The sequence below is a fragment of the Nelumbo nucifera genome, chromosome 1 (genome assembly GCF_055504915.1).
Source record: "Nelumbo nucifera cultivar China Antique chromosome 1, China Antique-T2T, whole genome shotgun sequence".
In the NCBI taxonomy this organism is placed as follows: Eukaryota; Viridiplantae; Streptophyta; class Magnoliopsida; order Proteales; family Nelumbonaceae; genus Nelumbo; species Nelumbo nucifera.
In genome coordinates this window covers 18,057,357-18,128,849 of record NC_142649.1, presented here as the reverse complement: position 1 = coordinate 18,128,849, position 71,493 = coordinate 18,057,357, and the positions used below count along the sequence as shown (strand labels likewise).

General features: G+C 37.6%; 6 protein-coding genes and 1 pseudogene across 14 annotated transcripts in view; 1 reads left to right on the top strand and 6 right to left on the bottom strand.

Moving 5' to 3' along the window:
- Window positions 1-3,406, bottom strand: part of LOC104612134 (uncharacterized) — a 14,876-nt gene extending 11,470 nt beyond the window's left edge. The window contains exon 1 of one of the 6 annotated variants that reach the window (XM_010279455.3): window positions 3,033-3,406. The gene's annotated coding sequence lies outside the window, so the exon portion shown is untranslated. Of the gene's footprint in view, window positions 1-2,901 lie in introns of all 6 variants that reach the window. The other 5 variants (XM_010279450.3, XM_010279454.3, XM_010279453.3 and 2 more) reach the window with 5 other exon arrangements.
- Window positions 3,407-11,297: 7,891 nt separating this feature from the next.
- LOC104612135 (RNA-binding (RRM/RBD/RNP motifs) family protein) lies at window positions 11,298-18,865 on the bottom strand. 4 transcript variants are annotated; one of them, XM_010279456.3, is made up of 2 exons: window positions 17,407-18,865; window positions 11,298-11,568 (listed from the first exon to the last, which is right to left on the bottom strand). In XM_010279456.3, the coding sequence occupies exon 1, from the start codon at window positions 18,722-18,724 to the stop codon at window positions 17,408-17,410; it is 1,317 nt and encodes a 438-aa protein (XP_010277758.1). In that variant the 5' UTR covers window positions 18,725-18,865; the 3' UTR covers window positions 11,298-11,568; window position 17,407. The 4 variants fall into 4 exon arrangements, with proteins under 4 accessions (XP_010277758.1, XP_010277759.1, XP_019055752.1 ...); XM_010279457.2 differs by lacking the exon at window positions 11,298-11,568 and adding an exon at window positions 16,513-16,806; XM_019200207.2 differs by lacking the exon at window positions 11,298-11,568 and adding an exon at window positions 16,513-16,784.
- A 4,212-nt stretch (window positions 18,866-23,077) lies between these two features.
- LOC104612161 (U-box domain-containing protein 45-like) lies at window positions 23,078-31,806 on the bottom strand (annotated as a pseudogene).
- Window positions 31,807-32,127: 321 nt separating this feature from the next.
- LOC104612136 (Adaptin ear-binding coat-associated protein 1 NECAP-1) lies at window positions 32,128-44,180 on the bottom strand. Its single transcript, XM_010279459.2, has 8 exons — window positions 43,874-44,180; window positions 42,561-42,592; window positions 37,147-37,247; window positions 36,916-36,988; window positions 36,572-36,603; window positions 33,043-33,133; window positions 32,765-32,876; window positions 32,128-32,661 (listed from the first exon to the last, which is right to left on the bottom strand). Exons 1-8 carry the CDS (start codon window positions 43,991-43,993, stop codon window positions 32,356-32,358), a joined length of 867 nt encoding a protein of 288 aa, XP_010277761.1. The 5' UTR covers window positions 43,994-44,180; the 3' UTR covers window positions 32,128-32,355.
- Window positions 44,181-50,129: 5,949 nt separating this feature from the next.
- LOC104612137 (large ribosomal subunit protein uL6) lies at window positions 50,130-52,842 on the bottom strand. The gene is made up of 3 exons (XM_010279460.3): window positions 52,393-52,842; window positions 50,537-50,659; window positions 50,130-50,445 (listed from the first exon to the last, which is right to left on the bottom strand). Exons 1-3 carry the CDS (start codon window positions 52,762-52,764, stop codon window positions 50,359-50,361), a joined length of 582 nt encoding a protein of 193 aa, XP_010277762.1. The 5' UTR covers window positions 52,765-52,842; the 3' UTR covers window positions 50,130-50,358.
- Window positions 52,843-53,018: 176 nt separating this feature from the next.
- On the top strand, window positions 53,019-58,555 carry LOC104612140 (histone-lysine N-methyltransferase, H3 lysine-79 specific-like protein). The gene is made up of 7 exons (XM_010279461.3): window positions 53,019-53,251; window positions 55,397-55,788; window positions 55,869-55,921; window positions 56,650-56,687; window positions 57,055-57,487; window positions 57,804-58,103; window positions 58,218-58,555. Exons 1-6 carry the CDS (start codon window positions 53,187-53,189, stop codon window positions 58,050-58,052), a joined length of 1,230 nt encoding a protein of 409 aa, XP_010277763.1. The 5' UTR covers window positions 53,019-53,186; the 3' UTR covers window positions 58,053-58,103; window positions 58,218-58,555.
- Window positions 58,556-59,691: 1,136 nt separating this feature from the next.
- Window positions 59,692-70,684, bottom strand: LOC104612141 (ubiquitin-like modifier-activating enzyme atg7). Its single transcript, XM_010279462.3, has 14 exons — window positions 70,254-70,684; window positions 69,053-69,270; window positions 68,651-68,842; window positions 68,501-68,555; window positions 68,306-68,400; window positions 67,914-68,103; window positions 67,696-67,801; window positions 67,472-67,616; window positions 67,234-67,392; window positions 66,951-67,139; window positions 66,525-66,722; window positions 66,325-66,440; window positions 66,009-66,168; window positions 59,692-60,043 (listed from the first exon to the last, which is right to left on the bottom strand). The coding sequence occupies exons 1-14, from the start codon at window positions 70,387-70,389 to the stop codon at window positions 59,873-59,875; spliced, it is 2,130 nt and encodes a 709-aa protein (XP_010277764.1). The 5' UTR covers window positions 70,390-70,684; the 3' UTR covers window positions 59,692-59,872.
- Between the last annotated feature and the right edge of the window lie 809 nt (window positions 70,685-71,493).

The window sequence follows — 71,493 nt, the reverse complement described above, 5'->3', positions numbered from 1 at the left end:
GACTTTGATTAGGGCCACAATTGCCAACCTTCCAACCTACTTCCTTTCGGTTTTTAGGATTCCCTCAAGGGAGGCTAAGAAATTGGAGAAGGTAATGAGGGACTATCTGTGGGAACCGGAAGAGGTGAAAAAGAACCATCTGGTTAGATGGAAGATAGTTAATAAACCTAAGGAAGAAGGGGGCCTAGGGATAGGGAACATAGTATAGAAGAATGAAGCCCTCCTAGGGAAGTAGTTATGGAGATGGCCGAGAGAGAGGGAGAGAGAGAGAGAGAGAGGGAGAGAGAGAGAGAGAGAGAGAGAGAGAGAGAGAGATTATGGCATGAGGTGGTGTCAAGTATTCATGGCTACAGAGTAAATGGTTGGGATGCCGGGATATCTCATCGAGCTACCCTTACAACACCTTGGAAGGCTATTCGGTTTTGGAAGAATGTTTGGGTGGGTAATCAACCCCTCAAAGATCAATTCCCCTTGCTTTATTCTCTCCCCCTTCACAAAAATGAGCCAATTGCAAATTTTCTTGTGAACCCATTCATTCCCATGTCTTTAAACTGGGCCTTTGGATTTCGTAGGGGATTAAGGGATAGTGAGTTGATTTGTGCCATCAAGCTACTTCATTTACTTGAGTCAGTTTGTTTGGACCCCACATCTTCTGATCAAAGAGTTTGGACTCTTCTTCCAAAAGGTACCTTTACTTGTTCTTCTTTTCTAAAATCCCTCAATTCCAACCCCAATTCCCAAGTGTTCCCCTTTAAAAAAGTTTGGGCACAACCTATTCCTCCAAAAATTGTTGTATTTCACTGGGAAATCTACTATGGGAAAATCAATACTTTGGAAAATTTGCAGAAAAAGAGACCCTTTCTTTGTCTTCCCGCAAACTGGTGTTCCTTGTGTAAGGCCCAGAAAGAGGACAGTTTCCATTTGTTGATCTCCTGCTCCTTTGCTACAGCCTTATGGAGTTGGAGCCTTAGTTTATTTGGAGGTAGGTGGTCTCCGCCATCTGATTTGAGTTTGTTATTCAACCCATCTTTTTTTGTATGGCACACTAGAAGAGGCAAGTTAATGTGGAAATGTATCAAGGCAGCCACCTTATGGACTCCTAGTCTTCTTAGAGGAGGAAAGGAGCTTGGATGAAGTGAAGGACTGTACTCCAACAAGAACAATACATTGGCTGAAAACCTTGGATATATTTGTTGATTTCTCTTTTGATGACCTATGGAGGAATTGGTTAGTAATAGCTAATACTTCTACAAAGAAGACTAGAAGTTTGTTAGAATGGGATCCGCCTCCAGAAGGTGTGATCAAGTTAAATTTTGATGGGAGCAGCCAAGGTAACCCTAGGCCTTCAGGTATAGGGGGTGTCCTGAGGAATAAGGTTAGTAACATCATCTCCTTATACTCAGGACTAGTGGGAGTGGGGGACTCTACAAGGGCAGAAATACTAGCTGTTGTAGAAGGAATTCAGATTGCGAACCAGCTTGGGGTGGAACATCTCCCAGTTGAAGGGGACTTTCAGGTGGTAACAAGGTGGCTTCTAAACCTAGATGCTACCATTTGGGGCTACAAAGATCTCATAAAAAAAGTAAAGTGGTTAACCAATAATATGAGAGTTGAGGTAAAATGGGTAAGTAGGTCAGCTAATACTATGGTTGATTCTTTAGCCAAAGAGGGGGTTTCTAGGGAGGTTCTTTTTTGTGCTACATTGTGACTTGTTCTAGTATATTGGAAAGTTGTACTTAACTAGCTTGGAGAGGTTGCATCTCGTACTTCTCCTTGAGGACATTGTACTATTACCATTGCTGATTAATAAATTTCTTTCAATTATCAAAAAAATAAAATATTTTCAGTTTCTTTTTAAACAATCTTGGTCATCAAGGACAGGTGCAGAAGAAAAAACAAAATAAAGATTATAAAAGACATATGACACTAGAACAGAGTTGAAGAATAATTTCTTTATCCAAAAAAAAAAAGAACAAATTCCTTTTCACTAAAAGAGAATGATCTGAACACAAGTAGTATATCGGTAGTCTGATATTAAAACCACAAAGCATCAAGAAGAGAAAATGAAACAGGGAAGTTTCTTTTAGAAAATTGAATCTTTTAAATAATATTGATAAAAACTGACTTTTAAATAATAATATCCAGTTATCAATCTTTCTTCATAAGTTCTCAATTTTAATGCCTTTTTAAGTAAGAGCTTATATGATTCATTTCTTGAGTTGACTGCTGTTGCTGAATCATCATTCAGTTAGTTCCAAGTTCCCAACTATTTGAGGCTAAGTGGTGCAGTCACCGGTCGTAATGGAAAACATAGAAGACATCTCCCTAATGCCCCTTGAGTTGCACCAGAACCAGAAGGCATTGACACTGAAAATAGCACTCAGGCCTCAAGGGGGCACGAATGACTGGTATTAAGACAACAAATTTACGAACTCAAAACAGATAAATTATAACGCGTTTTCACCTCACAATCCAAATAAATAAAAGAAAACTCTTCTCAATTATTAAATGGACTGAGTTTATCCAAATTAAAATCTAAAACGACAAAAGCGATATCAATTTCTCAACAGTCAGCTCCAAGACCCTAATGCCTGTTGAATTTCAACATGCCTCCCACAATCGTTTCTGTAGTTGAACATAACAAACTGTAATTTGAACTGAGATGCTTAACCTAACTACTAGGGTTTTAGGGAAAGGAATTTAAACGATAGTCATTGTTAAGCTGCTCGTTGAATAAACACGACGACAATCAGAAACTTAAAGCACAACAGAAGCAAACCCCCTGCAACAAACCCCACCTCCCGAAACAGGCAAAGAGAAAAGAAAAACAAAAAGGAAATAGAAAAGAAAAGAAACAAAGTTGAACAACATATAAGATAATATGATCATGGAAACCCTCACCTCATCACTATTCAAACATAGCAAAACAAGCAACGGAAGCACAGACCCAGAAAACTAAATTCATCCATAAGCACAACCCAGAAAAGAAAATAACCAAAAGAAAAGCCGTCGATTGAAGTTGATCAACTTACAGGTTCTTGGGACGATAACCAGATACAGAGAAGAGCAAAGCAGAAGTTATCAAAGTATCGATAACTCCAAAGTAGAACGAAATCAGTTAACTTTCCAAGAAGCAGAATCCCCAGACAACAAACAGAAAGAAAAAACAAAAGGGAGAGGTCAAATTGTAAAGGGAGAGCGAGAGACGAGAAGGGAAGGAGAAACCAGGAATTAATGGAAATATAAACTTTTAAAAATCAGCCAAACAGCAGGGGCCCACAACAGTTTATGCGGCTCCCGCTAGAGTTTTAGTGCTAAGAGGAGACTGAAGAGATTATACCAACACCAACAAATGAGAATTGCTACCTGCTGCTGCGGCAAACCAGGCTTTTCTGTTTTAAGCTTTAGCTTACAAGCATGGATCACCCTTCTATAACGACTCCTTTTCTTATTCCCATAGAAAAATCGTTGCGTCACAACATGGTTGACACCTTTCGTGTTAACCCACAACTCCTTCTGCCTACGTGTCTGTGTGAGACGACGGGGACCCACTGATTGGAATCTGGTAAAGAGGTCATCCGATGATACGGACCGTATGACTGGAACCTAGAGAACAAGAACCGGATCCCACCATCCTGCAAATTTTTTGCATAAATAATTCGTTCAGCGATGAGTAATGATCCTACGTGTCAAGAGTTTGTATAGATGTAATGCGTGGCGTGCTGAATATCTTACATGGAGGAACGAAAGGCATCCACGTGTTCACAGTACTCCATTCTATGGGCTAGGAACCTAGCGCTGCTGATGATTTCTCTGAATATCTTTCGGGAATGTGCCCCACGGGCCGGAGACTTTGAGCCCCGTTCGGGGGGGGGGGTACTATCGTCAATACAACTTAGAAAAGAACAAAACAGCCGGATTAAGATAGGATACACAGTAAAGACATCCTAGGCCGTATAGAACTGTACTTCCCGTAGGCCTAGAGTCCAAAATCCAAACTTCAGAGACTAGAGAGAACGTTACGTCCGGTAATAGGGAATCTATTGATACAGGCTTCTGTGGACACCCCCTACCAATAGAATCTGACACCGCACATCTCACATATGACATGTCCCACTTTTGATGTGCGGTGTCAGATTTGTTGGTAGGGTATTGGAACATATCTTGTTAGCAGGAGATCCTAAATCTTTACACTGCGCGAGTCCGGATCAGAAGAGGATGATTCCCTTGGTAGCAGTGTAGCACCAAGCAACAAGGAACAACAACCACTCGAGGCCTTTCATGAGTCTCTGGTACGAGAACTTGGGATTACAATTCGAGAGAACAAATAGGCCTTGATCTTCTGTACAAGAGACACGTGGCTCATTTCAGCGAAGTTGTTGAATGATAATGGGCTAATTATTATTATTATTATTGTTATTTTTTCTTATAATAGGCGCCATAGATATTTATATAAATGGATGCAAGAAAAGGATGTTATGGCCTTATGGGTATGGGTATGGGCCCTGGCCTTTAGGGTTAGGCATCTTCCTTTGATGGGGTCCACCACGTGGGGTAGAAGGTTTCCGGATGAGCAACGAGTGGCCCATATCTGAGATGGAGACATGAAAATGGATATGGGACCCACCAAAAGAAGTTCTGGATTGGACATGTTCTAGTTTGGAAGCTAGGGACAGAAGCCAAGCATCAGCTATAGAAACTTTTTCTCAGTTCTACGACACCGTCCAAGCCCCATACGGCCCTAACTTTATTAGGGTATATATATATATATATATGATCAGGTCAGATATGGAATTAATGGATGCAGTTAAGTCCAAACACAGCCCAATTGGAAAGCTTTTTAGACTTCTAAGTTTAATGTGGAGTGGCTGTTACTTTAAATCCTCATTCATAAATCGGAGTAGGTAAATCGGTCAGCACAAGATTTTGCATTTATTTTTTAGTATTAGTGAGTCTTCCGAAAAGTAACCGAGTATATCAGTTGTTTGGATAAAGTAAATAACTTTTGTGCTATCAATAGAATTGCTAAGATATGATGGGACAATATTGTCTCATGAATAATGATATTTTTATAGATAATCTATAAACAGTTATTATTTAATTTTACCTGAAAATTAAGAAATATATTAATAATTAGATAAAAAAATATTTGTGGAGAATAAGTGCATTTACCTAAATAAATAACCTCCAAAAAAAAACAAATGAGACCTAACCCAATAAGAAATAAATGGAATGTGGATTTAGGAAACCTAATATAGTTATATGGTGGAGACATCCAATCTAATGAAGAGTTAGATCACCATCAATTCATTCCATTTCTTGACCTATCTTTTTTAATAAACAACAAATAAGTAAAAACATAAAAGTGGTTCTTTTTTTGTTAATTTAACTTGTTACTACCTAGCTCTAGCTACATGCTATGGTCTTCATTTAATAAATAGTACAGCAAAGAACCAAAAAAAAAAAAGAAAAAGAAAAAAGGTAAAATCAACTTAAGCCATTTCTACACAAAATGTGTAGTTTGAAACCCAACTTTGTTTGTGTTGGTACATTATCAAGATTCTTTCTCTTTGTAACTTTTATATGCTTAGGAAACTACAAAATACAAATCTTATGGAACGGCCCATACAAATCTTAAAATTCTCGTGAAATTTATAAATAAATGTTTTTTATGATACTTTTTGGTTCTATGTTACTAGAAAGACATTGGATGGTCAAATATAAACACTAAGGACCATGGATAATGTTGCTTCGGGGCTCTTGAGAGGAGATGAAGGTTGAGATCTTTCAGTAGGTGTTTGGCATTGGTACTGAGAATACTACACCGTTTTCTCATAAAAATGGTGTTAGGCATGTGTGAATTATAAGCACCATTTTCTCATTGGAGGCGGTACTGCCTGCCACATAGGCTGTTTTTTGGGAAAATAACATTGGTTTTTGTTTAGTACCAGTGTTATAGAATCATTGGTCATATTATCCGATGTCCAAAATGATGTCATATCATTGTACCACTGGCAGCAATGAGCTGTTTTTTGTGAAAACAATTGCTTCAAACCACATCATTGCTCAAAATAAGAGGCCGTTTTCTAAAACACTGCTTTTTCTGATGTGGTGTCGATGTGGCACCATTTTCTCAAAAAATGGCATTAATGCCAAACACCCACTCAATTTTTATACCAAAGAGTACAAATAGTACGTGGCACAGCTATTATTAGTTACACATGTTTTCATCACAATCATGGCAAAGCTATATCAAACGGTACAATATTTTTGTAAAAGGAAAACAATAAAACAGTTCAATATTTTTGTAAAGGGGAAACAATCAGTACTGAGGCATTGGCATGTAGAGGTGAGTGGTCTAGCCACTACGGTTTTAACACAAAGGCCATGGTTTTAGGATGATTGGCAAGAGAAATAGATTGTGTTTATCCAAGGAACTGGATAAATGTGTGGGTTTCTATTTCTTCCTCACTAAAAGGCCCTCACCCTCTTCACACCACATCGCAATCACACATCAAGAACATTTCCCATACATGTATGATTTCATTCCAGATGTTCCGTATACATAATTAGAAGTGTTATTAGGTGGGTGTGACTTTGTGAGGACTAGATATGTTCATGGGCTAGCCCGGCCTACTCTAAGTTAGGCTTGGAGCCTTGGACATGAATTTAGACCCATGGGCTCAGGCTTGGGCCCAAAATAACAGACCCAACATTTTTTGGGCCACGCTCATGCTTTCTCAAAAAAACTTCACCCAAGAGCGAGCCAACTTGATAATAAATAATATAACAAAAAATATATGTTTTATATAATTAAAATAAATAATATATTATTTTATTTGTTTTTCTTCTCTTTTTTTCAAGCTACAATGAGATTTTTATATTTTTGGGTTTTGAGGTCTTTTAATATAAATAAAACAGTTTTCTACTGGATAAAAAAAGAATAAAAACATTTTTTTCCCAATTTTCTAGCCAGGTTTTAGTTTTTACATGAGTGCCAAGCTCAGGTTCAACAACATGTCATCTTCAATTTGTAAGCAATGGTGCCCATTGGATCCCCAATAGCCAAATTTCCAATGTTACAAGTATCGACGCTTTTCAAACATTGAAAACACAAATAGCTCAAATCAATAAGGGTTGTAACTTGTTATACCTAAAAACGCTAAGGTGGCACTCATGTAGGATGTGTTTCATTGCAATGTGAATTTATTTGCATTGATGCAAAACCATGGTTGTGCATATTATTTTGGTGCAAATTATATTTTGTTTTTATTTCAAATCTTACGTTATATTATCCCATACATTTATACTAACATCGTTTTAAGATCTTAAAATTGCAACAGTATCTGCTTCAAAATGTCAACATCGTTTTAAGATCGACAATCTCCAGTGGGGATTGGCGAATACTTGGTTAAAACTTAGAAGAGATTCTCACGTGCATTTTACCACTCAGATCTTTCTTTGGTCGGTAGTCTTGCTATCAGAAACCACAAAGCTTGGTTTGCACATGTGAGGCTTGTTTGGAGGCTTGTAATGTTCCCGATGAGCAATTGCTGTAGATATTGAGAGCAGATCCAATGTCGAGCTCCCAAAAACCAACAAGCACAACATAAGCCATTGGTTTATTTTCTTCATGGGTGGTAATAGTAGTTGCTATTTACACAAGTGGTGAAGCTTCAAATCACCTTACATGCATATTATTTTTACAGAAGCAACAAAGCCATTTGACTGTGTTTAAACCATTTAGATCCGGATCAATCTAATAAATCCAGACCAAACCAATTCAATCAATGGCAGATTGGCTTGGACTAACCCATATCAGGTTTGTGCACAAGTTTGGGACCGAACCTGTTGGCCCAAAGCGGGTCAAGAAATAAATCAATCCAATATGGATTTGGGTTGTATTGCACATATATGAACCAAACCAAACGATCCATACTATGTCAGGTTCAGGCTGGCTAGTAGCCCCAAGGTGATCAGGTCTATTCATATTTAGACGAAGTTGAGCTGGTCCTAACTGGGGTCAAGTTGATTTGGATTTGTCCATTTTGGGTGAAGTGTGTTGGTTCAAGACAACTAATTTAGTCAATCATGAATAGAAAATTAATGCATTAATTACAAATTATTTCAATCAAATGAAGAACATTAAAAGAAAATGTCTAAGAAATTAATATTTGTATCTCTAGTGGTTAACCCAATGGTTATCCACAACCCAATCCAACCCAACCCATTTAAATTGATCCAATGGGTGATCAACCCACTTCCAACCCACCAAAGTAAATGGGCAGGATGGGTGAAAAATTGCCACCCTTGCATGGTACAAACATAAATAAACAAGAAAAAATAAAAAGCAGCAAGTTTTCTGAATTTTAAGATACATACAAAAAAACCCCAATGTTGTCCATTTCTATTCAAAGGAATAGGTTGTTTATATGGATGGTTGTCTATTCAAAAAAACCCCACTTCCAACCCATTAAAGGAGCGTGGGCTCTAACATACATTGCTATAGACTGATCTCAAACGTTGAGGAAAGAGAGAAGTTTAAAGAGAGCATAACACTAGCAAGATCCCAATTCCCAAATGCTGTTTTACGTTTAGCCACTCGCTAGTCGCTTCTTATGGTAAGTGGTACTCTACTGTAAAGTCACATCGACAACTTCAATTTCGAATCTCTTATCCAACCTCCAATTCCTCCGAAGGGCTTGCATGATAAATGATTTGTTGGAGCAGGAAGTCAAGACGCTAGTGAAACCTGTTGTCCCCGTGTTGTCCATCAAAGCAACATATATCTCCAGAAAGGTAAATTTACAAAACCTATGCCGACTGCTAACAACTAAAGATAGAGCAGGTAACTCCTCTCTACTTTTATGCTCATAAGACATGACCACCGAACCCTTCTCGATATATCTCCAAAGCTCAAGCACCTCTATAAACCACATCTTGACACTCATTTTCAGTTCTCGGAATGTATCCAAATAGATTGGGTGTTTTTTTTTGATAAAAACATAGATTGGTTATTAAGCATTTAAAAGCACAAGATTAGATAGCAAAAACGCATAGGTACGACATTAAACATTAAACAACACCAGGCGCAAGTTGTAACGGCAATCAATGACAGCATCGTCAGACATCAAAGACACAAGACAATCAAGTTTTATTACAAGGATCGATATCAAAATCCAATCTGATAATAATTAAACGCATGAGATAATGTACTTATTTTTGTTCGTATACGACGGTATACTGCTATACATAAAAGCAATGTTCCGCTATATCCAATGTACTAGTCAAGCTAGATTGGAAAACTTTATTATACAAATATCAAAGTCGGTTCATTATAAACAGTCATTTTTTTAATCATTTTTGGATTCATTTATATATTATAAAGTTAACAAGTACAAAATTTCAAAGTCCAATTCTGATCCACTCAAAGTAGAGCTGGCAATTGGATTGGTGGGTCGGATTCGGGTTGTGTCAAGACACTTCGGATTGATTTCGGGTTGGGCTGCAAATGCTAGACCCTAAACCCCATTGCAATTAAAACTGTCCACATCAGTGAGAAACACGAAACACATTGCTGAATTGAATCATTGTTTTTTATCACCTTAAAGATAAAAGGAATAACTGAGCTTATGCTTTCAGAATGGAAAAAAAGGAAAACATGTCATCCCAATAAAAAGAATTTAACCATTGAACCGGCAGCAACGTAGATTTTTCCTTGATAAAATCAAGGATCTATTAACTATCCATAGAGAGAGCCCCCCTTTGATCCTTTCGGAAAGCTTTTGTTACAACCAAGCGTCACTTCATGAAGGATTTCTGAGCTTCAGCTTTTGGGAAAGCAGCACAATATACAACAAAGAACATGTTTTGTGTGCTATTGTTTCAAAACCAATTTGTTTTCAAACGCAACAGTTTTGGTTAGTGTTTTCGAATTTCAAGTATCGTACAAGGAAAATAAATCACAACAAAGGAAAAACCCCTGATAACTGATGAGGTGAACCGTGAACAAAACCAACTCAAGCAATCCAATTGGGTTTACCGAAATGAAGATGAAAAGGTTCAATTAACGAGAACACTATACATGCCCAATTTCCCACTCCACGAGGATGGCATTACACATGAAATAATATGCTTTCCATGAAAATAGCCAACTAATTTAATTTTTCAAGCCCATGTGTATGCCAGTATGACACCAAATTAGAAAAACGACAAAAAGAATAAAAAAAATTGTTTGGGTATTTGAAGAATTTAAAGGAAAAAAGGAGGAAAAAAACAAACATAACAAATTTAACAAGAAACATGCCAGTATGCCACCAACAACCATTCCTGTTTACCAGATTCCCTTTAAAAGCATCCTATACCTGGCTGCCCATCCTGCCACTTCTCCCCTTTACTTCAATACTAGTTATTTGCTTTTCTTTAGTTTTAGTAATATCAAACCTCAACTAAGAGAGAGAAGCAGAACAAGAGAAATCACGACGGCATAACTAAATTACACTACGCTAGTAAAATCTTTTTGCTGATATAGTTAGAACACTACTACTACTAAATCACAAATTCTTCGTATAGAAGATTTCCCAGAAATAATTTGAACCATTTTGAACTCTCTCCTACACCTGCTCTAAAGAATATGCTTCTATCCCTGCACAAATCTCTTTGCCACCACCAATTCAAATTAGTATAGAATTTGCAGCAATTACCCAAACAGTACCAAAAACAACACCTTCCTTGAATATTATTGATGCACCCAACTAGAACCATCTAGGCAAAAACACTTCAACGAGAAAAACTATAAATAATAAATATCAAAATAAAAGTACGAAAATAACTACCAAGTTGACAAATTCTGATAAACAAGCTCCACTGCGGATGAAAATATCAACAATGATGCACTATGAAAGATTAAAACCCATGGCATGGAACCACAGATGGCAACGCAGACACAACTTCAACAGTCATCATCATCATCCAAGCCTTATCCCAACTATATGGGGTCGGCAACAACTTCAACAACATAATTAACAATAAAAAGTTAGAAATAGAAAATGAGTAGCATAACGCGCCAAATTAGTTGAATGTATTTACCATTGCATCAAACACCAAGTGTCCTCGTAAGGATCACCGACTACCAGGATCCTGATAATATTTCAAGAGTAATATCTAACAGTTAATAAAATAAGCAACAAAGATCTTTTGGCACCCAAATAGAAACCCACCATAATTGAATGCATGGCACCAACAATGCATATGTATCATCTCAGGGCAAAGAGCAAGCAACAAAAATTTCCAGGAGATATCAATAAACAATGTTAGTATTTTACCAATTAGAAATCCAAACAAACCAAAGAAGGCATACAGCCCCAGCACTAATATTAAATATCTTGAGTAAAAACTAGTCCAGTTCCATCAATGCTGACTAACAGCCATCAAAACAACCCACATCCAAGAGGCTCTAAGTAGAGGTGGCGACAAAAGCACATAAACCATTTCATCAAACCAGAGATTACATTGTCTGCATTCACCACAACCATTTAAAGCATTTGCGCCCAAGAAGCTGTCGTACACCTGAATCAAACACCCATTCACAACTCAATCCATCAATCACAATCTAACATACAGAACAGACTTCATGCAAGCATAATGTCAAAGGAATGCAGAAGGCAAATATCTATTGAACAAGCACAGAGAAATCCAACATTCCACATCTAACATGCATAGCAGATTTTGCTAACATAAATGGGAGAAACTAATAAACAAGCAAAACCAACTCCAGTATTTTACTGATAATCTAACATGCCTAGCTAACAAACAAAAAACATGATTAATACAAACTTAACATCCACAACAGATTTAAGCAAAAAACCCAAAGAGAGGGAATTGAAAAGGCAAACAAACATGTTCATTCCGTATTAAACATACAGAACAAATTCCAGGCTAGCATAAAAAAATGAAAGTATATTATGAAGCAAATGTCAAGTTTGCCTGAAATAGAAACACAAAAAACTAACATATAATGTGGAAACACAAAATACTAACATATAGTGATAAACTTGGAGTGACTATAAACAGTAACACAGAAATAGCTAGAAGGTAAAAAACATTATTTCCAATCAATCAATTCTGATAATGAGAATATAGCACTACAGCCAAAGTATCTCTCTAGTTAGTGAAAAAGACAGCAAGTTAGGGCACATATGCAATGTGAATACAAAAAATGTGTTGTAATGTATATGTTATTAAATCAAAAGATGAAAGTTAAGGTTTCACTCATATACAGGCAGGCAAATCTGGATTTGCTCCTCACACCAACCTCACAGCACATCACAAACATGCATTGGGAAAATCTCCCCATGAATGACATACAAGTATGATAGCTGTTCCCGATGTGCGGCTGCAAGTGCTGTGAGGTTGGTATGAGAAGCGGTCTGTGAGAAACAAATCAGGAATTCCAGACAGGCATGTTTAAATGCAAAATACAGATGTATAGATTATTGTGAAGAGACCATAGACTTAAAGAATGAATGCAAGCATATACAACAACATGAAACAATATCAGTGCCAATCAAATAGATTGAAGGAAGTCCAAATCACCATCAACAGTTCAACAGATTCAAAAATCGTCAACAATCGGGAATGAACTTTGCTATATCACTGTAATGGACTCTAGGAACGAGCCATCCACACTGTGTGGAGCTTACTTCTGATTTACCAAAAACTATTAGCCTTAAATTATGAGTTTCAGAAGGTTGCATATTGATGGTTTGCTGTAGTTAAGGTGACTAGGCAACAGCTAGGCATTTTTGTGTGGCAAGGAAATTTGATGCCTAGGCATAGATTAGGCATCACCAAGAAAAGAAGGGCCATTATCCAATAAGCAACCTGGTGTCTTGGGAGGGGTAAACGGGAAACAGACCTTACCTCTCTCCATTTTTTTCACAAAACAAACCACTTTCAGACTTTACCATTGTACCAAATAATGGTTCTTTCCCAGGCAATAGAAATGATAAGTAAATATATGCATACTTTATAATGCATGAAAATAATTCCGGTAAATATATTGTAACCAAGGCCCCGTTTGCTTTTCGATAAGTTACTTACCCAGGCAAATGCAGTTACTTGGGTAAGTTTTTCCTGGGAAACACTTACCCGGGTGAGTGCATTTACCCATGTTCTTTTATTTGTCATGTAAATAAGGCAATGACCATTTTAGCCATAAAAATCCATATTAAAAAGGGCATTTTTGTCCCATTCAAGTGTTGGCAACTTTTCCCCCTAGGTGGGAAAGTTATTTACTCACCTAGGGGGTGGGTATCACTTACCCGAGTAAGTGATACCCAGGAAAATAAACTTTCCCTGGGTAAGTAAATGTAAACCAAAATCTCATTGACCAACTTTCCCCCCTCTCAAAATCCGAAAAAAGAATGCCCCCTAAATGTAAATGATAAGAAGTTGTTAAAGTACAACACTTTACCTACCAAAAAAAACTATAAAAGTACAATACATTCATATATAACTAAATGATATATTACAACATGTTTTCAAGAAAAAAAAAGAAGACTTCAATAATTCCCTAGTTCAAAGAAGTGCAACATGCAGACAAGCACAGGGATTAAGCACCCTCACTTTGAGCTCTAATACACTTGGCACAATTACTTGAGTACCCCCACCAAGACATTTATATGGTAGTTTATATACCACTTGTCTAGTCGATTAACCAAGGCAATAGGTTTACAAAAACACCTTGGTGGTTACAATGGGCAATGAGTTAACCACATTGATGGTTTAATAAAAGACATCCCGGTGCACAAGGCTCCCGCCAATGCACAATGCAGGGTCTGTAGAGGGACAGATGTATGCAGTCTTACCCTATACACAGAGAGGCTGTTTCAAACAATAATGGTCTAAAGATACCGCAAAAAGATATCATATTACCCATTATTGCCAGAACTTTAGTGAGGAGAGCTATATACAGCACAGAAGCATTGGAGAAGGTGCATTAAGGCCTCTGTTCTGCAGAATGCAAAACTTAACTGGAATTAATACCTCCAAAACTGAGACACTTAAATATTCATCAGCAATTATCTTAAATGGGTTTTCACTTGCAGACAACCTTATTGATGGACTTAATATCAGCTCTATATTGAGGGAGATAAATGAAAGAGGAAAAATTTTGTTGAAGTGGAAGTCTTAAAACTCCTGCTGTAATCCTACTCCAACCAAGTAGGGCAAACCTCAGATTTTATCAGTCAAAATCAATATTTAATGGGGTGAATTATCAATCATCACATCATTAATTCCACCCTTTAGCCTCATCAAGCACTATTTCAAGTTTATGGTTCAAAAACCACACCTAAATACAAGGCACATTTTCATTATTCAATTTTCTTCTTCAGACTGTCTATTTCCTTATCACTGAAACAATAATCTTATTATCTCAAATTGGTCCCATATCCATCTTGATTCCTTTATAATTTGATGCTTCCTGCTCTCCTAATTCACCTTAATTACTCTCCTACACATATGTTAATTCTTCAATCTTCCAATTTTCTGCTCCAGAACGATGAGTTATATAATTACTACTTTTAATATTACACTTCAATATTCAACTTGACTTCATTTAGTGCAGTGAATCCCCCTATAAAATTGGAAATGATTCAATATTGCAAGACAATAAACTAGCAAACCACTCATAAAAATACCTTTATTTTCTGTACAATAATAAGTGCCTATATTTTCCTTTGTCAGCAAAAGTATGTATACATGTTGAAAAGACAAACTATCAAGTCAGCCTTGAATAAGATGAAAGTGCTTTCCCAAAAACTGAAGTGCCAACTACTGAGGGTTGTAGGGAGACAAGAGAAGTAACATGTAGTGCAACTAGTCACAACAGACTTATAGCCAATGCAGTTGAATTGTTATTTTTTAGTGTTTCTCTTTTATTCATAGTCACTGTTCCAAGGAAAAGGTGTAGGCATACTATAGTGCTAAATATATTATTGTGATTAAGCAAGAAATTTGAAATTATACTGTCAATATCCATTCATCCTACGCCTAATTACTAAAAAAGGTTTAAAACCACTGCAAACATGACTAGTCTTCTGAAATACTTAGCACAATAACTAGAACTGGAACTTGAATTTGGACAAAAAAATGGATTCATGAAAAGACAACTTATTTTACTCGTTGCAATTAAAGGTTTCCAAGTGTAGATTCTCTAAGGCACTTTACCATAGGTAGCACAATTCATATTTAAAAATAAGCATTTACAAACAACCAAACATAACCATAAACAAAAGGTGGGGAACAAACTGGTACACTAAACAAAGATCAATGAAATTAAGAATTTCATTGGTCAACTAATGAAGACTAACATCACCCAGTACACAGATTAGGAACATGTAGAGATTCCCAAAGCATGCAAACCTTGCTAAGTGACAATAGTTGTCCAGCTCACAAAAGAAATAGAGAGAAGGCAACCAAGACCATTGACCAAGCCCCCCCATGCAACTCTACATCAATCCTTCCAATCTTTAGGTATAGTTTTCCTTGTTGGGGGGGGGGGTGGATTTATAATAGGGTTGGGGCTGGCAGAATGTCACAACTTTTTTTGGTTTTTCCCATTTTTCTTGGGCCACAATGCTCGTACTTCATTGTATTCTAATATTTATTTTTAATCAATTTTCATTTTTTATGATAAAGCATGAACTGATTTCATCTATATAAACAAAGATGAACAATGAGAATCCAAAGGGGGGTAGATTTATCCCTAGAGTATAAAAATTGCAATTGTGCCCAGTACAACTGCTCCCTATTTACCCCTAGCTTAGCTAAAGAGTCAGTGAGCCCATTTGCATCCCTTGGAACCCAATGAATTGCAATACACTAAAAATTTGTAATATCATTTCGATATCATGTCTACACTCAAAATAATATAACATCAACCCTATGCAATTCTGCACTATATTTTTTTTACATTAGACCACTGATATCCTGTTCACACTTCACAGTTTAACATAATCATGGCATTTCAAAAATGACTTTGTTGAGAACCTTGAAGCAAGGATCACAAATTAATAGGAGCTTACAATACATTTATCATCGACTTGGCACGAGCACATTTTTGCTAAAAATACCTTCCACAAATTTAGAGAAGGAACTTGAAGCTCTAATGCCAAAACAAAGATTTAAAAGCAATTCACCATAGACAAAATCATAACAAAGACAAGCACAAAATCTGGCTTTATGAATCAAGAAACAGCTCAGAAGTGGGAAGGATTTATCATGTACAAATAGAAACATCATATACTGACAGTGAACCTCAGGATCTTGCAAAAGAACATTTTACAAGGAATGTAGCATGAATACAAAATTTTCATAGGGATAAGAATACGTGTATCATGACAGTAAACCCTAACTGCAAGAATTACTCAAGGAAGGCATAGTATATAGCCTACATGACAGCACTGAACCATCAATCAAGGAGTCAAGATGGCACTCTTTGTAACAGACTTTGCAGAAAATCAACAACATCAATTAACAAAACCACGACTGAATTTACAAAAATAAATCAAAGAAACTATCTATATGCATGCATATGTGAATGTATTTATGATTACATGGATATGTATATATCGCCTCTTATAATATTTTCTACTAATAAAGCTAATCCACTCTTCAATGAAATTGAGCACTTCTTGTGTAAGCCAAGTTTAAAAATGAGAAAACCAAAGAAAAAGCTCTTTCTTCCACTCTGAAACGCTCATTCAGATGGATCCCAGGGTCTGCAAATGATCAAGCAGATAACTTGGCAAAGAGAGGAGTCAATAAGAAAGTATCTATTTCAATTTTTCAACACCATTCAGCAGTACATTTTTAAGTAGATATAACTAATACAAGACAACCTCTCTATCTAAGAATCAAACCTGAGGAATAATAGTTAAAAATGAACATAAACCTACAATTTGTAACTGATAGCACAAAATAGTGTCTTCAAAATTACTACCATAAAGGATCCTACATGTTCCATTTTGGAACCAACCACAAGAGTTGTTAATAGAAGCAATTATTAGCATGATGCTAATTGCTTAGAACACTTACGAAGTCCAACCCCTGGGACTGGGGACACCAGTGAAGACAATAACAAAGTGGGACTGGAAAACTAAAACAATGAAACTACTAATAAGCATGCAAGTATGCATCAATTATTCACTTTTAATGCCTCCCCCCTCGGCCCTTTACCAATCCTGAGAGAAACCATCATCAAGGAATCCAAAATAAAAACATACCGATATAGCACGATAAATATGGTTAAAGCAGATCAGCTCAATCTTACTTTCTAGAATCTTACTAGTGCGACAGGAACTACAGTATAGAAAACAGCAAGATGGGGGAAAGTCGGGTTACCTCAATAATAAGGAGGCATGCTCTGGTACATCCCACCAGGTGGAACTCTGGGTACAGGAGACGTCCCGGATGGTTGGTGATGCTGACCTGGGTATGCAGATGACGTTAAACCGTAGTGCCCGCCCTCAGGATATCCCCCGGAAGGCATCCCAACTGAACTTGGGGGCAACCGATACAAAGACGACCCTCCAGCACTCAATCCACCGTACCCAGCCGAAGCAGGCCCTCCATACTGTGATGTACCATATGGGCCTCCCAACCCGGCACCATAACCACCGCTTCCACCCAATGAGGATGGAACCTGAGTCCCGACCGACGACAATCCTGGTGCACCGATAGAAGACTGCAAAGGCGAGTTGAGATGGTGATGATGGCCTAATGCTGGCGGACCCTGGGGGCCTCCGGAGAATCCCCCATAAGAAGAAAGGCCCGCTGGAGCACCCCCGTACTGAGATGTAAGAGAACCAGGCATGGAAGACGGAGGCGGCATGCCTAGCCCATCTCCAGGAACTTCACCTGGAACCCCAGTTGGAGCCTGAACCCCTTGGGCTCCAACCGGAGCAGGCTGGCCAGGCTTTGCCTTCTTTCCTTCAATCGCCAATTTGCAAACCATCTGATGCCCGTCAATGGTCTTGGTAGGATCAACAAGTGAAGCCTTGGCAGCCTCGGCAGTCTTGTACACAAACAACGCGAACCCCCTTGACTTTCCGGTCTGCTTATCAAACCCTAATGGTCCTTCTTCTATCTCCCCGTACGACGAAAAGTGCGCCAAGAGTCGGTCCGCCGGCATATCAAACGGCACGTTCCCCACATAAATCTTCCGCAACGAGACATCAACGGCAGGTGCGTTAGCGGTAGGCCCGGAGGTCCCAGCAGCAGCGAGCTGGGTGACTGTCATACGACCATCAATCTTCTTACTTGGTTCCTTCAAGGCGAGAAGAGCACCATCGATGTGCTTAAACGTGACGAAACCATAACCTTTACTCTTACCGGTGGCCTTATCGAGGATAACTACGGCCTCTTCTAAATCACCATACGTTGAAAACAGAGTACGCAATCCCTCAGTAGTAGTGTCCCAACCGAGGCCGCGGATGAATAGCTTGCGCTGGGTTAGGTCACGATCTGCGATTGCTCGAACAGCGTCGAGGACATCCAAGTGGCGGACAGCGGCGTCCTGTAGGATGTCGAGGAGCTGCTCCTGCGTGAAAGGCTCGATAATTCTCCGCGCGTCCTCTAGTGTAAGCTTCGAACCTAAAGCGGCATCAGCGGCAACAGTGCCGTTCTCGTCGGCCTTTCGCTTCTTGGCAGAAAGATCCATGGATTCGAGCCTGAGTAGTCACAGAATAAACCCTAGAAAGAAACTACAGAAAAACCCTAGCCTACCCGGAAAGAGAGATAAAGGACGAAGAACCGAGAAGAGGGTTCCTTATGTGAGGTAGCAATCGCCTTTGCGTTGCAGGCTCGTTGATTTATATTGAGATTGAGATTGAGATTGAGATGGGATCGAGATAGGAGTCGTCAGCGATGCGATGAAATTACTTAAATGTACCGTAAGATATCTGATAAATAATATTACGGAGAAGTACAAAAACACACGATGGGGGGTTTGGGTAAATTACAAAGATTCCCCTTTATTATGGGGGGGTAAGTGACAAAGACCTCCTATACTATACCCCCTAAATTTTAGTCATTAGACAAAAACCCCCCTCTGATGATAGTATGTTAGTTACCTATGAAAAAAATTCTCATCTAACTATTTAAAGTGTTGTAAATGCCTAAACTACCCTTTCTAATTTATTTTACCCTTTTTTTTAATTTAATTTAATTTATAAAATCATCCTACTTTTTTAAACACCTACCTAATAACAACTTAGGACTTATGAGGTCATAACATGTCCTGCAACAAACTTTGTTATCACGTTTTTCCTAGGAATATCAATGTCTTCCAAGCTCTGATCATCAGTGATGTTAGTGGTGTCAACGTATCTTTTTTATATTGCTTTGAAAGTAGGATGAATGAATGGAGGAAGCTTGGTAGCTTTTGGTCGATTAACTACAAATACCCATTATTTAATAGTGAAAATTTTATTGCTTATATTTTGATATTTGCTCACACCAATCTTAAATATTCTAATCTCTCCACATAAGACCATACCCACAATGTCACAACTGTCTTTACCTTACTAACTAGACCAGCTCTCTCATTTTGGGTTGCCACTGACTGCATTGTGGGTTTGATATTTGCTCACATCATAGCAGTTGGACCGCCTTTCTAGGTTTATCCACACACTAGGTTTTTTTGCAGGACTGCATTGTGGTATCATCTTTGGGTAAAATGGGTTTATCTGCAAGCTCATTAGAGACTGGGAACACATCCCCATATGTGATCGACTTCTTTTTTGGTGACAATCAAGGTATTTCCTGGGTCTGTGAGGTTTTAAGAGAAAATAGTGAAAATTTAAATGGGAAATTTGGTAATTAATGTTTTTCATGGGTCTTTGTTTAACGACAAAAGTTCAGGGGGTCTTTGTCACTGACCCCATAGATAGTATAGGGAGGGTCTTTGTAATTTACCCTTAAAACTATTTAGATATTCTGTCATTAAAATTAACAGGATGGATTAAAAAGACAAAATAACCTTCACAACTGGAATCTCTCAATAGCCCAATTTCTTAATCATTTGAGGCCCTAAACCCATTGAAAATTGTGATTAGATTATATCTTTGGACGTCAAAGAGAAATCTTAGAAAATGTCAAATGTCACTTCCCTCTTAACCATGGTTTGCCTTCAAAAAGGTGTGTACTCTTTGCTAAAGTCCATTTAGATAAACCTCTTAATGTGGTTGGGGTCATTCAACAAAATCGTAATACATGGCAATGGATGAAGTGAGAGCAATGTTTAAGAATCAAACACAACATAAAAGCAAGGACGGGAGGGGCTTATGGGTTAAATGTTCAACTAGGGGTCAAACCATGATGACATGACATATACATACATACATACATGCATTACAACTTTAAATATACTTAAATATGATGTATTGATGGCAAATTTCTTAATTTTTAAAACAAATGATTATGGTTCAAGTCTCTTAATTTACATTTTCTTTAAAATATATCATAATAAAGTAATATGTAAAATAAAGACTCATTAGTTAACATAAGTTAAGAAATGGACTATGGTAAGTAAATAATATATGAAAATAAGAGGTCATGGGTTTAAATCTTGCTAAGAACATTTTAAAATTTATATTAATTAAGGACCTAGGCAGTTTCATGAATCTAGGACCGATTCATCAGTTTTCTGGTTAAATCGGCTAGTTAATTAATTTTCACTTTTTTTTTAACAAAAGCGAATATTGGGGTATGATCGAATCAACCATGGTCCCAGGTCACGGTTCAACCGGTCCCATCAGCCGATCCAATTTGATTTTCTAAATACTGAGTGAGAGTTTGCAGGGGAGAAAGAGCAAGTGAGATGCTTTATGGGTATCAGTTAAAAGAGAAAAAAGATATAGTAAGTGATTTATGGAATAGTCGTGATCTATTAAGGATTTTCCATTGTTATTGATCGAAGGAACTCCAAGAACTAATGCATGTTTGTTGTAATGGACTATGAAACTAAAGAAATAGTGGAAATCTTAGCAATGAGGGCAAGATAGATTATTCAAATGAAACCAGAAGATGCGGAAAAAAAAAAGGAGGAAAACATAATGGTCTAAGGGGCCAAGGCTTAAGGTTCGGGTGGATGTTAGGAAACCTTTAGAAAAAGGCTTGTGGGATTATCTGGAGGAAGGGAAGAATAGGTGGTTCTCCTTCTAATATGAAAATCTACCCTTTCTATGTCATCATTGTGAAACACATTAAAGAGAATACTCAAATGTTCCAAGGTCAACCAATGGTTCATAAAGAACGGTCATATGATTATGACCCTTAGGTTAAAGCAATGATTGGAAAGGAAGTTGATAGATTATTGAATATGAAAAGTAAAGGTCCTACTATAAAGAAGGATGATCCAAGGCTAAAGATAAAAGGACCGATAAGATCTACTTGAGATGCTAAATATAATGAACTTCTCCTTTCAAATTACAAAGGATCTCTGTAAGAGAAGACATCAATGAGAAGAAGACTCTTTCAAAGAGAAACCACAAGAAAAAATAGACGAGGAGAAGAGAATGGAGGATTCTTAAACAACATAAATGTTATCTTAACGTTATGAACTTTTTTCAACAATGGGGGTTAGATATGAAAGTGAGCAATTGGCTCTAAGGTTAAGGAAAGTGACTCTTCTATTTCAGGCAAGTAAGGAAGTCCTCTTGAAACCAGTCATCTCTACAATTCCCACTTTATTGTACATCTTGCTTCCTAATTCCAAAAAAAAAAAAAACATCTGTGGTGACTTGATGAAGCTTTAGAGGAAATTTTGGTGGAGTGACCAAGAAGACAAAATGGATTGTTTGGGGTCGAATTTGCAAGAATAAACTAAACGGTGGATTAGGTTTTAGGGACCGTTATGCCTTCAATTAGCAAAGTTGACTTGGAGACTGTGTTCAGATTCTTCAAGTCCATGGGCTAAAACTCTAAAAGCAAAGTATTTTCCAAAAGAATTTTCCTCCATGCCAAAATCAATAGTAACCCCTTTTAGGGCTAGAAAAGCATATTGAAATATCGGGAGATTTTCCAAAAAGGCATAATATAATATGGAAAGTTAACAATAGTAACCCGTTCAAAGCTTTTTTGGGCTTTTCTAGACTTTAAAACTTCTCTATGTAGCTATGTCTTGTACAAATAAGTTTCGCTTGAGGCTTAAGCAATATGCACTTGATCTTTACAGGGAGAACTTAGGAGTAGAGCTTAGGTTTCTATTCACATGAGCTCAACTTTTTGACAACCTACTAGCTTTCTGTAGGTCTTACATTTGTAACCTAGGCTTCGGTTTTGGGTTTGCAATTGTTAGACAATAAAAGGGGCCTCACTTAACAATTTAAGCTTTTAACTTTTAAATTAATGATTACTTGAGATGACCAAATGGTATAGTGTTTGTTCCTTATTACCCCTATTATAATTAATTAAATTTTAAAACAAAATATGGGCAGGTCTGTACTTGCCCGAGCAGTGATGATGAAGTCATAAAACTAATTGTATATAAAACTGAAGTAGTATACTTAACCAATCAAAATATAAGGCGGTTGAGAACTTGAATAGTTGGGTTTGCTCTATGGATCAACTTTACTATGACTATAACATTAAGAAGCCATTAAAAATTTCTAACTAATCAGATGAGCGAGCGTATTGTGTGTTGGGTGAAAGGGTAGCCCAAACTCCAAAGTCTCTCTACTATTTCTACGATTTCACTCAACCCATCCTCCCTATTTTTTAAAGTCGGACTTGGGCTAATTAGCTTGGGGCCTGACGAGAAAGATCCATATCCAAAGTTCAACTTTGGAAATTAAAAGCTTTGATTGAAATAAATAAACATAGTTTACAAGTTACAAGTTACAACATAAACAAAACTAAGAAAGTGCAAATATCGCACAGGCATCATAGAATTAGCCTTTCCCTTGATTTACGAGTTAGGACCTTCATATGCCACCGCATATGAAGGAAATAATTTTCCAATTTTCCTATTCTAAATGGAATATTGGAAATTGAGGAAGTGTGACAAGGGTTTTTAATAGGGTAAACTCTTGGAACTTGAGCTAATAACCAAGGCTTTTAGAATAGAAGAATCCCTAGTATCAACACATGCTCTTCTAGTTACCAATTCCATATTCTTATTCAAATTCTGTCTCACCATATTCTCCACCATTCTCTTTCGGGGAACCCATGATGACCCTTCCCGTTTGAGGCCCAAAGTGAGCTCCTATCTTTGTTTGCCTCTCATCTTTGAACCACTGCAATAACTTCAATGCTCTCTTCTAAGCTAAAGGATTCCATAGCAAGGCCACCTCAAGAAGAATAGGAACAATTCCCAGTTGTGCCATCTTCTCTCTTTGCTTTGAGCTTTGATGTGCCAGAATCACTAGGATATATGCAATCAATTCCTGACATTTGGGTTTGTCTTCTCCTACCATAATCTCTATGAAGGTTCCTGGAACCATTGCTTCATTTTCCATTGCTTTCTTTCCCATCAAAGCCACCACCATGTTCCCTAGAGTCGCTAGAGATTTCTTCAAAGTTTCTTTTTCAAAGGTTAAGGCCAACAATGCGTGTATGACACCACCGGAAACCAAAGGTATTCTGTCCAACATGGTGGAGAGGATATGGATAGTCCCCAAACAAGCATTCTTGACTTCCATGCTTGCATTTTAATCAAGGACCCTGGCTAAGAAGGGGAGGATCTCTAATGAAGCAATATGGAATTGGGTGTTGGTCAAAGAAGAGATGGACAACACCAGTACAGAGAAATAACCCAATCCATGGATTAAACCCCTAAACCAACCTGATGAAGGGTGATTTGGCCCGACCTAGTAAAGAGGGGACATGTGGACACGACCTGACCAAAAGATGACAACTCAGCCTGACATGACCAGTCTGCAACAGATCAAGCTCAGATATTCAACCACCTCGGGATCTCGGGACGAGATCACCTCGGTACCAAATCGCAACAGGATCACCTCGATCCCAAGGCACTTCGGCATTCAACCCAGTTCAGAACTTAAAGGCATCAGCTTGGGGATACCAACAGACCACTATGTGGTGATCCCGAAAATCCCTCCAACGGATTCCAAACCTCGCGGGATCACACCGTGTAACGGCAAGCCTTATCTCCTCCCCGCCCGGTTCGGGCGGAATTGATGACCTTATCAATTGACAACGTTATCCCCCAATTAAAGCGGAAACAGATCTCATTGTGACGAAGATCCCACAACCGGTCCGCAAAACCCGCGAGGACTCAACTATATAAAAGCTCCACCCCCGATGGTTCAAGGTACGTGTGATTTCTCTGCTCTCTAGCTCTCTATATTCTCAAAGCAATTTTTAGCTCACAACAGCCTACTAATTTAAGCATCGGAGCGACCTCGCCGGGTTAGCCACATCGGGTTCTTTGATCTTATTTTGCAAATCTGCTTAGCTCACCGTCCAACTGGAAGCCAGATCATCCTCCAACAGGGAGCAGTTAGATCGCACTACATCACAACCCAATCTTCAAACCAAACACTTGCAGTTCAACCTCTATAAATTTTGATGAAAACCACCTTATCGGTTACCACTTTTACGAAATCGGTTGATTGGTTACAAGTTGTTCCGATATCATGTCTTTTTCATCATCATCCTTTTTTCTTTTGCATTTCACATAAAATTAAAAGAAAAATTACATATAGGTGTACCCCATGCTTTAGGGGTAATAACACTTAAGGGCTCTAATTATTAAGTGTGATAACCTAGTATCCTAGAGCTTGGACTTTCAGAAATCTACACTCAAATCTAAGGGGCCATTTGCAAGTCTTTTTTTGAGAGATATTTTAGAAGCTTTGACAGTCAAAAGATGATGTGAACTTTTGCATCAAGATCTTAGCAGCTTGAAGACTGTTTGGTTAAGGCACATCTTTCCATGCAAAGATGAGTTGAAAAAAAGGCAAAAAACTCCACTTAGAGCTTCTCAAAAATAGCTTGAAACGGGCTTCTCGCATCTTTTCGGGGCTGCGGCTAGATCTTTTCCTAGCCAAAATGGAAAAGGCCAAAATACAGGTTACCAGGCTTCTAAAAAGCTGATAGTCCACGTGAAAAGATGCACCAAATGGGGCCTAGTAGTTAGCATTTTGTTCGTTACCCACAACACTTGATGTCATGCATGCCTTAAAACATTTTGAAATCCAAAACTATCATTCACATATTTTATAAGACCATTTCATGAGGGTTGTTTCAAGTTCTATAAGATTGACCTTGCATTAGAATGTGACCATTCTCCCAAACTAACTCAACAAATTCATTATTAGGACTGCATCAAAAAGAATTTAAAATCGACAATTTGATAATTATACCACTCATTTAAATGTCAATTAACTGTATCGGACTCAAGTGTTGAATTTTGAAAGTTCAGCGTTATTGATTGTCACACTTGAAAGTTGAAGCCCTTTTGTCTCACTTACCCCAAGTACCTTAATGAGATTTTCCTAAAATCAAACCCCCAAACCCTGAACTAATCGACTTGAGCTCATATTTTGGTTAGGATGGTTGGGTTTTTAGGCTTGGGCTAACCTGAACCAAGTTGTATCACCTTACGCTGCTCCAATGATGTTAATCAAACTGTTGTTCACTAATAGCAAACAAAAATGGATGGGAACATAGGCTAAACTGAATTTTGGCCCACAGAATCAACTAATAAGACTGAGAGGTACCTATGAATGGTTGGTTTGATGCTTGAAGCATTTGGACAAGTGACAAGTTATGGTTGACCTAGACCCAAAATTTTGCCTCTTTCACAAATGATAACATAACAAACAAGCTCATGTTTGTCTTCTCATTGTCTTTAGATTGTTTACACTAATGCAATTTTGTCATTATAGACTTGTAGTAAATCATCATATCAAATCATAAACTGTGGTTGAACTAGACCAAATATCAAATTTGTCTACTATTTATTTGATTTGGTCCACAAAAAAAATCATTGTGATAGAATTGCAGTATTGCCCTTGCTAATGATATATAATCTCAATTCCAGTTCAACCCAAATATGAGTAAATACTGAGATTGAATTGGGATATTGGCATAGTTCAATTTAGGTAAGATATTTCTAGCCCCAACTAAGATATATTCAATTTTGCAAGTAATTTTAGGTAAAATTTGGCAACTTGATTAGACTGGCACAATAAGAAAGGAGACCTATAGCTTTTTTTTTTCTTGGTACAAATTCTAATAAAAGGGAGACATAGAATGGTCAATCTTGGACTACAAATTGTAGCTTTTCTATAGGTTGAATGCATATAAAAGATGCATTAATTCCTCAATATTCACAAATATTTGTAAAGAGAACAAACTCACAGGCCCTGAGAGAGAGAGATGGGGAAGTCGTCACCAGCCTCTCAAAAAGTTTGCTGAAAATATGGATAATAGATATCTTTACAATTTTTCGGCCTCCCTCTTTCCTCATTGGGAAAAAGTGAAAAGCGAAAGATGGGAATACTCTGACCATGAAATTGATGTAATCTAGACGAGCTCCACCCAATGGAAACATCTTATTGGTGTCCTCGTTGGCTGTAGACATTAACATTGATCTGACTAAGACCATTATTGCCCAATCTTTCTTTCCAAGGGCTCTAGTGGGAGCCTGGAAGGTTCATTCCATTAAGGTTACTTCTTTTGCAACACTTGATGTGTTGCCACTTGCCATTTGGATGTTCTTGTTGTTATCAGGAAAACCAATTATGACTGCAAAACATATTGGAATTTAGAAACATCACACGAGCCACAGGGGATGGAATCGTGAAGAGAGAGTAGGGATTGCTCTTGAATCTTGTCCTTGATTGATTCAACCCCAACTCCAATTCTATTTGGTTTTGTCGATAAGAGAAAATAAATCATTATTTCACCATAGAGTAGTGATATACAAGATGATGGAGCTTTTTGCCTATTCCCACTGAGTATTGACAAACAATTACAATATAGCCAACAATTAACTTCATATTTAAATCCAAAAAGAGATCATAATCTTTCCCATGTTCCCAAGGAGATTGATTTCACTGTGCGGAGATCCCTCAACTTAATTCAACTTTAACCCTGTTTGAACCATGATAGATAACTCATAACATCAAAAAACAAAAAGAACGAAAACAAACAAAAGAAGAGATAAATCCAAACATAGGTAGGTTAATTGTTTGGGTTATTTAATCTCTACAATGGACCATGCACATAAATGATTGCCCCCAATCAATTAAGTAGGTTTAGGCATGGTTTTAAAAAACAACCCAAAAATGAAATTGTTATGGCCACGGTTTCCGAGTCAATGGTTCAATCATCCTGTTCGAATGGACGATCCATTTTGACAAAAAAATAATTAAAAATAAAAATGGCCAAAAATCGTTGAATGGATCAACAGGTTGATAATTTGATCACCCGGGTCAATGGGTCGTTGACTGATTCAATGGTTTTTAGCCAGAGACTGGGTTTGGGGTAAAATGGAATCGGTTGCCTAAACGGTTCCTAGGCTGAATGGTGCAACCGTCCGAGTCAACGGCATTTTAAAAACCATGGGTTTAGGCATGGATAGAATAATAGATGCTCTTTTCTCCACAAACAATAGGTACTACAATCAGACCACTATTTGTACCAAAAAACCTAACATTATTGTCTCTATCCCAATTGGGAAGAGGCTTTTACCTCTTCATGCATGCACTTCCATGGACAAGAGTTTCTAATATGCATGTGAAGGAAAAAAGTATTCTTACTTTCTAGTCTCTAATTTCATTTTTACAGTTCATAGTGCTATTTCTTTATGTGGGTTTTTCACTTTTCAGATGCCACATTGGGGATTTTGATTGTACATTTGGATTGATCATAACTCTCATTTGTTGCTAACATTCTAAGTTTTGACAATTGCTATCTCATTACTTTTCTCCTTACAAGTATATGGTTACTTTGCTACATTATCCATGGAACCAAGTAGGGCTGTCAATAGATTGGATACTGGTCCAATCAGATCTTATTCGGTATGAGTCCATGGATACTTTGAGCCATTTTGGATTGATCCAGTACATTGTCTGGTTTACACATGTACTCTTATCTTATGTCAATGGACGCCTCGGGATATCAATTCAACCGAATTGATTTTGATTCAAATGGCTCCAACCCAAACCCGATCCACTGACATCCCCTAACCAAGGGCCCACTAATAACTTTATATAAAAGCATTATTTAGTACTGATTGAATCCGTATGTGCATACAACACATGCAATCACTCAGGTGGATGCCACTAACTGGTTTAGGGTTCATTCATCAACATTAACTGATACCAATTCCTTGGTTTTTTAGAAATTGGAATTTGTGGATCACACATTTTGTTTCTAACTTCTAAAACTCTAGAGTACATTGTCGATACCTCGAATCATTGTTTCACATGGCAATAAAACAAACTATTGTTTTGTGGAGCTGGCCCTAAAGTGAAGATTGATGTAACGCGTGGGATTCATTTAATAATAAGGTGAAATCCACGCTACCCAACAACACTTGGATAAAAAATTTCAACTTTCATTCTTAGAACAAAAGGGTTCGAACGTTTTCATAATATGGGGCCCATACTTTTGGGAAACTCCATTCAAACCAAGTAACCAACAAAATTGAGCTCACATGTCATGGGAAGTTGCCAAGTTGGGCTTGGTTTAGCTATCAACTATTAATTGGGCTTGGGCTTCAGTTGGCAAGTGGCTCAGTAAGGGAGGCACAGTGGAAATCATGTTAGGTAAAATCGTAAGTGGCACAGTGGAATGTCTTCTTGCTTCTTTAGTCAAAGTGATGTGAACAACTTAGGATCCCAACCAACCTTAAACCAAATCTCTCTCTCTCTCTCTCTCTCTCTCCCTGTGAAACTTATTTTTGTAATTATAATGGCTCCAGCTGCTCTGGTGGAGACTGCAACGAAGCAAATGAAATTCATTTACAGGTCAAGTGATTATGCTTCTACTGCCTAACTCACCCGAGTTCGTCTCCACCTTCCTCGACGCGTCTTAATGTGGTGCCACAAACACAATAGCGAATCCCTTATACACATTGTCGGAGATCGCCAAACAAGCCAAAGACTTGAATGCGGCTGTCGATTTGCTTTCTGGGATGCAAAGAACATTTCTGGTTATAACATGGCTAGAATCTTATGATCCATTTGCATGAATACAGAGGCAGAGGAGGAAGACGAGCAACAATGCCCTTTATTGATATTTTCCCAAAAATGTTGCCCTATTTTAGTTATTATATAAAAATATTATTTTTATTGATATTAAGGGCAAAAAGTTGCTCTTATCTGCTAGAAACCCATTATTAAACAACATTTTTGCTGCTGCATGTGCTCTCTACCATCCGTTTGTTGTTTTCCCTGCGAAGTCCTTTTCTTTCTTGTTTGATTGATTCGCTTTTGTAAGTTTGTTCTCTCCAAAACTAGAAGTAATTTAAGAGATTTCTATTGTTTATTTAAAACATAAATATGAAATGGTTTCTCCAATCTTTGTCTCTCTTTATCTCCTCACCGAGCACCAAGCATGTACTAGGCTTTTCCTCCTTGGTTCCTTACCTACTCCACAAAACTCTTTATTGGAGATACACCACCTATCTCTATCTCCTAACTCGACTAGATATCTATCTTTAGGATAACAATTATCCTCGAATCCTTGAGGATAATTGTTATCCTAATGAGATGCACTCTCCTAATTGCTATCTCTGTAAAACTCTATCAAGATGGAGTTCCTTTTGTTGTAAACCTCTTCTCATTATAAATAAGATCAAGGTCGATGCTCTTCTCATCGTGCCCAATTATTCTTTGAGATCTCCGACTCTATCTTGGTATCAGAGTATTCTACGATTCCCATGGCTGAATTTCAACACTCAATAGGTGCCTTCGCCACCACCAACACATCAAGTTCGAGTTCAACTTAGTATAGTGGCATACAATATCTTCCCATTAAGCTTAGCAATGATAATTACCTGCTTTGGAAAGCCCAACTGCTGTCGATCCTCTACACTAACTGGTTGATGGGGTACATAGATAGATCAATTGCTGCACCACTGCAGTATATACCAGATCCGATCGATGGCAATCGGATGATTCTCAATCCAACGTATTCAGATTGATTTGAGAAAGATCAATTGGTACTATATTGGATGGTTGCATCTCTCATGGAGAACGTGTTTGCACAAGGAGTAGGACATCGGTTGTCTCACGATGTTTGGAATGCCCTTGCTAAGTCCTTCGCCAATTATTCTTGCTCCAGATTGCATCAGTACAGAAGACAACTTTAGAGTCTCAAGAAAGGAGGTATGACTATTTTTGAATATGTTCGGAAAGGTAGGTTTATAGCTGATAGCATTTCTATTGTTGTTGAACCCATTAACATGAGTGATTTAATTCTCTACATATTTGCCGAATTAGGAGCTGGATATGAATCTGTTGTGACTACTATTACTAATAGCTCCGATATAGAGGACCTTGATGTTGATGTTTTAGGCATTCTTATTGGTCATGAGAGCTGGCTAGAATAGACTGCTACTCCTGTCGACTCCACACCCCCTGCAGCTAATATTGCTAATTTTAAGAACAAAAATCAGAACAACAATCAATATACTGTTCCCATGAACGACTGCGATAGAGGCAGGGGGCGTGGTTCTTCAGATAACCATACAAATAATGGAGGTAGAGGGCGCGACAATCAAATTGTTTGTCAATTTTGCAATAAACCGGGACATGGAGCTGTGAAATGTCGACGGTGCTATGATTTGAATTACAAGAACGAAGAGACAGAACCAACCGCCTACAACAACAGCACTACTCCCTCTCAATCATTGTTCGACCCAACTTGTTATCCAGATAGTGGTGCCACACATCACATGACACCTGACATTGACAATCTATAGGCTCAGTCTGAATATGCACGAATCGATCAAGTTAAAGTGAGGAGCGGTTCAGGTTTGGCAATTAAGAATATTGGTTCTTCAGTTATTAGCACTACTACTCATCAATTTGCTTTAAAAAATATTTTTCATGTGCCGAAATTATCTAAAAATGTGTTATCTGTTCACAAGTTTGCTTGTGATAACAACTTATTTTTTGAGTTTCATGGTGACTATTTTCTTGTGAAGGATTATATGGGGAACATCCTGCTGCGAGGAGCCAGTAAAGACAGCCTCTATCAATTTCCAGGAAGTATGATTAGTACGAATTGGCCTTCAGCCTTAGTCAATGAACGGGTTTCCGTTAGTGAGTGGTACAAACAGCTTGGATATCCGGTTATGCAAGTTGTGAGGCAAGTTGTGTCCCAGTTTGGATTACCATATGAAGGCCAATTTAATTTCAACCCTAATTTAGTATGTGAGTCGTGTCAATTAAGCAAGAGTCATAGGTTATCTCTCCCCCTTCTTCTACAACTATTTCCAGTCCATTAGATTTGGTTTTTTTAGATGTATAGGGACTAGCTCCAATTTTATCCAATGCAAGGTTTCAATATTATGTAATTTTCATTGATGCTTATAGCAAATTTTGTTTCCGTTGCAATGGAAATCAGATGTTTTTGATGTATTTTTGTCTTTTAAGCATCATGTTGATATTTTATTTAATACCAAAATCAAGGCCTTGCAATTTAATTGGGGTGGAGAATATTGGAAGCTCTACTTACTTGGACTCTACTAGCATCACTCACTAGCTTGCGTGTCCTCACACACATGAACAAAACGAAAGCGCTGAATGAAAACATCGCCATGTCATCAAAGCAACTTTGTCTTTACTGGCCTCCTCGTTGCTCCCCTTTTCCTTTTGGGCGGATGCCGCTCTTACAATTGTATATTTAATTGTCAGGTAATAAATCTTTTGAGTATAGTAATCAATCCAAGTATCCAACATACTATTCAGCCATCGAGTTCACAACCTACGACCTATTCACTGAAAGACAGACAATAGATCATTCAATTCAGCCACTTCAACCGTGACCAGATGTCCTCGTGTCCATGTCCCCTTGCTTGCTTAGCACAAATTCCTTAAAAGTTTTTTGAAATGCGTACTGAAAAATAAAAGACAGACTTAAGGTGAGTTATGTTCCACATGATCTGTCAATTTTGAACGGAAAATTGGTTGTATTACAAAAATGTACAGAACTCAATCTAAGAGGTGATCCCAGAGAAACAATTATCAGACAAACAAGCATTTAATCACAAACAAATTATTCAGCCATCAAATAAAGCCAGCATATCACCCAGAAAATTGAAATGTACACTTTCAGCATTCAAAAAGTAACTGAATCTCATAAACCAAATTATCCTGCTGCCTGGAAATCACCAAAGTCATCTTCTGCAGTGTCCTCAGAGATCTGACTTTGATGATTTGGTTGTTCCTTTCTAGAATGCATAAACTCAGTCTGTGTAGTTCCTTCAAGGGTTAAGTTAGATGACAAACTTCCTGGAGACATCTGCTCAGAATTAACAGGTGAAACCGTTGCAGCTGGAGGGGGTGGTGGCTTAAGACAGATCATGGGATCTTTCTTATTTGTTTTGTCATCTAATGAGAGATTGTTGAGGCCCTGATCAAAAAAAGCAGACCTAACTCTGCGGCTTCCTTTCTTCTGCAATACAGAATTCATACTGTTATCATCAAATTTGCACCAATATATGATTTTATTCCACAGAAACATTACACAGGTTATATATGGTTGCAAAAGATCTCACATTCTTTATTTTAAGTACTAGAGTTTCCCCTTCTTTCAGACTGTAATCAACTGATGAAGTGCTTTGGTAATGTTGCTCCATCTCTTCAGCGGTTTTCTTTTTGTTCAGATATCTTTCAAACATTTAAGAAGAAACAACTGTCACAGGTTGCACTGCTCTTAAGTTCATATTTGCATGTCAAATAAAACATACGATTCATATATACTACCAGTATTTTGAACAACACATAGACTGAATGAAAAATGAAAAAAAAACAAAGAAACCAGATGCAAGGATACTTCATGTGGTCATGAAGCGCAGCTTGGAAGTCATATGCTTGTGGCCTTTCTCTAAACCCAATACCAATAAAAGCATGCCGTAGACGACCACCTACATAGATCACAGATGCATGAGCATCAGATTTTGCATAAAGAATCGGCTCTGAAAGAGAAGAGGCATGAAGGAAAGAAATAAACAGAAGGGGGTGTTATGGCACACTAAAGGCTAAAACAGATATCATGATCCAACTGAAGTTACCATACTACTAGTGTTTACCATGATGGTTTCCTGGCTTGTAATGATATCTAAGTTTACATACATATTACTTTTAGAAAATGACTGATTTATTATAAATTCAATCTGAATGGACATTGGATTTTGGAAAGGCAACAGCTTGGATCTGGGGGATTCAGAACCCATAAAATTGTCTAGAGGAGCCTTCGACTTGTCCATAAATTTTTACAAGTAGTCAAAATATATTATTATATAGTGCATAAAAATATATGAAAAGATCATTTACGGTATAGTCTACGACCTATTACCTACATATGGCAGGGAAACGGTGGGACAAGGCTTAGATAAGGTACACTTAAGATTTAAGTACCTGACATGATATAACACTGTTATACAGGTATCTGGTATCATAACCTGCAACACTTTACAAAAAAGGGTGATCATTGGTCAAGCTGGGGTTAGCACCTAATAGAAGAGGCTTAATCTAGGTCCAAACCCAGCCCCAAGCTTCCAGGCCTATCAATATTAAATATTTAAAATATGTTATACTTTTTCATGCATAAAAATTAGAGGTGCAACTCGGGTTGGCCCGAGTTAACATTTTACACTTCTTCGGGCTTGGGCCCATTCAAATTTTGACAAAACTCAAACCCTAACCCGTCCAAATTGCAGGTTGCACCCCTAATAAAAATATATATTAATACTTAATATAGTATAAAACATTCTATGCAAAACTATAATATAATAAAAAGTCATTACTCAATATTGGTTGTGCTTACACATAAACACAACATATGCATTTCTGTCATACTCATTTTTTGGACATGTTGCTTCTTGACTGCCCAACACTTTGCTCCATATAATATAGCTGGCCTTACAATTGTTTTATAGAATTTTCCTTTTAATCCAAGTGGCATTTGTCTATTACATAAAACTCTAGATGCACCCCTCCATTTTTCCCATCCTGCTCTAATTATATGGACAACATCCTCTTCAATCTCTCCTGGTTATGATCATCAAACCAAGGTACTGGAAAAAGGTCACCTTGATTTATCTCTTGATTGCACTCCTATTACAGATCATATATTCCGTTTTAGTCCTACTTACTTTAAGCATCTGTCTATAAGCTTAATTTTGCATTTGATCCTTTATTAGTTTCATCAATTAAAACAATGTCACCAGCAAACAACATGCACCAAGGGACCTCGTCTTGAATATGTTTAGTCAATTCATCTTTTACCAATGCAAATAAATAAGGGCCAAGTGCTGAGCCTAGGTGAAGACCCTTTTTTTGGTTGACGGTGAAGACCCATTGTAACTATAAAATTTGATATTTCTCCCACAAGTGTTCTAACATTAGTTGTTGCACCCTCATACTAGTTCTATGTACCTATTTAGAACCCCTTTCTTTTCCAAGACCCACAATATCATTCCTCAAGAATTCTATCACAAACTTTCTCTAGATCAATGAATATTGTATGAAGATCTTTCTTTCTTTCTTTCTTTTTTTTTTGATCAATGAGTATTGTGTCAATCATCTCAAAAGAAAGATAGCTTCCATGGTTGATCTCCCTAGCATAAACACAAATTGGTTCTCCAATATACTTGTTTCATGTCGTACTCTTTGCTAAAATATTCATTCCCAAAGTTTCATAATGTGGCTCACATGTTTGATCCCTTGATAGTTATTACAACTTTGTATATCGCCTTTGTTGTTAAATATAGGTACCATACTCCTCTTTCTCCATACCTTTCCACACCAAGGTTTTAAATATCGATACACCTGATATGCACAACCCTTGTGTATCAGGTGTTTGCAAGGCACGCATATTTTTTTTTCAAAAGTCCTGAAGGGGTCGGTCTTTGGCCTGATAACCCCCCCTGAAATTTCCCGAATCCAAAATACCTTTTATTTAAGTGTATCGGGGTGCTACCGAAATAATACGATACACCTGATGGCCAATACACCCTAATATGTAACAAAAATTTGAACCTTGTTCCACACTTCTATTGGATTCATATCTAGTCCTAATGTCTTTCTCTTTTCATCTTATTTAGTGACTCTTTCATTTCACTACTTCTAATTTTATGAAGGTACATGTTATTTTTAACACTATTAGTGTTACTAGTCTCTCCTCCATTAGCATCCTCTACATGTTGTGTTCATTTAATAATTTTTCAAAAGTCTTTCCACTTTTGTTTTATTTAAATCTCTACATTTCCTTTCTCTTATCTTTGCTAGTTTGTAAATTCCTTTTTCTTTATCTTTAGTGCCTAATTTATGATAAAGCTCATCAGATGACCTAAATTTAATTTCTATTACTTATTAACTTTCTTTCTTATTGTTTCATATTTTTTGAAGTTTTTTGCATTTCTAATCTTTTGCCATTCTTTGTAACAAGCTCGCTTTAATCTTTATGAATCAAGCTCCAATTGATGATAAGACTACTAGCATCCACACAAATTTTGGAATCCCTCTCTTTCTAAATACACCAACAGATAATTCAGAATATAGCAAACCTAAACCAATCACCATAGAAAAAGACATTTCTCTCTCTAGTAAATCTGTATTATACATGTCATAATATATTACATAGAATCTACTAAAACTATGGATTTATTACAATGTCTTATAGCCCATCCTCACCCTTGTTCAGCTCATGTATGCAACAGTATCACCACAACAACAACAACTACAAGCATATTATATATTGAGAAAAATTGTAATTTGGACTTCAAATTCAACTACTGTTCCATTAAACTATATTCCTTCAATAACCAATGCTTATTTTCACATTTAGAAATACAAATTCTTGATTTTCTGCATCTATTCGTTGAGGCCTTTATTAGATCACCTACCATGGATGGATAAGAGTAATTAGACCCAATTATAGCAGAGTGTATAATTCTTGACAGGGTTTAAATAAATGTTTATAGAATCAGATGGTTACTCAAATAATAAGTTTAAAAAGTAAAAGAGATACAAAAATTGCTTAGTCAAAATCAAATTTGTCAACCTTGGACCAAACATAAAATCATTTTGGCTATCGAGTCATGGTCAAATGTTTGACTGTCCAGTCAACCACCTAGCTCACTCAAACAAATAATCTAAGACAGTATATTTTATAGACTATAAGCACTACTAATGCATATATTTGGAGTAACTCTGACCACATCAACATTAATCAGGCATCCCAAGAATTGTTTTGGCCACCTGCTCCCAGTAGGATTGTTATAATTGTGTGCTCTGATCCAAGTCCAGCAAAAGTATTCAAAATAAAAATTGTCATAAAACTGGAAAGGATCATAGCTTACCTATACTCTCTTCTATCCGAAGAACAAAGTATCTGAAGAAACAACAAAGAAAAGTTTAGATGCTCTGCAGGTAAACATAAAGACTAACAATTTCAAGCTAAAGAAAGAGATTCAAAAGTATTAAGCTCATAAGACGAAATTATGTGACACCAGAAAACTCATAAGCTATGATACCCAGCCATGGAAAAGGCGTTGATGAATGAAGTGTTGGAGACAAAATTTATACTAAAAATGAAGTATCTGACATGATATGACACTCACATGGACTTATCCATGTATCATAGCTTGTAATAGGTAATATATAAACAAACACAGAGCTTGCTTAACAAATGAATGAACCTAACCTGCTGCTGTCAATTACAGGTTCCACTGGATGTGGTTCCCCTTCTCTCAAAAATGCTCGAGCATAAAGTTCTCCTGCTTTGAATAATTAAAATAGTTAACCTAAAGAATGTAACAAAAATTTTAAGGAATATATCGAACAAAAAGGTCTCCTGCTATGAATAATTCAAATAAATAACATAAACAATATAAAGGAATACACCACATTATTTTCTTCCAGAAGAATGTCTCACCTGTAGTCTTATCTTCAAGCTTGATAATGCACTCCTCTCCTTTGCTGATGACTTTCAATGTCCCTTCCCATGCCCATTTGTTGACATTCCATTCATCAGCCCTAAGAGTAGACTTCGGAGTTCATTATCTTCATTTCAAATGGTAAAAGAAAAGGATATGGTATTTTGATTCATATCTGTATATTCCCAATATACAGCTCCTTTATGCAATTGGGCTAATATATATTGATTTAGATCTTCAAATACAATACAATACCTTACTGTTTTCAAGAGAAAGAAAGAAAAGAAAAAGATATGGTGGACTTCATGAACTTTGCATCTAAATGCATCTAAGATCACAGTCTGTATTTGGCATGCAGAAAGACAGAATAAAGTGAAAAAGGGATGTCAGAGATGAGAAACAGCTATGGATGAAATCAAGCATAGCTGACGTTTGGAAAGCCACAAGGCCCACAACTTGATGGACACCTACCTAAAATTAACAAAAGATAGGGTGTTAGGTATTTGTGTTCATGGGCATCCTCCCAACTACATGGATGAGGCACTCTGGAGAGCCCTAGGGACAATACATATATCATCTGCATCTCTACAATAAGTTCATGAGTGGTTTTCCTATTTATTCCTCTCAATAACTGGGGGGCTTCACAAATTTTATAATGTGGTTATAGGTCCATTTACAACATGAATGCAGATTTTAGCAGCCCATGACCTGTTCTTGGAATCTTTTAAGCATTCATCAGTATCTTAAGGGTCAGAACCATGTAATCTATCTTGCCAAGTTATCATCAAGATGTTTTCGATGCTTCTTTTAATGACCTACAGTTCAGGAATGAGAATAAACGAAGAATTGCATGCAACAACACACATCATTAAGGTAAATTGTTCTATGAGACTACCATTTTACTAAAGCATCTCTGAGAGTTCCACATGATCCCAGCATCTCTTTCCAGCTAGAATGGGTGATGCAACTCTCAAGCCACATGTCATCATGCATGCACATGGCACATTTATGTGGCATTGAACTTTCTTTATTGGATGAATCAATATTTGATTCTTCATCATGCTTAGTTAAGCCATAAAAATGATGGTTGCTCAGATAATTGATCAGTCTTGGAAACTTGTACAATTAGTCGATTGTTTTTATTAAATCTCAGGAATTCACTTACATAGTACTTTAGCAAATATGAACTCTTAATTATCAGAACAAGTATGCTTTGTAGTGCACTCTTGTCTGGAAAATGTTGTCTTCCAAGAAAATTGTCCACACAGAGTTTAAAGTTAAAGAAATCAAGTGCAAATTGTCCAATATGTCTCTTGGGCTACTTCTGAATTCTACAAAATACAGTGAGATGTGCGAGTTAGGCATGGCATTTTGGAATCAATTTTCTGTTCTTGCACACTTTTGTATGCTGCATATGGAGTTAACAATCCTCCTATGTAACATCAAGTAATTTTATCCCAAACTGCTCAAGTGATTATAAATTATATCACTTTCCATGCATACATAAAAAAGGTTATATTGCCTTCTATGCAACTTCACCTATTACTCTCATACATATTTGGAAATTTATCTTACATCCTATCAAACTCCACAGTTGTGTACAAATGCAGCTTCTATCTGAAATGTTTTGGAATAATCAATAAAAATTGGCATACAATTGTTATTTGAGGTTGTTTATAGTTGAAACAGGCATACCATAAAAAATGCACGTGCTGGACTGATCATTGATATTTATAGTATTTGACATTACTTGCTCGTGAAATCTAATCTTTCTAGCTGAAGCGACACTGATATATGATGTGACAACACATCTCTAACCAATTTATATTGATCAACCCAAAATGTTTCAGGCAGAAACAGAAATGGTACCAAACACAACCTAAGCTATTGGGTCTAATCTGCATCAAAGAGCATGGTGATTGGTCCAACCAAACCAATAAAAGAATTTTCACTACAGTTTCATTCAGTTCAAGACATCAACATGTTTCTTATGACTGGTATAAGAAAGCTCATAGGCAGCACCAACAATTACTAGATCAGTAAAGAGATAAAGATTCAAGATGGATGGATCACCAAGGGAGGTCTTAATTGGTCAATGCTACCTTTTGATGCAGTTAAAAGTTAAAACCTTGGAAGTGTAACCATCTTCTAGAACATTAGCTACATGTTCTACAAGTGGAACACTACACTTCAAGATTGCTGGTAGAAACAGATTGCAATGATACTAAAGCATACCACTTATTGAAGAAAGAAGCCAAAGATTGCAAAGAAATATTTTTCAAGGTACGCCACTTCGTTTATGAGGCATGCAACTTATAAGTTATTCAGTCATTTCTGTAGAGCTGTAAATCAGGCTGTGCCACCTGCGGCCTGGCACGACAGCACGCGGGCCGTGCTAGGCACGGCACAATCATGTGGGCCATGTTGGATCGGGGGTTTTAGGTCCATGGGTCGGCACGAGTACGACATGGCATGATTGTGCATATCGTGCCACTCGCGGCCCACGTGCCAGCACAGCCCAGCCCACAGCACGGCCCGGCCCGCAACTGGTCGAGTGCAGCCCGTCCGAGAAAACTAGTCGTTGAGGGCCTTGGGGGACCCCCCAAATGGCTAGTTTCAGCTTTTTTAGGGGGTTTTTATAGAAATACCCCTCAATCAACAACTACAAGCCTATAAATAGCTATATAGGGGGTATTTATGTATTTTGGCTTTGGGGGAAGAAAAAGACAATAATGCCCCTCCATTAGCTATTAACATAACTAGTTTGGGACTTTGGGGGCATTTGGGTAAAGTGATAAATGACTTTATAATGACCAAAATACCCCTCCCAACAATGAAAAAACAACTAGTTTTTAGGGTATTTTGGCCAATTGAATTATTTGTTAATTCCTATAAATAGCCCTATCCTCCACCTTTGAGGCTTCAACTGTTGAAATCAAGTTGAGATTCTAAGCCGGTAATCCAACCATCTGGGTAAGTACTATTAAATTAATTTTTATTTTTTTAGAATTAAAAAAAATGGCCAACTCCAACTCTCAAAACCAATTCCCCAATAGTAAGTTCACTAGCCCAATTTGGAAAGTATTTAAAATAGAGGAGGTTGAGGGGAAGGGAAAAAAAGCCGTTTTCCAAAAATCCAGGATTGACTTTAACTTCAGTAGCATGGGTGGTACTGGCCACTTGGGCAAACATTTGCTCTTCCATGAGAAACAAGAAAAAAGATATCTACTTTAAAGTTTGTCGGATGTTGAGGATAAATTACAAGACAAAGAAGGGCATGACACTACTACACCTGATGAAACAAACGATTGAAGTTAAGGAGATGGAGTAGTTTTTTCAATTTTATTTAAATTATTTGCTATTTTTTCAATAGGGTAATTTTTTATATTTTAAATGAAATAAAATTTCTATTTTTTTTTCAATTTGTTGTCCATTTTGTATTTTCATAAGTATTTTTTTCATTTCTTTGTTAGATTTTTTTTTTCAATTTGTTTCCAAAGGAAAATTAAGTATTTTAGTTTTACTTAGCAAAAAAATCAAAATGTCAAAAAAAAACAACAAAAAAAAGTTTGGGCCTTTTTGGCCTGGTTCGGTCCAAGCCCAAGGCCCAGCCAAGCCCACAGCATGGCCTGCAGCCCACCTGGCCTAGACCCGCAACACGGCACAGGTCCGCACGGGCTCGGGCTGTGGGTCATGTCGGGCCGACCCCCCAAAATATCCTAGGGGAGGGAGGCACGGCCCGGGACGACCAGCAGGCCGCACATGGGCCATGCCATGCCAACCCAACATGACCAGTTTTACAGCTCTACATTTCTGCTCTCTGTTGAGTGTTAACTGGTGTTTGCCAAGATCTTTATCTTAGTTGTTTTCTTCCTGGAAGTTGGTGGGCTTGAGTAGAAGGGGTAAGATGCTCTAGAGTGTCATTCCTCGTGTTGTGTGCTGGGCTTTGTGGAAAGAGAGGAATGGGAGAACTTTTGAAGGAAAGTTCACCCTTTTAGAGGTTTCAGCAGCTAAGGCTGTGGCGATTTTGCATCCTTGGTTATCTGCCAACAATATGTTAAAAGACATCCCACATCATCATTTTTTTTTTTTATTATAGTACTCTGTTTCTTGCCGCAGTCTGATTTTTTGTATTTAGTTGGGAGAGCCAAGTTTTTTGGTGGCTTCCCTGTATAGTTTCTGGCTGTACATGGAGCATACTTGATACTTGTACTGCTTTTTCAAGCTTAATACAATACTTTACCTTTTTCTCAAGAAAACGCAATATGGCACACCAATTTTATCACTGGAGCAAAATTATCAAGTTCCTGATTACCAAGGCTTTTCGTACTCCAATTCTAAGTAAAAGATGGCAGACATAAATCTTTTAACAAAATACAAAATACAACTCAATTAGTTAAGTGAGATGTGATGTGAGGTATCACATAGACTATTTATTTCATTGTGCAGGTGGTGGTTTTTTTTTTCACTTTAAAATATTTCATACCCTTTTATTGAAAAGGCTTTTATTCCTACCACTTTGTAATATGTACATAGCCATAAAAATTTTGAAAACTTGTATCAGGAATGCAGTTCATAAAGGTGACAAAATGAACTTGTGTGCTCTCCTTCCAATTACACCTTTTGATGTTCCTTTTATTGTTCATTAAGTGTCTCCTTTCATTGCATATAAAAATGCAAGTCTCACAGTCATGCTTGAATAATTTCAAAAGGGCCATTACACAATGTTGATTATTTTGCCCCCACAAAAAAGGCCATTACCCAATGTTGGTCCCATCTGTGTTGGGTCTTGGGAGGGGTGGACTGTATAAGGAACCTAACTTTTGGCCTTTTTTGCACAAAGTAGCTGCTTCAGACTCAAACCTGCGTTTTCAATGATAAATTGATCCAGAGGAAGAGATTTTTTTTATTTTTTATTTTTGATACAGAGGAAGAAACTAACAGGCCTAGGAAAAGGAGGGCCCAGTACATCAGACAACAGGGGTCCACTGCACACTTTCTACTTTTCTTCTTGATAATGAAAGGAAATTCATCAAAAGTTAAAAGAGAAGGAAGTATACAAAAATTCAAATTATTATTTTTTAATATACATAATTTTTCATTTCTACAGAGGTTGGTAGATTATATAGCTAAATCAATTGTAAAGCTGCTCTCTTTACATCAACTGCATTAGAGACACTTTGTCTTGCATCTAGTGTCACCATACAGGGATACAGAACCAATCTGTCTAGTGAAAATGAACATGACTTCCTTCAGTACTTGCAAGATATAAACAGCAGGAGTGCGTTTTGAAATGTGGTCATTACATGAAAGTACACAGTGGCTTTATCTCAATGAGATTACTAATCACAAGTTGAGTAAATGATCATCTTGATCCTAAAATAAGAAAGAACTGAGATATTAAGAGAATAACCTGTAAGAAGCTGCGCTTATCCTTGGAGGTATCTGCATCATCAGGACAAGTTAGAACAGTGGCGCGCTTGACATAAGAAACAATAGAGGCAAGATGAATAACGAGTTGGGCTCATCTAAGCATTTAACAGAGCTGGCTTGTCAACGTAGCATACTATACTGTAATATAAAATTTCCTTACACTGTAAATTAAAAGTGAGACTAACAAAATAAACATATCGTATTGTTTTATAAACTAATACAATGCATGATTGCAATTTGTAATTAATAGTGAAAACATACAAAGCCATTGTCTTGATAAATCATAGATAACACTTAGATATAAGGTCAACTCTGAGAGAAAGAGATTAATTTTTTTCTAATTCTAGAAGGATGATATGAAAAGAACCAAATAATAAACAGAAAATATTCCTTTCCTTACAAGAGAAAAAAAAAAAAAAAAGATATTGCAAATCTGTATGGATAAACTTATGAAATGACGAAAAAGATTACAAATGAAATGTTGTCATACAATGATCTGAGAAGCCAGGTATCAAGCTACATCAATAATTATTGGAAATATATTGTTTGGATTCAGAGATTACTTTCCAAAACTAATCAGTAATCCTAGTTGAACCCCCCCCCCCCTACGTTAATTTGGAAAAATTTTAAATTCGGATGATGAGGGGATAAAGCACATTCAGAGGAATTACGAGAATACAAATAAATCTATTCTAAAAAAAAATGCAGAAATACAGAGGTAGTTATCATAACAAGTTGAAAAGAAATAGATTTTTTATTTTCAAAAAAGACTGAAGAATATAATCTCTAAGTCCCCCAACTTGATGGTGTATACAGAAGATGATACGCAGTATCAGTTGTTTAAATGCCACATAATTTCGACAACCACACGCTTTTCTTATGAATGTTTTTTTCCTTCTCGATCAAAATTTTCGAAGTTCTCGCCACATCCAACATATATAGCATTCGATAAACAAAATTCAGTCATGGGGATGCCTTTCTCTTTTCCAATTCCCATAGATGCTACTTGTGGCGCCCATCCCCATTTTCAATCTTAATTATTCATTTCTCACTTCCAAGGCTTGGATCCCACACAATAATTTCCCCTTACCAACTCCTCCTGTTCTTTTGTTTCCAAATGCATTTGGCGTAGAAATTCATTTATAGCATCTTATAAGCAAAAGAATCACCAGAACAGAGATCGATAATTGGACATTAAACCCTTGATTCTATGAATCTAAACTGTAGAATTTCATAATAAAAGCAATTCACAGATCCAGAAAGACACAGAAATCTAAGAAACCGCAATCTCACCATGTAAACGTAACATTCAGAGACTTGAAACAGCACAAGCTCAACTGTTTCTGTGTCGTCTTCCTCTTCTTTGCCATCTTGATCGTCCAATTCACATGATCCATCGCGTTCTTTCTGCATGTTTGAAACCAGAGAGATTCCGAGAGAGGGTGGGGGAGATGGGAAAAGGCCAAAGATAACCCTGCAGCTTGGGTTGCAGCAGTAAATGCGGACGGAAAATGTTTACCCACGGGAGGACTGTCTCTTTCCTTCCTTTCCGTGTGCGCGGAGAGGGGGCGATGCAGCAGAGCAGAGGAAGGAGTCTTGTGAGTCTATCTCACCAGACTTCCTGATATTCTACACGTACGTCCCCGTCTACAGCTCGATGATTGTTGGGATCTCCCGCTAACAAACACATTCCAACATCCTACCAATAAAATCAGTCACCGCACATCTCATCCCATCATCAGACCCATCAGATGAAATTGATGGGTATTGGAACCGCCAACAAAACACGTCCCAACCCTCTACATGGCGGATCCCACTTTTCCAGTGGTTTTAGATGTACAGTGTTAGATTAAGTTGGTAGATGGTTGGAACGTGTTTTGTTGGCAGAACATTCTAACTCCGCTGAAACAGGATTCTTCCGCATGTGCGCTATAAAATGTACACGTTTTGGATACACAAGTGTAGAGAGTGCTGTGCCTGTGGGCGTAGGCGTACACATGATTTTTTCACGTGTCCATGTCAAGGGGTTAAGGGTGTTTTTGACATTTTATTTTTTCCACAACGGAGTAGTTTAATATTATAGGTTAGACACATGTAAGAGCATCTACGAGGGTATATCCCTATAATCCCACACGTAAGATAACGGATCTGCTCCATACAAGACGTGCATAAGGGGCAACGTCATCCAATCAAGAGTAAACACGTTATTGATACATACAGTTAGTTCGTTTGTTGTGGGTCCCTATGGTTAGTTCAAATAGAAATTATACAATGCACCATGCACGCAAGGAACCAAGAGGGTCCGCACTCTTAGGGGTGAAAGTTGGACTGGGTTTAGAGGTGTAAATCTCGTGCCGCCCGGCCCGAATTTGGACCAGCATGGCATGACGGTTTGAACCGTATTGGACCTGGGGTTTCAGGTCCATGGCCTGGCACGACATCTATCGTGATGTTTTTTTTTTTAGAAATACCCCCACAACAGCTATAAACAATTATATAGTGGAGGGTATTTATGTATTTTGGTTTTGGGGGAGAAAGAATGACACAAGTGCCCCTAACAGCTATATAATAACTAGTTTTGGGGCATTTTGGGTAAAGTGATAAATAGTTTTACAATGACCAAAATACCCTTCACAACAATTAAAAAGTAGCTAGTTTTTAGGGCATTTTGGGCAATTGAATTATTTTCAATTCTTATAAATAACCCTATCTTCCACCATTCTCATCACACCAATTCAGCAATTCTCTTAATTTCTTCTCTAGTTGTCATATTCTCTCAAGTCTTAATTTCTAAGTCTCTCATACATTCTTTCATCAAAGTTAAGAACAATAGGAGAAAATGATGAAGTCAATATTTTTTGTATACTCAATAGTTATGTAGCATTTTTTCAAATTATTGTAAATTTTGTTTAATTTATTTGATATTTTTTAATAACGTGTTTTTTTATTTTCAATTTGTAATAATATTGTATTTTTTATTAATTTATTTAATTTTCCAATTTTCATATTTCATTCATCCAACCATTGTATGTTTTGTGTCATTCAAATTTAAATGAAATAAAATTCATATTTTTCTTCTAATTTGTTATTTACTTTGAGTCTTTGTCTATTTAACTTCTTATTTAGTTAAGTATTTTTTTTTTTCATTTCTCTGTTAGATTTCTTATTTTTTCAAATAGTTTCCAAAGGAAAATTAAATATTTTAGTTTTACTTAACAAAAAAAATAAAAAAAAATGTAAAAAAAAAAGTCTGGCCCAATTCGACCCACACCCAAGACCCAGTCTATGGCCCAGCCCAACACGACCTCAGCCCACCCGACCCAGGCCCGCAACATGGTACGGACCCACACAGGCTTGGGCCGTGGGTCGTGTTGGGCTGACCGCTGACCCCCCTCCCCCAACTCTAAAACTTCACGTTGGATTCCGGTTAATGTCAGGTCGGTCTAACTTCTCTATGTCTAACAATCCCCCAAATGTATTTATTTCTTATACTCTAGGGAATTTATGTTTATTTAATATTAACATTATTATGTATAGAAAGATCACCATTGTCATGTTTTAGGAAAAATTGTTGACATACAATATACATGCATACACATGGGCGGATTTACATATATGTCAATGTGGGTAATTGCCCCCACCGAGATTTGAAAATTTTTTAAATAGAATAAAAAAATTATTTCTTTTTTCACAATTACCCTTAGGACCTACTTAAAATCTGAAACTGAAATAACGAGAAGTGAAATGATTCTTATATCCTCATTTTTTTTTCAATATGACAACAGACAAGTATTGCCTTGAAAACTAAAAGATATTTCAAACCATATGTTCTCTTTTCAATTTCAGGGTTGGATGCTTGGAGCGGGTAGCTAGATTGTGAAGGAGAAAATCAAGGAGATGAACCAAGTAGACTCCTAAGGATGAGACACACTTGAGGGGATCTCTCTCTTATTGTTTTACAAATTGAAACCCCCAAGTTATTTTTTTTTAATGCAAAACCGTCTTAATTAACTGTTGCTGTTTTTCGAATAGTGTTTTCTTTCTTTTTTTTTTTTAGTTTTTAGATCCTTATATTCTTGAAAATATTAGATAAAATTAGGAAAAAAGATGATTCATTTGTGAGATGCATCTATTTCTCTTAAAATGTTTAGAGTGAAAATATTTTAATTTCAATTTTTTGTTTTAAATACTTAAATGTTATTACTAAGTTTTCCAACACAAAGGGCCCGAGAATAAATCATTGTGCCTGAGAATAAATCATTTTCTTTTGTTAAAATGGAAGGAAATCAATTAGCGCATATGCTTGAGTGGAAAGGTTTGAGAGAGTTAGGGTACTTCGGCTATGCCTTGGCTAGCTGACTGGTTTTTGCTTTAACTCTCTTAGCTTTGTTGTGTAGTTTCTTTGTATTATTATTGCTTCATTTAATGAATCTTTGTTACAAAAAAATGTTATGAGCAAGCAAGGTTTAAAGTATTGACACGTATCAGCCCGTATTGGCCAGTGGGTGTATCGGGGGTCTGACCGGTTCAGGGGGTGGAAGAGCCCTAAACCGCCCCCCTGAACTGGTTGCAAAAAAAGATAAAAAAGAAAGGCATCAAAAGCTGTATCAATACAATTGATGTTATGATAATGCTTGCCACTAATCAAAGGGCCTCCTGGATGCTGGATCCACCACTGTGCATATATGTATAGATAATTTTAAGTATTAGATAAACATATAAATATATAAATAGTTGCAGTGAAAAATACATAAATATATGAATATGTACATTTGTGGATGCATAATTGCATATACATAATAATGAAGACATATACAAGTATTTACATGCATAAATACTCATTTATGTAATATTTATACATGCATATATAAAGTTAAGTCGGATTTGGACAATTTGGATTGTCAAGGTTTTGCTATTTTCTTTTGACGGTTTTGATGAATCACTAGGGTGTTCAAAACTTGGTATTGACTCGAAAGGCTATGGTGTAAGCTAAATAGGTCCAAACCAAGTTTTTTGATTGGAAAAGGGTAAATTACAAAGACCCCTTTATAGTATATGGTCAATTACAAATACCCCATGTACTTTCATTTGGGACAAAAAGACCCCCCTGAACTTTCACTTTGCAACAAAATGCCTTGAACATTAAGGAATACATTAACTTACTAAGTTGCCCACCTAGGCTTTCCTTATTCTATTTTCCCTGCTCTTTAACCCTAATTAACCAAAAATACCTCCATTTTCTCCAAATGAAACCAATTAAAATAACAAGAATTATTTCACTAGCACATTCCACTAATATGAATGTTTCTCTTCATCTTAAAATATAAAAATTATCCACTCTTTTTCCAATAAATCAAGAAAAACCAAACAAAACGACAAATTTATATCTATCAGAAAAAAACTTTTACCATTTCATTTGAATATTAAGTCTAGCCAAAAATCTACAAGGATCTATTGGAGCAATCAAGAAGGCTTCAATGTTATATTTAGAAAAAAAATAATCGAAACATAAATCAATCAAACATATAAGAAAAGGGTAATTTAGGGATTTAAACAATTTAAAATAGATGAAGGAGAATCTTTTTCCAAATTAACCGACAAAACTCTAATGAAGGGGGTATTTTCCACAAAGTGAAAGTTCAGGAGGGTCTTTGTTGCAAATGAAAGTTCAAGGGGAAATTTTTCACTGACCTCATAGTACAGGGGATCTTTGTAATTTGCCCAAAAAAAGTACTTATTTGAGACCGAGACCACATAATAAGCACTTATGCGTTTGGTAAATAAAAGCCCAATAGGTGATCTTTTAAGGAAATGAGTCCATTATGAATAAATTCAAAATTTTGCCTTTTTTTTCAAGTATTTTTTGAAAAAGTGCTTATTGTGTTTCTGACCCATCTTGACCTGTCACGTTATTTTCAAAATATCTACATGACTATACTACCCATCTTGACCTGTCATGTAATTTTTAAAATATCCATATGACTATAATACCCCAATTTGAAAGTGTCATTACTATAAGTTTGATACTCGTCTGCCTGTGTTGGTACATTTTTTTTCAGAGGAGTCGGTTTAAGGCCCGACTACCCTCTGAACCGATGACTGACCCGATAAACCCCTGGAAGGGTGTATATGATACGTATTGGCCGATACAGGCCAATACATATCAAATCTATCGATACTTTGAACCTTGGATTTATCATTTATATACATATAGAGGAAAAACTCAAATTCTGTTTCCCCAAACGCCCATAAAACGTCCAGCCAAATAATAAAACCAATACATGTTTAAAGCAGCATTTTTTCAAATAAACGTTTATAATATTCGAACCAGATAACCATGGCATACTCAGAGACACATAGGTGGGCATACTCAGACACACAAAACTTGGTGAACTCGTCAAGCAGGGTGTAAACAGACTTTTGTTGAGTTATCTAGGAGGTTAGGTGGGCAGAGTCGGAGACACAGGTAAAAGGGGAATGTGTGCATTTGAAGATGGTTATCTGGTTCTTCCAAATGACAAACTTCTCAGACTTAAAGTAACCTGGCTGAAATAGAGATTTAGCTCTATCCTGATTCCTGAGTTTGGATTGAGGATAATTAGCCGACTTGAAACTGATCAGATTTCTTCTTCAAATATCCAACTAATCAACATATAATGAAATAAATGTAGAATATATTCTCTACACAGTACCTAATATATTTGAACACTAACAATTTAACATTTTAATATCATTCTGGTTTTCCATAACAGGTAGAAGTGGCAGTTCTTTACTTCTTGTCTTCATACAAGATCATACATACATTTTTGTGGCTGGCAAGCACCCGCTAAATCAGTATTAGTCATCTAAAACAGATGCCTTTGAGAGTAGCTTTTGTTTTTTGGTAATGCCTTCGAGAGTAGCTATTGTGTGATAAATCCATAGGCTAAAAGGCTAAAAGCCTAAAAGCTAAAACAATTACTTCTACTAGGGGGAACCGGGGAGCATTTATTTAGTAAACCAAATTACATTCATAATTTCAAACCCTATTTTAGTGCTTATAGGTACTTGGAAGGAACGATTTAACAAAATCATCTCTCAAAGAAAGAGTGATTTTGGAGAGTTTGGAATTCACTAATCTAGACAAAAACTTGCATCACATTACTGATTAGTAAAACTGTAAAACTATCACCTGAAACTTCAAGCATCTCCACAGGAAATAGTGACGGATTGATTCCTCATATTCCTATAGTGATTTTTCAGGAATCAGTCTTACTAAATAGGATTTTCACAGGATTTGGATTTGGATAATCAACATATGTGGCAAATTTTTAAATTACAATGGGTAAGTCAATTCCTCCAACCAAGAATCCCCAATGTCTTCAGGCGTTTATCAGAGAGAATGATGCTAGAATTTGAACATCACACTGTACTGTGGGGAAGTAAGAGAGCATGGCAACAACGATCCTGGTTGCCACCCGTGACCCACCTTAAAGATCAGCATCAGCTTAGTCACAATAAACTACAGAAAATCTGAACCCAATGACAAATTGCATTTAGAGGCTGAACCTGAGAGAAGTAAAAGTAGCTATATATGCCAATGAGTACGACTTAAAAGAAACAACTAGAACATGATATAATTTTAAAGTCTGATTCCACAAAATTTTAAACTCCAAACAATTTGAAGATGGTGTCTCAATAAACTGAAGGAACAGACTATGGAGCAACCAAAAGAAAAAACAACTAACCAGCCTCTCCATTAAAAAAATCAACTGAAACTAAGAGCTATAGCTAATCAATCACTCATCTTCAGCAATTGCTCCCTTCTCGCTTACATAGATACCATCAAGGAACTTCCTTATATCCTTGTTCTTTACATGGCATTTCTGTTATAAAAAACCAGAAATAATTGTTTCAGCACATCAACATAAATAAAGAGGACGGGAAATATGGACACAGACAGAGAAAAGGAAGTACCTGGTTGATCAAGGCAGCTGACCGTGAGACTAGTTCAATATCATTCCCATCCAATACGAGCTCATCCTTCACCTTCTCAGACCTAACAATGCTTACACCTTCAAGCATATCCACCTTACGAACCTGAAGCATCATAAACATATACATCATCAACTGATATCCTTCATCTAAAATATAATTGCGTCTCAAAAGGGCATGTAAACAAAACTAGTGCTACTGCCTCGAGAACCTAATGATAGAGAAGGTGAAGGATGTATTTGTCCTTAAGGCTCAGTTTGGAAGGGGTACAAGTACAAATACGTAAAGTGCAAAACCTTGTATTTTACATTTATTTGTCCAAACTGAGGCCCAAGTGACAAAGGGTACATACAAAATGAAACCTTGACAAGCAAATAATGTCTTCCGTTAGCTAAACATTTCAAGAAAAATCATACACTGGTTATGCTGATACCATAAAAGACAAATGCATGCCCTGACTATCAAATAACTAATCAAACCAATTGTCCTAATGGGTACAATTTTAAAGCCTTCATGAGAATTGCAATGCAGAACAGCAACCCTCAACAATAATCAATATCCCTAACTGATCAATTATTTGAAGACAGTACAATAATACATAAACATATGATGGAATGAAATTTTCGAGCAGAAACGATTAGTAAATATCCAATAGCAATGTATTCTAAGTCAGCAAGATGTGATTCTTAATCCTATCACCTGCACCCTCATTAGCAAGGTGGATTTTTCCATGTTTGAGGGCAGTCTAATCAGCAAGTCGTTATACTTGTTATCTTAACAATTTCATTCCTTTTTTTTGTTTAGGTTCTATTCTAATAAATTAAATATGTACTAGAAATAACACTTTCTTACTGTTGGTGTAACTCTGACTTCTAGACAATGAGATTGATAAACATCAACCAAATAAGAAGGTAGAAAATTTCAAGGTTCAACACTTCTCAACAGAGCCTTATCCCCATTATATGCATTCAACTAGTTGAAGTTCGGCAACAGCAAGTAAATAGGATACGATATTGTTGGTAACAACAGATTGATGTTGTCATGTTGATAAGCATTTGATCCGATAGATAACACATAATACGCATTAATTCAAGTGTAAGAGCAAAAGATATTAGTACACTCAACACAAGCATTCTTATCATTTCAATCCTGCTCTTCTAAGCCCATGAAATAAATACCATGTTCTTCAAAACTCAAAAGCACCTTAGAGTGCGGGAAAACAAAAATGCCCATCTCATAATACCAAGGAGTCAACATCAAGTAAGTGGCAATTCTGAACTATAAGAAAATATTGCAGAAGGGTACAAGAAAAATGAGTTACATCAATCAAGTAGAACGATAGAATCAAGTACATATATAGCTCTTATTAAGCAAACTTCCTCTTTAGGCTTGATTTGGAAGGGGTACAAATACAAATATGTAGAGTGCAAAACCTTATATTTTGTATGTATTTGTACTGTCCATATTTGTATTTGTACTCCTTCCAAACTGAGCCTTAAGAATTATTTAAAGAACAAATAGAATGGAAAATGCAAAACCAGTATTCCACTACCAGGAATCATTATTTATTATTCATTTAGTTCAAGAGAAACAAACAAACAATCTACCCCAAAAATCGAGGCTTCAAAATGTTCACTTGGCTGCAGAAAAATTACAGAACTGACATGGAAAAAGGAAAATAAGGTGGAAATAAAGAAGAAAAACATTATACCTCCGTGCATTTGAAAATAATACTAATAATAAGTGCAAACAATAGAGTTACAGAGCACAAAGACAATAGAATCTCACGAAAAATAAAAGAGGAAGGCGACGAGTTAACCCGTTATAATGTGTATTACCTTCTTCTCACCAAGGAAGTTACGGATCTCGATGCTCTTGCTGCCATTGGTGATGCTGGCATTGATGGGGAAGTGAGCATAGACGAATCTCATCTTGTATCGGTATCCCTTGGTGACGCCCTTGATGAGATTCTCGACGTGGCTGATGGCCGTCCGAATGGCCGCGGTGGTCTTCCTCGAGCCGAACCAGGCGTCGATCTTAAGCTTCCTCTTCCCCGACTCATCCTTGATGAGCTGGAAATCCAAGTTAAGGTGCTTGAAGTTCCTGCAGAGCTTTCCTCGGGGGCCCTCCACCTCGATCATCTTCGCCTTCACCTTGACCTTCACCCCATCAGGGATGTCCATCGTCTCCGAAGACAAGATGGTCTTCATTTTTCCGCCTTCGCTCCTCCTCTCTGCGTAACAGGGTTTAGGGATCGGCAGAGCAGAGACGCACAACAAGAAAGAAAACCCTAGACGTTGTTATAAATAGGCTGCCAACGGACTCCGAAACCCGGTACCCAATTCGACTTCCGATCCGATTGTCCCGGATTCGGATTTTACAACTTGCATCCGATTACCCGCCTGATATTTCAAAGATGGACCCAGTTCACCCTTACATAATCTTTTTTTGGTGGGATATCATACACCAAAGAATTACACCAGATTTTCCATTGCCTTCTTTTTTTATCTGGTCGAAAGACAAAGCACCAGAAAGAATTCCTCCAAAATTCCATCATCCTCGACAGAGTGCCATTATCTTAGCAATGGGAGTTAAAATCGTCGAATAGTTTCGCTTTGATGTTTGTGTGCAAATGACTCTACAAACAACTCTTCATGTTGTGAATCAAGCCATCCCTGAATTGCCATTCCCTCGCCTGTAAGTTTCTGCGTCTCACTCTTCACAGTCTAGTGCTTCCTTCTCTGCGTCTTAGCTTCAGATTTCTGTTTTTGTTTTCGAGGGTAAGTTTTATTTTCGGGAGATGTTGCTTATTTAGTTATATTTGCTACAAGTCTCGTGAGCTCACTCGTCTCCTGAAATGGGTGGCCCTGAAAAGTTTTTTTTTTTTTTTTTTTTTTTTTCTGTACTTCTTCAAGACATTGGGAAACTTTTCTTCAGATTAGTGAATAATCCATCATTTCAGTGGCTTGTTTTCTTGTTTCTGTTACTTCCCTTCTCCTTTTTGGTGGGGTGGAAGAATGTAATTGAGTATGGTCAGGATTCATCAATGGAATTGCTTAACTACCCAATGCAATGTGTTTTCTAATTGTTGGGGGTGTAGAATTGTACCTTTAATCCATCCAGGTTCTTAAAATCTTCTTCGTGGTAGCCTATCTTTTTTGATCGATTACTTAGTGTGGATTATAATTGTTTAGAAATTAGAAACGACATAGGATATCGTCTAATGTCAAAATTATCAAAAAAAAAAAAAAATCGCCCAATTTTAGACAAGAGAAATTCTCCTTTATTAAAGCTCAGCCAGAGTTGATGAGAATTGGACGTGAGTTGAAATGGTTCTGGGATTTCAGTATCGTGTTCAATCTGCATATTTAATTAATTGAAGAAGTAAGGGAACTTAGTTCCCTCTTTACATTTGTGAATATAATGGCATAGTTGGCATGTGATATACATGGAGGCTAGTGGAACTCGATGTTTGACAACTCCATCTCATGTGTTCTATGCTTAAACTTATCATAATCACGATCTTATGATTGTATAAACTATCCTGCTTTAGCATTAATGACATTTTGAGGGGGTGTAATGTGGTGACTTCTAAGTCAACTAAAAGAAACTACGGTTCTTTTTCCTTGGTCCCCTCCTCAAGTGAGCTTTGTAAAACTCAATTTTGATGATTGTAGCTTGGGATATCCAGGAACATCTGGTATTAGGGAAGTAATTAGAAACATAGATGGTGAAATATTGCTAATCTACCTTGGTCCAATTGGGATAGAGCTTCAATACGACCAAAGTTATATTCATTACTGAAAATTTATGGCAACTCCCAAATGGTGATAGGCTGAATTGGAGAAGAGCTCTCTATTCCTTGGCTGCATCTCTACACCATTAGAGATGCAAAGTTCCTGGCATTCAGGCTGAATACCTGGATTCATAGGTCAACAAATTTGGTGTCTGACTAGAGCAATCTATATTGGGAACCTGCACTTGGGGGTAGGTAAATTGTAAATATGGTAATATGGCTCGTTTTGTTAGAGGTTGCTAGCTGCTAGTAGCATAGAACTGCTTTTCATTTATCATTTTACTTTCCTTTTCCCTTTATACAATTATACTGATGTTTAAAAAGGCCATCGCCCAATGTTGGTCCAGATATCTAGGGTCTTGGGAGGGTTATATGGATCTGTTTCTGATAAAGAAATGATTTTTTGAGTTATCTCATTTTTATTGACAACTCAACTGAATGAACAATTATTGAATTTATGGTTACTGATTTGATTAGCAGTTCTTTTGATATTTATTTGTTCAACTTGTGTTCGCGTAAACTTGTCAAATGCCAAAATATTGTTCCAGTGAATCTCTTCAGTTTCATTTCCTCCATAAAGATGATTGGATGTTGAAAATTTACTGCTGATATGTAAGTAGCTTCATAATTTTATGATTCTTGTGTCAGTCTGTCCAACTTGAGGCCATAGTAACAATTGGAATGTTTATGGTGATATGCATATATACCACATATTCTATTTTATGCATATGCACTGTGTATGGACACACAAAAATATCTATCCTTGTGTATACACATGTATTTGCATGCATACACATTTGCACATCCTTTTGAATAGATAAGATTACTGTAAATAAGAGAAAGCATATTTTTGAAAAGATAAGGTTACTACAAATGCAGTTTTGTTTTTTTTTTCGTTTTTAAGATGTTTGGCATATCCTTTTTTACTATCTTATCACTGGAGCAAATGATGATAGTTTGTATTAATGGAAATGCATCTGACTTCTGCATTTTTCAGCCAGTAGGTTTTTGATTCCAAACTTACATTTCAATTGTGTACTGAACAGTCTGTTGGGGCCACCTCCACATGCTTACTTGGTGGAGGGTGCACAGTACCCATCAATTGCAATGCAGTCAAATAATCAAACAGCTTTTATGAAGAACATATATTGCACATATGCATCTGTTAATTACTCCCAGAGAGTGCACTCTGCTGGAATGTTGCAACTCAGCCTTGGTGCAAGAGAGGCTTCTGAGATTGGGAAACATCTTCTACCACAACCAAATACAGGCCTGCCATTAAAGAAGATATTCAATGAGGGCATTCAGGTTGATAGTGACTCAACCTCTGTAGGTAGCATTAACAATGAAAGTCACAAGGAAACCCAAAGAAGAAGAAAGATAGGGCTAGCAAACAAAGGGAGAATACCATGGAACAAAGGCCGGAAACATACTGCTGGTAAAGTCATAGTCTAGCTCCTATGTTAGAGTTTAATTGTTCATTTTGTTAATGCTTGAGGTACTGTCTTTTCCTTTCAGAGACCCGTGAGCTGATCAGGCAGAGAACTATAGAAGCTTTGAGAGATCCTAAGGTGAAGTCATGTAAGAATGAGTTGGTTCTGCGATGTTGTTCAACAAATATTATTGGTGGATGTAGGTGAAACTATGTCAAATAATAGGTCTATCTTTTATTTTATCTGCTTACAAATATTGCCTACCTGAATGTAGAAATGACTATGCAAGCCCATGCCGTTATTTCAAGGACAGTTTTAGACCAAAAAGATGATATCATGCTTATCCTCAATTTATACACATTGTGGTAGCTGTGGCAGCCCATAATGGGTCAACATATTTCTTCATATCACTCGCTTTCCTATGGAAAATGTTTCTATAAAAAAATCACTGCCAGATGCCAAGAGGTGTGTACATTTGCAATCTTGCTTATTTGAAAAAAAAAATCAAGAAGCTTTAAGGGATATTTTTTATTGGGAAAAGTTTGATACAAGTTGGGAGTATGGTGGCATGGATTAGTATATTATAAACATAACTTATTCAGGATGTTCCCTTATCAAAATGGATGGTCTGAATCTACAATGCCAGACAGTAAACAAAGTAAATCAAAGTAAATAATGGATAAATTGACAAACAGCAAACAAAATTTAACTCTTGTTCTCTACTTTGTTATTCTTCACCTTGTATGAGGTATTACAGAGCTGGTAAATAGCATCCCTTGCTCCTTTGTGCATTGAGCCTCATGCTTCTTCCCTCCCCCCAAAGGAAAAAGGAAGCCTAATTTGTTTTTTTTTTTCATAATTTTCAGGTGAGAAAGAAGATGTCTGAATATCCACATGCTCATAGGTATGCTCTCCTCCATCAAAGATCTGAAATACTGATGTTGATAGGTCAGTTGAAGACCTTCAACCTAATTTGCTTCACCCTTTAAGTCGATTCATGACTCAACCAAATCAAGCCACTTCTATGTCTATTAGGCAAACAAATCAGCTGACTGGGCCAGACGTGCACTTTTAGAAGCAGAAGCAATACTTGTGTCATATTCTATGGAAAAATTGTGGTTGGCTATTAATCAAAAAGTTGGGAGAGTTGATTTTGGACAACAAATCATTGAACTTTTTTTTTTCTTTGGTGGGCAGCAGTGGGCTGGTGAAGTGAAAATGGGTCTTTTCATTCTTGGGTTGAAGAACTGATACTCAATTTTCTCTTGCAGTGAGTTGAGCAAGGCAAGAATAGGCCGTGCACTGAGAAGGGTTTGGGCGAAGCGCTTGAAATGGACACGTTTAAAAGAGAAATTCTATTTAAAATGGGAAGAAAGCATAGCAGAAGCAGCAAGAAGTGGTGGAGATGACCAACAAGAACTAGATTGGGATAGCTATGACAAGATAAAAGCAGAGATGGCTAACCAGCAGCTTCAGTGGGCTGCAGACAAGGCAAAGGCAAGGGAGCTTGCAAAACTAAGAGCAGAGAGAGCAGCAAAGGCAAGAGCAGAAAAGATGGAAAGGCTTGCCCAAAAGAGAAAAGAGAGGGATCTGAAGCCAAAGGCTAGAGAACAAACACAAAAAAAGATCCAGAGAAAATCAAAGGAGGAGAAAGAAGAGTTGGCTATTTCAAAGGAGTTAAAGCTCAAGGAGAGACTGACCAAGGTTAGGTCAACAGAGACATTTCTTATCCAAATTATTTAAGTTGAAAATCTTAGTAAGTGAATTTGTATATGCCGAAAGGTGGGGGATCTTTGATGGATCCTTCATGGTTGATCTCCTATGCCACAAGATGGTACAATATATTCTGGATACTTTTCATATTTTCTGTTTACTAAGCACTCTGCCCAGTTGTGTTGTTATTGCCATTAAGCTCATTTGAACTAATATGCTTGGTTCTTTCTGTCCCTCATAAAAATATATGCATGCATGTACCAATCTTTTGTTTTACTGATACTATTACCTGTTTGTGGGGAACCAGATTCACAAAAAGAAGTCCATGGATGCTAAAATCTCCATGCAAAGGAATATGGTGAATGGTCATCATCCAACTATTGAGAAATTGGATCTTGAGTTTATAAGAAGAGAGAAAATGCGAAGAGCAGTTTCACTTGCAGATCAAATCCGGGCTGCCAAAAGCAAAAGGGTGGAATGTGTAGCAGGGGAAGCAGTCACAAACTCTGTGGTTCATCCTCCAGTTACTTGGCAGAAGGGAGAAAAGGATGTTTAGTTTGGTTTCCCAACATTTGTTGAAACATGTCACGAAAGATGGCACAGTGAGGTAGGAGGTTGTTCAACTAATATTTACTTTTTATGCTCTTGTACTCTCTGCCTTGTTCCATGGTTTAGCCTCTTGATAATTCTCCCTGTTCTGCTCATCTTTTGTCTTGATAAGGTATGGTGGAACCTGTGTTCTCATGGTAAGGAGATCTCAACAAAGCAAGCTCACGATTAACAGTGGTTGTTCTCCAAGATCACTTGATATGTGAGATCAAATAAACCTATGCTAACTCTTTATTATGAGAGCATATTTATGTTCCATTAACTACAAGCTGCATTTGTTGTTCCTGTATATCCTTGATCATGTTTCCAAACTTGATGAGCCATGTAAAGTTGAAGAACTCCTACTTCATGTTGTACAAGATGAATTTAATCAGTTCATGGAGATCAAAAACAATTTCCATATTTTTACATAAATTGCACCTTCCCAATAGTTGGGATTTGGGAAAACTATATTGGATTTAGTTGCATCTCTTTCAGTTGGTGTTATTGGTGTGTGTGTGTATACATACTCGGAAGAGAAATAGAGATCTGTAGAGTATTTCTTGATGCCACCTGTAGAATACATCATGCCACTCAAAGACCCAACTGTTTGGACTAGAGATCAATTAGACCAAGTCCAGGGCCTGGTCCTACCTTTTCTTTCAAACCAAAAACAGCCAACGAGAAACGTCCATTGTCAAGAAGAGAAGTTTCTTCTATTAACGATTTAACATCACTTTCAAAAGCTTCCATGTAGTGATCGAAAATGTGAAAAATCCTTCTGATTTCAGGTGTTTAACTCGTATAATAGTAATTTTGGTAGACGACAAACCGGACCAATAGCAAGTTAGCAACCAAATCTGGCTGAGTGGCTGCGGCCTTGGGCTTTTCCGTATGGGCAGCAGCCTAGAAACAACATGGTCCGAGAGGTTAATCCATGCTCATTAACGGTTTACGAAACCCAACGGTCTATTATCTCACCAGCAATTGACGACTTTTCCATTCAAGTCTTCCTATTCTTCTATAAATAGAAGATTTAATACCACGTGGTATTCCATGTTAAATTGTTAATAGCGGTAGCCGGAAAGAAGCCTTTAAAAGAGAAATGTTAACTATTGGTTTTGTTTATCGAACTACTGAATAGAACTACAGATACTGCGGCAGTGGGTCTGGGGTCTCTGTTTCGAAATCAGATTTGGTACTCACAGCCCCTTGTAGCCGTGCATTGGGAATTGGGAATATTTCTGTGAGGATCAAATCCGAATTCCTCTGGCTCACTGGCATGGGTCATTCAAGTTATATGGTAATGCTTCATAGAGCTCGACCTATCGAGCTTCAGATGGTGGCCATGCAACTCTCTTGATTAGTGCATCTCTTCGAATCTTTATTTCAATGAGAAACATCTAATTCCAATTTCCAAAGACTTAACAAGTGAATAAAAGCTCTGATAACCACCACTAACAGAAAAAGACTAAATTCTGCCCCACCTAGAATTTGGCAATGCTTCTAATGACATCTCACAACCCTCTAATCCCATAAGTTTTCAGATTCAGTAGGGCAGTGCTTCTGGAACTAAATCATAGAATGTGAATTTTGAGGGCAAAGGATGGAAAAAAAATGCCGCCAGAATTTCCAACAAAGAGGAAGGCGCCTTTGCTTAATATAAGGAGCAGATCTGTACAACACTACAACTGATTACAAGGGCAACTGTAAATATTACAAAGAAAATATACAGGGGACGACTTCCTATTGTGTTTTGAACAATTGCCAAGAGGAAAAAAGAGCAAGTCATATCTCAGCAATATCATCATCGCTGTCAGTTTCATTATCCCAATCAAGTTTAAAGGAGGTTGCAGACCTCATCAACTCTGTTAGTCCTGTGAGGTCCTCTAAATATGCGGGGTGGTTAATAGCTTGAAGAATAAAGTCCATCCCCCTATTCCTGTATTCAGATACCACCTGAAACAGGCAAAATATTATTTGAGTACTCTGGACCAAAATAACAGAAAAGAATTGAATATAAACATGCCTTCATTTCACAGTTTCAAGAGGGAGGCACTGACATGCATGTAAAAAAAAACCTGTACTTTATCTATATGATACATGCACATATGCATGGGGTGCACAAATTTTTTAGCGCATGGGTGGTATAGCAGACGGCCAACAGGAGTTCTAGGTGGGGTACCCTTTAGGCAAATTGACCCCTCAATAGATAAATTAATCACCCTTGTAGCATGAACACTTGCAGGGTGTTTGGTTCCGTTTATGTTTATTCAGTAAACGTTTATTGGTGGTGCCACATAAGCACCATCTCAGCATTTTTTCTCTCTTGCTCTTCTGCATTTTTGTCTTTGTAAAGATTATTAGTCTAATATAGATTAAGGGGGTCGACTGTATGGGTAATCCATCAGTTTTTGACAGACCCTTCTTCTTCTTCTCTTCTTCTTCTTCTTCTTCTATTCCTGGTTCGGACTACTGTAGCACCAGTCGAAACATGGTATCAAAGCCATGCTCCTGACCTACTTCAGTTGGTAAAGCACCTCAACAGTGTTCGTGACTCTTCTCCTTCGTTTCTGGTCAGTCAATGGAGAGAACTGGTTCGCCCTAGGTTAGAAACATCACAGCTCGTTTCTCTCTGCGGCGCATAACCTTCTTCAGCAAGGAAAGTGACTTCAGCAATGAATGGTTGGTTGATATTCTCAAAAGAAGGTCGGTTATCTCTTTTTCTAGCATTACTGATATTTCTGGGTAGAAACCCTACAAGAAGCTGTTAGTATTGATTGGAACCTAGAGAACTAGGTTCATTGTTGCCCTAGAAAGGGCTGTGTGTGCAGTAGCCAAATGGTGTAGGGCTGCTGTGAGTTGTTGAGTGGTGTTAGGACTGCTTTAAATGGCCGAGTGGTGTTAGGTGGAATGCAGTGACCTTGTCGAGCTCTTTGTGGTTGTGTAATGCCCTCTTAAGCGTGTTAAACAAGTCTGAATTGGGTGTAGCAGATTTGACTGTGTTATGGTGCTTGTGATGCAAAATTTTTTTATTAAGTGGTTGTAAGAGGGCCTACTTGTGATTAGTGAGTGGTAAATTGATGCTTATGTGGGTCGTAGGTGTGTGAAGTCAGCAGTAGTGTGAATAATAACAAGTGTGTGCTCCCACTGTTGTGCTTAGGGGCTGCAATAGGTGCTGAAGTATCAAACTGTGAACAACATCAATCGGCTTGTAGCTTAGAAGTAAGGTTAGAGGCAACTGTGAAAGAGTACAATGACAGCGATAGGAGATAGGTACAATGATCAGAAACCTAGTGTGGTAATTTCCCCCGACTACCTAGGGGTACAAATGACCTCAATTAAGCTGAATGGGGAGAACTATGTTCCATGGGCTAAATCAGTGGACATTTTTTCAAGGCAAAAAAGAAAGTAAAGCATGTAAGAGATGAGAAGTCACCGGTTGACTCTCCAGGGTTTGATGATTGGGAACAAGAAGATGCTCAAATCATGACTTGGCTATGGAATAGTATAGAGCCCAAAATTAGTGCCAACTTCATGTTCCTTGATACGGCTAAGGATATATGGGAGCATGCTAAGAAGCTATATTCTGGACAAGATAACACAACAAGAGTATATCAGCTTTATCAGGAGTACTTTGATTTACAACAAGGAACCAAAACACTAGAAGAGTACTATGCCTGCATGAAGAATATAAGGAATGATCTCAATGTCTATTATCCCCTCACTCCAGATATTAAAGTTCAACAATAGCAAAGGGAACAACTAGATGTTACAAGATTTTTAGTGGGGTTGAAGTCGGAATATGAACCAGTTAGAGCCCAAACATTGGGGGGCTCTACTCTTCCTACACTTGAGGAAGTATTCTCACGGCTTCGTAGAATTTCTTTGGGACAGACTGAGAACCCCACACAGTCTGATAGATCAGCACTTGTGACAGCTAGAGGAGGTGGACATAGTACAAGAGGGGTAGTCATGCTCCCAGAGGAGGCCGTGGCAATTCCATGATGGTCGGGGTGGCCGTGACTCAGGGGGAGGCCGTGGCAGAGGAAAAAATAACTCTACAAGGAAGTGTACTCATTGTGGTAAGGAAGGACACACAGTGAATTTCTGTTATGACCTACATGGCCCTCCCTCTAAATGGGCTAATCATGGTGTAGCAGGCGAGGTTGATATCAGTGACAGTAAACTGGCAGACCGAACTCCTCCCACATCTACATCTACTTCTGGGAGGGAGATGGTGAGTGTACCGCGTGATGAGTATGAACGGTTCCTTCAAACTACTTCACGGCATACCACTGCCACACTTGCCCAATCAGGTATTGCTTGCATGTCATCTAAAACTCCTTCTTGGATTATTGACTCTGGAGCCTCAGATCATATGACCGGGACTCCAGGTGTGTTCTCTTCTCTTTCTGAAACATCCACATCACAAACTGTTACACTTGCCAATGGGTCCTCATCTCCCATCTGTGGTGTTGGTAATATTGACATGGCTTCTGTCCCCTTATCATCTGTTTTATATGTACCTAAGTTTTCATTCAATCTTATGTCTGTTAATAAAATAACCAAAGCTCTTAACTGTTCTGTTACCTTCTTTTCTTCCACTTGTGTTTTTCAGGATCTCAAGACGGGGAAGAAAATTGGTGGGGGGCATGAAGCTGGTGGATTGTATTACCTTGACGGTGGTGGATCTTCAATTGCACTTCAGACTTCCCTTACTCCTCTACAATGGCATTGCCGACTGGGACATCCATCTCTCAAGGTTCTCAAGATGTTGGCTCTGTCATTGAGTCAGTTGTCGGTTTTACAATGTGAGTCATGTCAGTTTGGTAAACAACGTCGTGTGTCCTTCAGTCCAAATGTTGAGAGTCATATGTTGAGTCATTTTCTTTGGTTCATTCAGATGTTTGGGATCCAATCAAAATAGAGTCTTATAATGGGTACAAGTATTTTGTCTCCTTTATTGATGATTGTTCAAGAATGACATGGATTTACTTAATGAAAGAAAAAAGTGAATTATTTTCCATTTTTCAAAAATTCCATGCTGAAATACGCACACAATTTGGTGTTCCAATCAAAGTTCTCCGTTCAGATAATGGTCGTGAATACTTTCTTACTTCATTTCAACAGTATTTAGAACAACATGACATTATTCATTAGACCTCATGTGCTTTCACCCCTCAACAAAATGGGGTGGCTGAACGGAAGAATCGTCAGCTTCTTGAAACTGCTCGGTCTATGCTTCACCACATGAATGTTCCTAAACGGTTTTGGAGTGATGCTGTATTCACTGCATGTTTTCTCATTAATCGGATGCCCTCTTTTATTCTTCATGGTCGGTCCCCCTTCTCTATCTTGTTTCCCACTTTATCTTCGTTTCCTTTAACTCCCCGTGTCTTTGGTTGTGTGTGCTTTGTCCACAATCTGAGTCCTAGAATAGACAAGCTAGATGCACGCTCAATTAAATGTGTCTTCCTTGGCTACTCTCGGACTCAAAAAGGGTACAAGTGTTATAATCCCATTACCCGAAAGTGCTATGTCTGCCCTGATGTCACCTTTTTTGAGTCTGTACCCTTCTTCTCCAGTCATGAAGCACCCTTGTCTTCACCCTTCCCTTCTCTTCCTCTTCCTGTCAGTGATCCAGTTCCAAAGGCTGTTGTTGGAGTAGACTCATCACCTCATCCAGTGCAGGTCACCATTGAACGACCACCGATCCGACAAGTGTATACACGTCGAACGACACCGGCCCCTCCTCCGGCTTCTACCTCATCTGCGGATCCTCTCATGGCTTCTATTGTTGAATCTTCAGACCTTAACCTACCTATTGCCTTACGGAAAGGTAAACGCAGTTCTACCCTCTATCCCATTTCCAATTTTGTTTCATTATCTCGTCTTTCTACCTCACATCGCCAGTTTGTTTCACTTTTGTCCTCTATTTCCATACCTAACAATGTTCAAGAAGCTCTTAGTTCACCTAGATGGCGGCGGGCAATGGAGGAGGAACTTTCTGCTCTTCAACATACTCAAACGTGGGAACTTACTACTCTCCCACTTGATAAGCATGCTGTGGGTTGTAAATGGGTGTATACTGTGAAATACTTGCCAGATGGTAGTGTGGAGCGTCTGAAGCCCAGACTTGTTGCTAAAGATTACTCACAGTTGTATGGAGTGGACTACATGGAGACATTCTCTCCGGTGGCTAAAATTGGTTCTGTTCGTGTACTAATTTCCTTGGCAGTTATGTATGATTGGCCTCTCTTTCAACTTGACATAAAGAATGCCTTCCTCCATGGTGATCTGGTGAAGGAGGTACATATGGAGCAACCACCTGGGTTTGTTGCTCAGGGGGAGGTTGGTAAGGTGTGCAAACTGAATAAGGCAATTTATGGGTTGAAGCAATCTCCACGTGCTTGGTTTGGGAAGTTCAACGAAGTGGTGAAGAGTTTTGGAATGAAGCAATGTCAGGTTGATCACTCAGTGTTCAGCTATGACTCAGAAGCTAGGAAGATTTTATTAGTGGTCTATGTAGATGATATTGTCATCACTAGTAGTGATAAATTGAGGATTAGCAAACTAAAGGTATTTCTGCAAAATCATTTTCAAACAAAAGACCTTGGAACATTAAAGTATTTCTTGGGAAAAGAAGTTGTCAGGTCAAAACAAGGTGTAAATATGTGCCAAAGGAAATATGTCCTTGATCTATTGGAAGAAACAGGACTGTTAGGTGCAAAACCGACTGAGACCCCTATGGAACCAAATGTTAAGTTGAGCAGTGATACAGGAGAAGTATTTGAAGATCCTGGAAGGTATAGACGACTAGTGGGAAAGCTGAACTATTTGACTATCACGAGACCCGACATCTCCTTTGTAGTCAGTGTGCTGAGCCAATTCATGTAGAACCCTCGTATACCTCACTGGGATGCAATTCTTAGAATTGTGAGGTATCTGAAAGGAGCTCCAGGCCGTGGGCTATTGTATAAACCAGGGGGGAAACTTGAAGTAGTTGGGTATACAGATGCAGACTGGGCAGGCTCAGTGAATGACAGAAGATCTACTACAGGCTATTGCACATTTCTTGGAGGAAATCTTGTGACATGGAAGAGTAAAAAGCAGACGGTTGTGGCCAGAAGCAGTGCTGAAGCTGAATATAGGGCCATGGCTCACACTACTTGTGAATTAGTGTGGTTGAGGAATCTCCTACAAGAAATTGGGTTTCACATGGATAAACCTATGAGATTATACTGTGATAACCAAGCTGCACTCCATATCTCATCCAATCCTGTCTTTCATGAGAGAACAAAGCACATAGAGGTTGATTGTCACTTTGTGAGAGAGAAGGTTCTTGCTGGAGAAATAAATACAGAACATGTGGGCTCGAATGACCAGTGGGCAGATTTGTTTACAAAAGCTCTAAGTTCAGGGAAAGTGAATTATCTATGTAACAAGCTGGGATTATATGACATATATTCTCCAGCTTGAGGGGGAGTGTTAAAGTGTGCTGAATAGGGATAGTTTAGTCTTCTTATGTTTGTTAAGTAGCTTGCTTATGTGGCAGTGTTATTAGAGTCACTCTGCCCCACACTTATGGGCATTTTTGTCTTTGTAAAGATTATTAGAGTCTAATATAGATTAAGGGGGTCGACTGTATGGGTAATCCATCAGATTTCGACAGACCCTTCTTCTTCTTCTTCTCTTCCTGGTTCGAACTACTGTAGCACTAGTCGAAACAGGTACCAACCCTAAAAATCTATCCTGTTTCTTTTTTCCTCAACAAAAGTTTACATACATGACACTTCATTTACTTGTCAGGTTCTGACTCTGATATGTATATTGATGCAAAATGTCACACTTAGCATTTGAAATGAAAATCTTTGTCTCAACCCTTAGTTTAGATAGCAATAAAATAAGCTGGAATACTTACAGAACTGCTACAGGCTGTACAACTGCTAGAGGAGTGACCAACAAGAGTCATCTGAGAGAATTGAGAGAGGGAACCACGGATCTGATGGGGTAAAATACCAAGAGGTTGTTCACTACTCCCCCCACCATTGGAGCTGGCAACCTCACCTGGGGCAAGTATCCTGTAGAAACCCAGTCCAACACCAGACTATCAGTAAGAATGTGAAAGCAAATAAAATGCAAAATCCAACATGTTACAATAACCAAAACTACATGTGATCTGTGCCATCGCCAAGAAATTCAACTATTCATTATGTAAGTAGTTCTTAATGATTTACCCATTGGGGTGATGTAAAATTCCCACCAACAGCTCAACAGCAAGGGTAGAAGCAATGGGAGCAAGTCCTGGTCGTGTAACAGTACATTGCTGATCCAATGTGCGGTTAGCAGTTGACTGCAATGAACCAAAGAATTATTGCTAAGATTAATATTACCACTATGAAATGGGTGTAATACATTGGGATTTCAGGATAATTACATCAATAGGAGCAACCACATCATTGCAGAAGTAACAACCTAACTGCCTGTGTCCATCTTCTGATGGGGATAAGTTGGCCATAGAAGTTGCCAAGGTATTTTCATCTTCACTTTTATAGTCACTACTAGAACCGAAAGGACCAGCTCCGTGACGCATAACTACAAAGCTGTCAAATCCTAAAGCTGCAGTTATAGTTATCTGCAAATGAAATAAATGATTACCATACCGTTAAATAAAGTTTAAGTTTATCATTCAAGTCTGCTGGATCTGAATTCTATCGTCTCTTCTTCATAACAAATGCAAGATGAAATATCCAAAAAAGTGGTGGTTTCTCTTTCCTTTTAAAAGACTACATCTGATGCAATAACCATGAAAATACAAAGTTCATGGAAAAGACAGAAAATAAAAGAAACTAATGTAATCAACCTTATTGGCATTGGAACAAAAAAGTGTTGGAAGCCATCGACTTTCCCTTGTATCAGTCAACAAGAAAACTGCATCATGAGAAATAATTAAATCTTGAAGACGTTTGCAATCTTCAACCACACTACCTTCTTCTTGAGCTGTCACTGGGTGTCCAGGCATTGGTATTGCCATTACAATGCCTTCAGCTTCCTGCAAAGTACAGCATAGATGCTTGGATTGAGAAATAAACACCCTTCCAAATGTTGGACAGGTCTACAAAGATTGACAAGCTAAAGAAAATCACCACAGCTGGAAATATTTGCTTGAGACTTCTAGCTGCTGCCATGGCTTTTAAATCACCACTATTGAGGCAGTCATTGAAGGTATACAGAGACTGCCTTAATGGATTAGACATAGCCACCCGACCACTGTCAAGTAGTGTAATTTTCCGGACACCCCAAGCCTGCAGGTGGATATAATCTTGCATCAGCTAACCATTGGAAAAATTGGAACAGTTTACCTACTGCCTTTTGAATACTCACCATGAGCATACGAGCAACCTGGCACCCAAGTGTCCCTGCTCCTAAGAGAAGGCACCTGGTAGTTGACAGGATGTTTAGGTTTAAAGATGGCAAAGCACGCCATCTCATGAGTTTTAAATTCAGATCTGCTGCAGAAATGGCCAACCTGTGAACAATTTCTGTAATTGCTCAATACGGTTACTGAAAAATGAAGCCTTTAGCTAGTGAATACACAAACTGTTTACCTCATTGGATCCATGGATTCAGCAAGCCTTATACACCTGGAAATCTTCTTGCCTCTGTTTAGTTCCCATCCCACGGCATTAGGTATAGACTGATGGTCTCTCCAACCTAAACAAATAATCCACGAATTGAAGAGTATTGGTGATATAAGCCAATTCAAACTACACAGAAAGAGAATATTCATTAGAAGAGAGCCATTACCCATTTTCCACTGCTCTACCTTGTGGAACTGAAAGCAAAACTTCACCAACAAGGGACAAACCCAAATCTGCATAGCCATGTTGCTCTCGATAGCAGAGAAAGCGAACCTTCTCTAGATTCCACCTTGAACATATAAGTGCAAGAAAGTTACGAAGAGGCCAACCGGGATTATTAGGGAGATGGCATGGATCATAGAAACCAAAAAGAATCTGCAGGCAGCCAAGTACCAATTGTAATGACTCAAGAAGAGATGGGTACAAATTTACATTTCACAGTAACCTTAGATAAACCTTATAAACACAAATTTATGGTTGCATATAACTTTGCAAGAGGGGCTATTTAAATATTACTCAATATCAAGAATAGTTAACATACAAAATCCATAGAACTCTGATGGTTTCATGGACAAACCTTTTGGCCATCACCCTTGCAGGCTTCCCAATCTTTTAATGGCCTAACTGTGGCATGTGAATTTGAAGATATAGTAACTAGAAAGAATGGTACATCTGCAGTAAAATTAGTGAGTTAGCCTCCTGGAAAGAAATAGCAGAGCTAAACATTATATTGAATTAACCAAAGCAGATATAACACAACAAACAGATCAACCTGCCATTACACTTGATGTACGCCGTGCATTACAAGCTGCTGACAGAGATTCTGCCTGTATGAATAATACTGACATCAGAAAGGATACAAAAAAACAACTAAAATGACTAACTGAACCAAATCATAGAAAATATTTATCCTCTTTGGCACCTCCTCTAAACTGAAATACTGCGAAGCTGGCTGCAAATCAATCAATGTCGCTGGAGGATCAAGCACCAGGGCAGGAAAGGCAAACCAGTAATGGAATCTCCACTTTTTTAGGTCAGCAAATGAGATTAGAAGGAATCTGGATAGCACTGCACCATCCTCCTCTGCTTTTCCAGAACAGATGTCATCCCAAATCTGATGATAAAGAAGCATTACCATTCGGTGTCAGATTTCTAAATACATTTTGGTTAGTAACTTTTTCTTCAGTTACATTATTAAGTGATGTTGTAGTGCTACATCACAGGATTGTTTGCAGAAGGGAGGCATTGCATGAAGGTTACCAATTCATACTTCCAAATAGAAATACATAGAAATAAATAAAAACCTATACTGGAAGAGGGGTACCTTCTTTGCCTCTGCTTTCAACAATCTCTGTTTATCTAGGCCATGGAAACTTTCCAGTGTGTTTGTGTTGTAAAGTATGCCTGGTACAGGGCACCTGTTCCTGTTGCCACGAGTTACTGCTGATGCTGATGATTGTCCACTTGGTTCATGGGGCAAAGATTCAGCAATAAGTGTTAAATGATTTGAAACTTGAGCATGTGAACATGGTGCATAAAAACCTGTTCACACAGGTGACACATGTCTTAGAAGTTAGAATATACAATAGTAAGTCACAAAAGCATCCAAAGCAGGAATAAACAAATATTTAAGAGGTTTAGTGAGTCTGGAAGAAAGAAGTGCTTCACAAGGCAAGAGAGGCATGACCTGTATAAGCTTTAAGATTTTACATTCTAGTTTGGGCAATAAAAGATGAGTGATATAGTTACTTCAAATAAACCAAGGCTACAAACTGAACCCATTTATAGAGGTTTGAGGTCCAAGTCCGACTATTTGAACTAGTATAAAGATAATGCTCTAAGACGATGTGTGCACCTCAATTTTGTTTTTCCAAATGTATTTGACAATGAAAACCTAGTGCTTGATTCCAATAATTGAAGGCTTAAGTCCTTCCCTAGCTTGTGACATTGGCAAGTAGGATTCATTTACTCTATCAGTGAATTATCTAGTTTAGAATACTCGTTGCCATTTATCCATAATAATTTTGTTCAGAAACAAAACCCTATCAATTCCTAAAACAGATTTCTATCAATGTCAGACTCACAACTTGAATATGTAATGGTCTTAAATAGCAGAATGAACATAAAATCTCTCCTTAACCTTTTTTCAGGTGGAAGGTGGTACTGGATCTTGGACTAAACAAATCAAATAAAGTTTTCCTTCAGTTCGACTTTCAAGCAGAATAGTTCGAAATTCGCCACTTTCCAACATCCATAAAATTGCTAGGTGTCTTCAAAGCTATATATGTATATATATATAATTGAGAGCTTCTGAAAAGCAAGATAAGACAGACCTACAGAGAGAATATGATAAAATCAAGAATTTTGCAGGCGATAATAATAACAAATTCCAGTCATAATTGAACGCAAGAAAGAAAATTCTACACGTAAATTAGAAGAAGACTCAGTGCAGATGGGAATTGTTTCACCAAATGAAGAATCCGAAACGAATGAGGAGAAAAAGGAAAAAGCATATGGGAACTTGCCGGTGATGGCGATGGGCGATTGGTCAATCCCTAAGGTGTCGAGCTTGAGAGAAGACAGTCTCCTCCAAAAACCCTCGTCTACGGCGCTCTGAAAGGGCGCGAACTGGAGAAGCCTTGTATTTTCGTTTTCCGCCATTGTTGCTTGCTTCGTGTTACGGTGTACCCAATCAACCTCGAGGTGCTTCAATGTCTCTCATCTACATTGATTCTACACATCTACCACCCTTTTTCATTTCTTTCGCAGAAAAAAAGGCCAAAATATTAATATTTAATTCGCCGAATTATTATGAGCATCGACGTAAGCAAGACGTGGAGCTTCAATCCGGAGCGGCGGGGCGGGCGGACCGGCGGAGGACAGCTCCTGACTTGAGTTCTGTAGTCCTATCGTCACTCGTCACATGGGCTGTGCAAGCTAACCGCTCGGCCGGGTCGACCTCCCCTCATCATAACGTGGACACAAAATTAGAGAAGCAATTCATTGCGGTGCGTTTGTTTTTCCGCCACTTTCTGCCAAAAACTTGGTTGATGGAAAATTAGAGATATGTCTACGTGGCATTTGAATGATTTTGATTTCTTTACTGAAAGATTTTCTTAGGGTGGTTGTGGCAATTCAGAGAAAAAATTGTCATTTTTTCACTTCCCAATATGACACGTCAGAAATAGCCAAAAAAACCCTGTACATTTGCCAAAATACTTATATTTTTTATTTGAGCTAGGAAAATAAATTAGATTTGATTTGAAATTAAAAATTATAAGTTAAGAGTGGACCTATACCATTTAAGAGTGCACACGTCAGACTTGTGCATTGCAGGGAGTAGTGTCAAAAAGTGTCCTACATTCTTTGCAATTCAAATTTCATTTACATCGATGTAAAATGTATGGGATTACAAATAAGTCAAATGTAAATTATTTTTCTTGTTTACTAGTAAGTGTGTTTTGTACGTGATAATTCTAAATGATAATAATGATAATAATAATGTATTCAATTTTTTTATAAATTTTATGTATTTTTTATTATTTTTTTGTTTTTTAATACTAATTAGATTGCAAATAAACACATCATCCAAATATGTGATAATTGAATCGAGTTGTAAAATTTCAAGCATTATTGACAATGCTACTTGCTTGGCTAGACTCTTTTTTTTGTAATGCTTTATCTTTTTGGTGTATCATTTTATAATTCATTTATAAAAAAATGTAAGATTTAAATAGAGGGAATTGAATGAATTGAAAAATAGTA

Bases quoted from the DNA above. Each gene is read 5' to 3' on its own strand.
- LOC104612140 (XM_010279461.3), top strand. From the start codon at position 53,187: ATGACTCTACAAACAACTCTTCATGTTGTGAATCAAGCCATCCCTGAA. The intron at 55,922-56,649 runs GTGAAGTCATGT...CATAATTTTCAG, and splicing joins AAGCTTTGAGAGATCCTAAG to GTGAGAAAGAAGATGTCTGA. The intron at 57,488-57,803 runs GTTAGGTCAACA...GTGGGGAACCAG, and splicing joins TCAAGGAGAGACTGACCAAG to ATTCACAAAAAGAAGTCCAT.
- LOC104612136 (XM_010279459.2), bottom strand. From the start codon at position 43,993: ATGCAGAAAGAACGCGATGGATCATGTGAATTGGACGATCAAGATGGC. The intron at 42,593-43,873 runs GTGAGATTGCGG...CTGATGATGCAG, and splicing joins CTGAATGTTACGTTTACATG to ATACCTCCAAGGATAAGCGC. The intron at 36,604-36,915 runs GTTAGGTTCATT...TTGTTTCTTCAG, and splicing joins CCTGTAATTGACAGCAGCAG to ATACTTTGTTCTTCGGATAG.
- LOC104612141 (XM_010279462.3), bottom strand. From the start codon at position 70,389: ATGGCGGAAAACGAAAATACAAGGCTTCTCCAGTTCGCGCCCTTTCAG. The intron at 68,104-68,305 runs GTTTGTCCATGA...GGCTGCCTGCAG, and splicing joins GCAAGGGTGATGGCCAAAAG to ATTCTTTTTGGTTTCTATGA. The intron at 67,140-67,233 runs GTGATTTTCTTT...TGTACTTTGCAG, and splicing joins AGCAAATATTTCCAGCTGTG to GAAGCTGAAGGCATTGTAAT.
- LOC104612137 (XM_010279460.3), bottom strand. From the start codon at position 52,764: ATGAAGACCATCTTGTCTTCGGAGACGATGGACATCCCTGATGGGGTG. The intron at 50,660-52,392 runs GTAATACACATT...ATGATGCTTCAG, and splicing joins ACTTCCTTGGTGAGAAGAAG to GTTCGTAAGGTGGATATGCT. The intron at 50,446-50,536 runs GTACTTCCTTTT...TTTTTATAACAG, and splicing joins CAGCTGCCTTGATCAACCAG to AAATGCCATGTAAAGAACAA.
- LOC104612135 (XM_010279456.3), bottom strand. From the start codon at position 18,724: ATGGATCTTTCTGCCAAGAAGCGAAAGGCCGACGAGAACGGCACTGTT.